The 60,948-nt window shown below is 38.1% G+C and overlaps 1 long non-coding RNA gene across 1 annotated transcript; it reads left to right on the top strand.

Annotated features, from left to right (window-relative positions):
- The first annotated feature begins 4,987 nt into the window (after window positions 1–4,987).
- On the top strand, window positions 4,988–9,549 carry LOC306887411. Its single transcript, XR_013785679.1, has 6 exons — window positions 4,988–5,226; window positions 5,468–5,544; window positions 5,890–5,953; window positions 6,041–6,093; window positions 7,673–7,738; window positions 8,375–9,549. It is a non-coding gene; the product is annotated as an uncharacterized lncRNA (long non-coding RNA).
- The last annotated feature ends 51,399 nt before the right edge of the window (window positions 9,550–60,948 follow it).

The raw sequence follows: 60,948 nt of genomic DNA, 5'->3' as shown, positions 1-60,948 counted from the left end.
CGCCATGTACACTTCACCGAGCAGCGGTCGGGAAACGAATGGTAGCTGGAGATGAGGGCCAATCTTCAGTTCAACTGTCAGCGGCCCATAGCGAAAACACGGTGACATCTTCGGACTCTGCAATCTGGACGCCATACATAAAAGGACTCGTTGAGGACCAAGAAGTCAGTGTTTTCCTTGACACTGGTGCTGGTTTGTCGCTCATTAGTGAGGCCTTACGTCAACGCATCCCTGCACTGAAACATCGCCCCTTACTGAAAAGTTTCCAGGTGGCACACACACTGACAGGACAACAATTAGACATTTTAGGTTCATTACCCGTCACATTACGTCTTGGGTCACACACATTCAGTATGAATGTGTATGTTGTAAGAGACTCTAGACAGGATGCCCTTCTTGGATGGGACTTCTTCAAAACACATGGTGCCTCAATTGACACAGTCTCTGGTACTTTTATGTTCAATAATGAGAAAATTTCCCTTCTCAGTTCCTCACATGCATTGCCTTTTTGCTGTAATGTGTTCTTGCTCTCACAGGTCTCAGTCCCCCCCTTGACAGAGATTGTTGTTCCTGCTTCAGTAGCTTGTACCTCAGAAACAAGAAGTCAGCTTCATGGTTTTCAAGGTATTCTAGAACCGAATGTGACATTTGACAAAGACTTGGCTGTTGCTCGTAGCTTCTCTAATGTTGAGAATGGGCTCACTGTAGTTCATCTACTTAATCCTACACACCAGGACATTGAGCTGCCCAAACAGACCCATTTAGGTCAATTCTACACTGTACGTAATGTGCCTTCTGATTTCTATAGGCCTGTGGATAGTCTTGTGGCTCAGGTTAGCCTGCCAAGCCTTTCATGCCAAATACCTGATGTTCACATGGGTACTGACACTCTTACTCCCAGTGAGGTAGAAGTAGTTAACTCCCTCCTACAAGAGAACTGTGATGTCTTTAGCACTACCTCTGCCGATCTTGGTAGAACTGATTTGATTAAGCATAGCATACAGACGTTTTCTTCGTCCCCTGTGCGTCAGAGAGCATACCGTACATCTCCTGTCCTACGAAAGGAAATCGACAACCAAGTACAGAAACTTCTTGATGCTGACTTAATTGAGCCTAGTCATAGCCCATGGGCCTCCCCAGTGATACTTGTCCGTAAAAAGGATGGCTCTTACAGATTTTGTATCGATTATAGACGTTTGAACTCAATTACTATCAAAGATGCTCACCCACTTCCACGTGTGGATGACAGTTTAGACGCCCTTTCTGGAGCCACCTTGTTTAGCACTCTAGATTTGTCCAGTGGCTACTGGCAAATTCAAATGGATGATGCTAGCAAGGAGAAAACTGCCTTCACTACAGGTGATTCCCTCTATCATTTTAAGGTCATGCCAATGGGTCTTACTAATGCCCCCCCAACATTTCAGCGATTGATGGAGCTTGTTCTCCGTGGCCTCCATTGGTCCAAGACTTTAGTATATCTTGATGATATAATAGTCTTCAGTAAGACCTTTAAAGACCACATTCAGGATCTCTCTGAAGTGTTTGGTAGATTACGGCAAGCTGGCCTCAAACTCCATCCTCAAAAGTGTCAGTTTTTCAAGCAGTCTGTACTCTTTCTAGGACATGTTGTTTCGAAGGATGGCATTCAACCAGACCCCAAAGTGACTGAGAAAGTGTTGAACTGGCCTCGTCCAACTACGCCTACAGAGATTAGAGCTTTCATAGGCCTCTGTTCCTACTATCGGCGTTTTATCAAAGACTTTGCAGAAAAGGCAGCCCCTTTACACAGCCTTACAAAGAAAAATGCCAAATTCACATGGAGTGAACAATGTGAGGACACTTTTCAGTATTTTCGGCATGCTTTAGCTTCCCCTCCTATTCTCACCTACGCTGATTTCAGCAAGTCGTTTATTCTGTATACGGATGCATCTCACCATGCCATTGGCTCCGTTCTTGCACAACAACAACAGGGTGTTGAAAAGGTAGTAGCCTATGCCAGTCATGTGCTAAGTGCAACAGAACGCAACTGGTCCACCTTTGACAGAGAATGGTGGGCTATTGTTTGGTCCGTTAGACATTTCTCACACTACTTGCAAGGGTGCCCCTTTGTGATTGTTACTGATCATCGTCCCTTGTTAGCTTTAAAGAAAATGCCTATTGATCGTGATCCAACAGGGCGTAGGGCACGCTGGGCATTGGAGCTTGATGTGTACGATTGGGTCATAAAACACAGGAATGGCGCAAAGCACACAAATGCAGACTCACTATCTAGACGCCCGACTGAAAGTGATACCACTCCTCAGCCTACTTCTGATCCCTCCATATCAGGCCAGTCAGAACCTCCTTTAGTCACAGCCCCTCTTACCGCTCATGCCATCATAGACCTTTCTCAGACTTTGTCAGTCGATATTGCGAAGTGTCAAAAAGAGGATGTCACACTGAGGACAGTGAGTGAGTGGTTGAAAGATGGACGAAGACCTCCAGCTTGGGCTCTAAAGAAAGGTTCGGCAGAGCTCAAAGTGTATTGGCGACAGTTTGATAGACTGCATTTGCAGGATGGGAAAATCTACAGTTTTGCCTGTAACAAACCAAAAGAGTCACCTACTCTTCATGTAGTCATTCCCAGCAAAGCTGTCCCCCAGGTGTTACAGTTTTTACATGGACATTCCACTGTAGGTCACCTTGGTCATAAAAAGACACTTGCAAGAGCTAGAGAGCATTTCTACTGGCCATACATGGCTAGAGACATAGAGAACTACTGCCAACAGTGTGTCCCATGTCAGTCAAGATCTATGCCAGTCCCACATCGTGTAGCTCCCCTGCAGACTATTCATGCCAGTCGTCCTTTTGAAAAGGTGGCAGCTGACATTACCGAGCTACCTGTGTCACCATCAGGCCATAAATATGTCCTCGTTCTCCAAGACTATTTCACCAAGTATGTGAATTTGTACCCTATGAAAGACCAAAGAGCTGTAACGGTTGCACAATGTATTTTTGAACAGTATATCACAGAGCATGGTGCTCCTGAATGCCTTCATACAGATCAAGGCCGTCAGTTTGAGGCAGATTTAATCAAGGAGTTGTGTTCCAAGTTGGGTGTCACCAAAACCAGGACTTCTCCTTATCATCCTGAGGGAGATGGTTTAATCGAAAGATTCAATCGCACCCTGAAAGATCAGTTGAGTAAATGTCTGTACCAGCAAACAGAGCCATGGGATACCATGTTAAGGGCAATCCAGTTGTCTTATAATACTAGTGTACACAGCAGCACTGGATACACCCCTTTCTTCCTCGTTCATGGACGTGAAGCCAGATTGCCACTTCATTTACTCTTCCCTTGTCCTACTGAACCTTCCAGTGCCTCTGCAGGCACCCCAGCAGAGTATGCTACGTCTGTCTACAAGAAATTGCAGTGTGCTTTCAAGTTCCGTCAGGAGAATCAGGAACATGCTCATGAACAGCAAAAAGCTCAATATGACAAAAAGGCCAAATATACCTCGTACAATGTGGGAGATTTGGTTTGGTTGAATGATCCTGCTCATTCCCGGTGTAAACTGGCCCCACGTTGGAAAGGACCCTACACTGTAACACAAAATGTACAGCCTACTGATGGTTATTCTGTACTTTATGCTATTCAGCCAAAAGGTTTTCCTGCAAAGACACCGCAAGTGGTACACCATAACCGTCTAAAACCTTACTTGTTTTCCACCTATCAACAAACAGTTTCGGATGCATCCTCTCCCGTTGCACAGCCAGTTGAAAGGGAAGTACCCACTAGTACTTCTAATTCCTCTACACTTGCTGTCCAGGAGAACTTGCCTTCTGTTGTCTTTACTGGTGAGGTCCCCAGTCAGAGTCCAGCTAGGTCTTTGCTTTTGGGACAGTCCCCCCTAAACTTGACTCAAAAAACTGGACCGTTTACTGTCACACAGCCTGATGACATGGACACTGTATCCTCAACAGTGGACCATCCTACTATGGCTCCGCATGGTGTGCTGGACCCTAGACCGTTAGGTCGCAGGCCTGTCAAATTGCCTGCAAGGTTTAAAGATTATGTTGTGAAATAAAAAAAAAAAAAAAGAGAAAAAAAAAAAAAACACTTATCAGTTCTTTGTTTTAGAAGCTTTGCTGCAGTACGCATAAACACCCCGTATTGTGTTTATTGAAAGTGTTGGTTATGTTGCACCAATAATCTGCACATTGTTTTGTCTGGTTTAAGGACATTGTTACTTTCTGTGTATTGAAAACGTGGACGTTTCTTTTCCCACAGGGTGACTAATGTGAAGTTGTTGTTTAATATTCATTGTATTCTTTTTCTGGATGTTTTTGCCAAGGACTTTTATTTTGGTGTTGCGTCCTCCGAGAAGGAGGGTCAAGTATGTGAGGGGAAGTCAAGAGAGTAGAGTTTGGCGGGCACAGAGACCAGTTGCTCTCCTCCCCAGTTCTAGGGCTTCGCTCAATAAAAGTTATTAGCCGTCTATATTTTCAAGTCCATCGTCTTTATTCACATCAACCCACGGGCAGCTAAAACCCCACGCCTTACAATACCAATACATTAGCTTTTCATATAGGTCTACATACATAATTATATATGAATACATAGGCTATCTAGTGTTTGCTCTGTTTAATATGTACTACAATCTGTTTGCTCTGTTAAACTGCTGTTTAGCAGAGCAGTGGTAAATATATTTTGTTATATATGGTAGGCTATATAAGTTACTGTAAGTTTAATTTTTAATCATGCACTGCAATGAAAACACAATTTAACCAATTGATTAAATATAACAGCCAGCCTATAAATACAACTAGATAAATAGCACATGTATATTTTTTTCCTATTCTTTCTTTTAAAACATGTAATCTTTTCCTGTAATTGCAATGTTGCCACACTATTGGCTGTCTCTCCGAGTTGTTTTGAGCATGATTGGTTATTCTGACTGTCATCCAGGAATCTGGCCAATGACAACTATGCGCGCCAAGTTTGAATATACGGCTGTTGGAGTGAGTGGGTCACTCAGTGGGTGTGTGCTGCAGCTCGTGCTCGGAGTCGGGATCTTCAATAGCCTAACCTTATACTGCGGTTCTGTGTCTTTTAAATTATTTTTATGTCGGACGGCTATTTTTTATTTTATTTTAAATATTGCGGGATTGTAAACGAAGAACAAAAAAGGAATATGGACAACGAATTTTAACAACGTGCAACGGACATATTGCAATCTGTGGAAGGTAAATAACTTTTATTTAAAAAAATTCTGCTAAAGTTGCATCAACATATAGTGTGTTAAATTAAGAATCTTAACGCGATTAGAGCAATATCGATATGAGTACACATTTCAATGTATTAATCATGTTAATGTGTGTTTCTAGCATGAGTAAATGTTGTCAGCTAACTTAGTTTTTGATTAAAAATAAATAAACTCCACAAATGAGCTTTACAGTGAGTGAACTGAGAACATTGTCTCTTTAGACGGGAGAGGAACTCGAACCACACTCTGGACTCTAGAAGATGGAAACTAGGCTTTTGAATCTGTTGTTGATCGCGGGGTAAGTTAACTTAGCTGCTATTGTGACAGAGTGAAAAATATATGCCTGTATAATATTTCATTAATTAGATCGAAAAGTTCATAAATCAGTCAAATATGAAAGTATTCTGTAGTTAGGATATGTTGAATGTGTTTAAAAATGTTTATAAAATGGGAATAAGTTATCTAAATAATAATTTTGGTTAATCGGTGATCAATTAGTTTGGCACAATAAGCTGTGCAATCTATTAGTTAGGCCTTGCTGAACACTAGGGGGAGAGCTCGCGGTATTTCTCCATTACACATAAAGTCTGCGGTGGAGAAACATCGTTGAGTGAATGTGCTTAATCTTCTCCCCTTTTTTCAGGGGTATAACACTATAACGTTTAGGCCCAACGTTACCGATCAGTCATCATGTTTTGGAGCTGCTGGTGAGTACAATTTTGCAAGCTTTTGCAAATGTGTCTGTTAGTAAGTAAATCGCTAATATTGCTGTGTGTGTTTCCCTCATGATCCAGGAATTTAGAAATTAGGGAATAAAAATCATCCAGCCACACGATCTTCAGATGCGGTGAGTAACGTTATTGTCATTGTAAAAAGCATGTGAAAAAGAGGCAGAACATGTAAACTCAAAGGCACACTGGTTCAAACCCTCCAGACCATATTTTACCTCTCTTTTTGAGTTTACAGGCCTAGCTGACCCCAAAATAAATGTCCTTTCAAAATTTAAGTATTTTCAAACCTGTATGACTTAAGGTGATGATACACAGGGCAATTTTTTTCAGCAATGTTGCCGTCAAAGGGCAACCACGACCGATCTAAATTCATCCAGATAGAAATGTATTGCCCATTTTCAATGGGAAAGTGCCCAAGCAACAATCACTCTGCAGGATTGCCCAGCAACATTGCTCAAAAAGTTGTCCTGTGTATCATCACCTTTACTTCTGTTAAACACAAGAATGTTGGGAATCAAACAATATTGGAACCCTTATATGGAGAGAGAAAAAAAAACAAGGAAGGCATTTCTCTTAATTAATGTTCTACAGAAGAAATGTATACAGTTTTGGAACAACATGAGGGTGAGTAGAGTAAATAATGAGAGAACTAAAATTTTTGGATGAGCTGTGCTTTTCCCATTGCTAAATTAAAGTGTAGAAAACATGTTTTAATGGTGGATGGATTACAATAATTTATTACCATTTGGTTAGTGTAGCAAAACTATAGTTAATTTTAGTAAGGGTTTATATAACACTTAAGGAACACATTAAAGAATGGTCCTATGTCCCCCTGATCAATGGTCTGTTAACACACATTAAGTAAACTTTTTAAAAGACCTTTAATTCACTTGATGCTGGGAAGGTAAACTTTGTGAAGGACTGTAATGAAGTCATTTGGAAAGCTGTTGAGAAGTAGGCCTATGTTTCTTGAAGCTGGTTTAGTTATCCAAGAGCATATGATAAATTAATCTTTGAGTAATTATAACATACTTTATAGGGATCATAGTCATGTGTCCCTCATCTGCCATATAAATGTGGTGAACAGAGGACCCAGGGAACATAGGTATGACCCCCAATGAATCCAGTGGTGCCAAATCATATCAAGTGTGAAACCTCCCCTTTCAAACACAAAAATGCACATAGTGCCTCTGGCATAAGAGCATTAACTGCTATTTTCTATGACTTTTACATCATGTGCCAGGATTTGCAACACTGGGGGTGTCATTCCCACAACATTTTCCAGGATGTAGCTCTGCAATTTAGTTTTATGAACTCTGGGTTAAAACCTTTGACTGCTCTGAACTTCAAAATATGCACATTTGATTGCTGAATTAAAATGGACTCCATAAAACATTTATTTACTTATCAGTAGATGATAAAGCTATGAGTAACATGCTTTAACATGACATTAGCATGTCCATCAATGGTAATCAAACCCACTCAAGTTGTAATTTTTTTTTTTTTTTTTTGGCTTTTACAAATTGTTCAGTTAACTACACCGAAATATAGCTTGTGCTTGTCTTGCATGGATGCTACATTTGGGCCCAAACCTGTTGTGTGTAGCTACCTGTTTCTTTTCAAGTAATTTTTACATTCCCCTTTTCCAACAGTGATAACACTTTTTAACATTTTTTATTTATTTATTTTTTTTAGATCAAGCCATTGGAACATTGTTTACGGAGCAGAACTGGCACCAACAGAGAAACAAGTCCATCATTAGTAAGTATCAACTGCAGTATATAAAACCGTAGTCAATTTTAAAGGCACAATGCAGCTCTTTTTTCTCCCCCGTGCTATCCCAGATGTATAAGATGTTGCCAACATTCTTCAAAAATATCAAATTTTAATGCTTCACAAAAGAATTTTTGAAAAAAATTGCAGGTTTGAAAAGACATGATGGTGAGTAAATGATGACAGAATTGTCATTTTTGGGTGAACTATCTCCAGTACTTTAATAATCTCACACAAGGAGAATATACCTTTTTTATTTTTAAACACAATATCATCATCAATCCTTTGTTTAATTCCCTAGAGAATATTGAGAGAAAGACCCTCATTACCCAACACCTCCAGTTAATATAAATATTGTTGGTTTTATTTTGTAATACATATTGGCATTTTTAGGTGTTAACCTTGCAATGATACCTCTGGAAAAGAATGTCCATTGTTGTGAATCTACATGTTCCTTTTCTTGGTGATGCACATTTTTCTATCAGACAAAAGTTGTAGATACCAGACAAAACGGAAGACAAACAGACAATTTAAATAAAAATGTATTAAACTTGTTTAAAGGAAACACAAAAAAATTGAAATAATTTTGAGAGAATCATAGTGTGTCTTTTTTTTTTTTTTCAGATGCACCAAGGATGCAGCTGATTGCTGGCTGTTGCAGGATTGCTGTTTATTTGCTGTATCTGTCACTTCTGGTACACTTTTGTTGTATGTTTTGATTTAACTTATTAATACACTTGTAGAGTTAGGATTCTGAATTAAAAGACAGTATAATATTTATTAACAGAACTATGCAGGGCCCCCAGGGGTCAGCAGAACATTTTGGAAAAACTATATAAAAATGATTTGGAAAATACAAGCCAAAATATAAACGAGCCATTATAATGTTAATTTACCTCTGAATACCAAAAATTTTAAGGAACACTCCACTTTTTTTGGAAGTAGGCTCATTTTCCAACTCCCCCAGTGTTAAAGGAGAACTCCGGTCAATTTTAACATAGAGCTCATTTTTTTGTAAATTTGGAGTGCTGTCAGTACAGAGAACAACGACAAAAATCGGTGTTGCCTACACCGTGTTATCCTCTTTTTAAAATTTGCACCCTGTTGACTTAAACGGGGTAAGTTTTAAACCTGCTTTTAGCCTCTTAACATTCTCTGTGTCATTACAAGTGCACCAGCCATGTAAGTGATTCCTTCAGAGTGAACACAGGTGAATCTGACTGCAGTAGATGTGAAAGATATTAATAAAAGTTACGTTAATTCAGCCAGCGCACATACCTGTGTTTACATCCTGTTTTCGGTCGGAGTCCACAGTAGTCGATTGTCGAGTTCACGCGCATAGGTTTAGTTACCTATGATCACGCGCGTGAACTCGACAATCGACTCCGACCGAAAACATTCTATTTCTAAAAAAAGTGGAGTATCCCTTTAAATTTAAATTGTTAAATGTTTAGAATCAATACTGGTGTGAAACAGTGAAAATCTTGTACATGTATCAGTTTTGTGTTCAGTATGTTTAGAATATTTAACCTTAATCCTAAAGTTTGAGAATTTTGATGAAACTGTTCTACTGATAACTACTATATAGTTAAAATGTTATATTTAATTTAAGATATATACTGTAATTTATCAACTGAATCATTCCATTTTATTTAATTACATGTAATTTTAAATACTATTAACTTGTTTGTCAACACAAATGCTGCAAATTAAAGTTTGAGATGATTTTAATCAGTTTCATGCAGTTTTTTTACAGACTTATTTTGTCTTCCGAAATAAAACTGTTAATTTACAATCTTGAGCACGTCTTGACAATTTATTGAATGTTTGATCGTTATGATTTAGCAAAGGTCTGTAGTGTTTTTCAGTAGAACTTTTAGTGCCGTCACTTTATTGAAGGTGTTTGATCATTATAATCTGGGAAATGCCTGTAAAATAACTGTTTTTCAGCAGAACTTTTAGTGCTATCACTTTATTGAAGGTGTTTGATTGTTATTTTACTGGTATTTCCTAAATTATTACAGTGTTTCTCCATAAAACTTTGTGCCATCACTTTATTGAAGGTGTTTGATTGTAATAATTTAGGAAATACCTGTAAAATAACAGTGTTTCTCTGTAGAACTTGTAGTGCTGTCACTTTATTGAAGGTGTTTGATCATTGTAATCTAGGAAAAATCCATAAAATAACAGTTTTACACTGTAAAAAAATAATCGTAAAAAAAGGGTCAAATGACTGGCAGCTACGGCTGCCAAACAAAAACTGTAAAATTAAGGTAAAATAGCTTAATTCAAACAAGGAAATACCTGTAAAATAACAGTGTTTCTCTGTAGAACTTGTAGTGCTGTCACTTTATTGAAGGTGTTTGATCATTATAATCTAGGAAAAATCCATAAAATAACAGTTTTACACTGTAAAAAAATTATCGTAAAAAAACGGTCAAATGACTGGCAGCTACGGCTGCCAAACAAAAACTGTAAAATTAAGGTAAAATAGCTTAATTCAAACAAGGAAAAACCTGTAAAATAACAGTTTTACACTGTAAAACAATTATCGTAAAAAAACGGTCAAATGACTGGCAGCTACGGCTGCCAAACAAAAACCGTAAAATTAAGGTAAAATATCTTAATTCAAACAAGGAAAAACCTGTAAAATAACAGGGTTTTTTTCTAAAACTTTTAATGAAAAAATCTGTAAAATTATAGTTTTTGCACTTTATTGGACTTAAGATATTTTTCATTTATTTTACGGTTTTTGTTTGGCAGCCGTAGCTGCCAGTCATTTGACCGTTTTTTTTACGATTATTTTTTTTACAGTGTACAAAACAATAAATAAACAAATAAATTTGTAAGTGGTCTTCTAATGTGGCTTGATGGTCATAGCTATCTGCAGCAATACCGTTTTTGAGTTAGGCTTATTAGTATTATCTTTATGATGGTGATTATGATGGAATTAATTATATTATTCATACAGAAGTGATAAGTCTGTATCTGCTTCAGTGATTACTGATACTCTGAGCGCTGATTAATCGGTAGCATTGGTTGATGTGTGTCTAGCAGTGCGTTTGCGAGCTGACTCACATTTTCTTTCTGACACGGCGCTTTGTCACCTCGAACATAAACATTCCGTTGAGAAATTCCTGTTCTCTCTTCCACAACAACCAATAAATCTCTGCCCCAAAATGACGCTTCTCAATGTCCCTTGAAAGCCATCAATTCACATAGGCATCCCTAAATATACTTTCCTGTTTTTTGTTCTGCACCAGGTGAGATACAAATCTGATAAATTTGTTGCTTTTTACGTTTTTTTAAATGCATCATGATGATCAAGAGAAGGGGTGCCGTTCAGATGCAGACACATTTTTTTTTTAGTAAGACAATGGTTTCAGTCAGTATTTCAAGTTTCCATCATGCTCTCTGATGTTGTTATAGATGGGGAGCATTCCTTAACTAAAACAAGGCCAAAGCTGTAAGTATCATTTACAGCTATTGCTACACGGCCCATCACTGTTTACCATAAATATGAACCATTCAATGCTATTGTGCAAGGAATTCGAAGCATTTTCAGGCTCATAACTTGACTTAGGGCCTCTCCAAGGTCTGTGGTTGATGTAATGGGCAATAAAGTATAGCTCTTGACAGACATAAGTCATATGGTGTGGTGCTAAGGAGAGGAGAGCGAGAGAGAGACAAAAAAACAGGGGATGAGAGATGCGAAAGGGGCTCTTGTGAGCCGAAAGCTGTTTGAGTCTGTCAGTGTAAATGATGTGAACAGCAGCCATCCACAAGAGGCCTTTTCTACACACACTGACTGCAAAATACTCCATACAGACACTCAGCAAGACCAGTGATGGAGAACAAGTGCAGCAAAAATCATCTTCACATGACAGCGGTGATTAGTAGTAGTGTTAATTTTAAATTATGTTGTCAAGAATGGACAGACTGTTAATCTTATTTGAAATGTGCTTCGACTGATATTTGCAAAACTGCATATGTATGTAATTTGATATGTCATTTTTATATATTCTGCTTAAATATTTTGGGTTGATTTTGAAAGGAGTCTCTTATTTTCACCAAGGTTGTACTTTATTGGATTATGAATACGGTTAAAGTACTAATATTGTGAAATATAATTCCAATTTAAAATCACTTTTCTATTTTAATATATTTTAAAGTGTAATTTTTCCTGTGATGGCAAAGCTGAATTTTCAGCAGCTATTTCTCTACTTTTCACATGATCTTTTAGATATTAAACCTTAAAATGATGATTAATATATATATATATATATATATATATATATATATATATATATATATATATATATATATATATATATATATATATATATATATATATATATATATATATATATAGAAAACCGTTGTGCTGTTTAAAGTTTTTATTAAAACTATTTTTTTTTAGGCTTCTTGGTTGAATATAAGTTATGAAAAAAGAACGATCCCAAATATAACATTTCAAATGTCTTTATTGGCGTTTGATCAATTTAATGCATTCTTGCTGAAAAAAAAGTGTATATATATATATATATATTTTTTTTTTTTTTTTTTTTTTTAAATGAAAAATCTTACTGGGCCCAAACCTTTGAACGGTAGTTTATATTGCATCGTATAACACTTACTGTAACACCCATGTATGCTATTTATTGCAAATAATTACCAATTTTTTTGTAATGCTGCTGTTTACTCAAAGCAATTAAACTTAACCTTAATCTAAACCTTAAATATTTAATGAACATTCTGTTCCTAAAATGAATTTAACAGGACAACCTAAAAATCTCTTTGCAGTATTTTTTCATTTCTCTGTGAAGCTGTTTGCAAAGCCAGGATTCTGCAATTATGGGGAAAAACGGAAATTAACATTAATGCATTCATTCGGAGATAATTGCCAGAATCAATTCATTTTATTGACATGATCAAAATAGCTCAGAAGGAACTATTTGAGTTAAGAAGCATAAAGGCATTTATGCAGTTCATCTCAGCATAATGCAGTGAAGAGCTTAACATACAGCATATGTATTACAGCTAGGCCATGCGCCAATGAAGGCTTTAAATAGTATTTTAACATGAGTAAAAAAAATATTTTGCTGTACTGTTATTGTTTGGCTATTTTCAACAAGATTTTTTTCTGTTCAGGCTACAGTTACTTTTGCTACCATGCACTGTAAAAAAAAAAAAAGCTATTTCAACTTAAAATAATTTATTACAGTTGGGGACACTTGATTTCTAGTGATTATCGTCAATTTGATTTCACAGATACTATTTAAACTAAACTGAACTAGACGATGACATCACTGAATTCAATAATGAAATGCCTTTAACTGAAAATTGAGTGTTTAATCTTATTTTTATACATTACTGACACTCTATCCTCCAATTTGATACTGTTAAGTGCTTTGACACAATCTGTATTGTTAAAAGCGCTATATAAATAAAGCTGACTTGACTTGACTTACCCCGCTGACTTAAAATTTTTAGTTTATGCAAATAAAATATTCCATTTGTCCCTTAAATTAACATTGAGTAACTTAAAATTTCAAGTTGCCTAAACTAAACATTTTAAGTCAGCGGGGGTAACAAATTATTTTAAGTTGAAACAACTTTATGGAACTATTTTTTTTTTTTTTTTTTTATTACAGTGTTTGCATATTTTGGAAGTTTAAGGCCTTAGTTACCCCTGCAGCAGGCTTGAATGATCTCATTTGATTTCTGTGGTATCTAAAAGCTTTATATCTTAAAAAGTGTGCCAGAGTATCTTTTGAATTTTTGTAAATTAAAAATGCATAAAAAATTATTAATGTGATTCAGTTTAAAAGGAAAGAAAGCAAAGAATTGCTGAACTTCGAAATAAACTCCTTTAATTCAGTCTATTCTAGCTGTTTGTTCATTAAGATTTTTCTATATATCAAAATGTCAGATGTGTCTGTTAGCGCATTAATCTTTTCCATTAGAGTACTGTAACAAATCATGTCGCAGCAAATTAATAATCAAGTTTTATTTTCAATTATAACAACGTGTCCATCTAGTTTATTAAAATTGAGGCTTTAGGCTGGAGTGGATTAAGGATTTATGGTATTGAAATAAATTAAGCACTGATCTGCCAAGTACTTTCAATGAGCAGCACAAGAGTTTCCTTATATTTGATAGGATATCTAAAAGCTAGATCTTGTCAGTGCAAATCTATCTATCCTGATTTATCAGGATTACTTATAATGTCAGTTATGTCCATTTTAATCAGTTATAATTGACTATAAGGCATTAGAACAAGAAGAACAGACTTAAGATAGTTCAGTAATCCAGTGTCATCTCTAGCGAGTTCATTTCCATCATCCGCCTCACCTTACACCATAAGAATAGTGTCATTACACCATGAGGCTTGTAGATTGCCCACAGCATCATGAAAAATTTAAAGCACATTCTGCCATCCAACAGAATATTATGGCAAGAAGCTCAAATTACCGCTTGCTCTCACAGAACATTTTTGTTTTTTTGTTCCAGAAGTCTGTTAAAATGCAACAGGTCTGTGCAAACATTTGATGTATGACTTGAAGGTGCAGGAGAGATATTAATTTTTCAATTTGCTATAATTATGTGGTTGCACAATTACATTTCTGCTCTGCTTCATTCCTGGTGCTCCTGCAAATAATTGATAGAGCAAGAGCACGATATTATATTTACAACTTGTATTGCATTTACAACTTGTGATGTTATGTTCACTCATATTGTGTTCATTGCAAAGCTTCATTTGTTGCTTTTAATTTGAGTAAATTACTGTACAGCACGTTAAGTTAAAATAATTAACTTTTTTAATGAATTTCATATGTTTCTCAGTAGCAAGTGTGCAAATTAGTTAAAGTTGTTTTTTGGTCATCTCTCTTCTGCATTGTAAGAGACATGAAATACAGTGTATGTTGTAGCTTTCACTGTTGCCAACTTCTTTCAATGGAAAGTAGCTAAAACCTGCTCAAAATCTTTAAATGTCGCTAAGTGACATCTGGGCTAGTTAGCAAATTAATGACGTCATGTGTCCTATTTCCTTTTACATTTGTTTGCCTCTCTCCGATTCTCTGTGCTCACATGGCCTACCACATTTTAATATAGCTAAATTTTCAATAAAACTGTTTGATTTTTATTTAATTTTTTTTGGTCACACAACAGGATAAACATAAAATAGAGGCTGAAATGCGGCCCATTAAGACTAACTGGCTCTTCCTTCTAATATGTTACTAAAATCCTGATTTATAATCGGGCCGTCTTCTGACAAAATCAAATGCACTTAAGATAAAGACAATGGGCTGTGCTGTGATCTTGGCTATATTTGCATGTAAAATGATCACAGGTTGGAAGCAACAGAATATCTATTTTCACTGAAAGTGCTGCTCCTCTCAGCCGCTTGCTGAACAGAGCAGATGCAAGACCTCGTTTGAAAGTTGCTAGATTTCTCACTACAGTAGGTGCATTTTTGGATAAAAGTCGCTAAATCTAGCCACAGAGTCAGTAAGTTGGCAACACTTCTGTGCTCATATTAACATTCTATTAGTTTAGATGGTTTAAACTGTGTGTGGGTGTATCTTTTTTGTGAGACTGAAATTTTAAAACAGTCCGAGGGAAACAGCGGGGCCCCATTAGTTGTTCTAGGTCCTCATGGATAGATTTTGCACATGGCTGACTAGCCAGATATTAACTCATATACTGTACTGAATAAGTACGTTTTGTTCTCTTGTACATATTCATGTCAACAGTTACAATCATGACAAAAACCTTGATGTGCCTGGGTAAACACAAATTGTATTTGTGTATGATTAGCTCAGTAAGTAGCCAGCATGCTTTACCGCCGTTCACCAATTCAAGTGCTACTTCCAATATCTGGTGGTAGTGCAGTGGTTGCTTAGAAACAGCCGTCACAATTCAATCTATATTTGTAGCGTTAGTGGTTGTGCATTGTGCATTTCATCAGACCAAGAAAAACAGAATGTTCAGCAGCACCATCCCAAATGCTCAGAGGCTTCAGGTGCTGGTCTGATGCCCCGGGCCCCGAGGCCATGAAGACTGGGTATGAAATGACAGAGTTGATCAGCCTGTAATGTTTCTCTCAGCCTGTAGTGTTTACTGGCCCAAGGCCAATGTGGAAGAAGGAGAGAGGAAGTTAAGTTCTCCCTGCTAGAGGCTGCCACCATTTTCTTGTGTTTGCTCAGACAGGGCACAGTTGTAAAATGGGGCTGCAATAAAGGAGAGCCCAGGGAGCGTGGCACAATATGGCCGAAGCTAGATGTTATTTATGGTGTTAATACAGACTTCAGCACCGTTCGTTCTCCCCATGGAACCTGGGAAGTCTGTGGCTCATAATGCTGTAATGACAATACAGATTAGTTTGTTGGATTGAGACTGACGAAGTCTCATAGTTCCTTCTGCAGGAAATATGACATGTTTCAGTAGAGAGCTTTTTGTAAACAGTACGTAAATTCAGCCAACTATGTAGTTTTTATCATCAAGACAACTATATATATATATATATATATATATATATATACACTCACCTAAAGGATTATTAGGAACACCATACTAATACTGTGTTTGACCCCCTTTCGCCTTCAGAACTGCCTTAATTCTACGTGGCATTGATTCAACAAGGTGCTGAAATCATTCTTTAGAAATGTTGGCCCATATTGATAGGATAGCATCTTGCAGTTGATGGAGATTTGTGGGATGCACTTCCAGGGCACGAAGCTCCCGTTCCACCACATCCCAAAGATGCTCTATTGGGTTGAGATCTGGTGACTGTGGGGGCCATTTTAGTACAGTGAACTCATTGTGATGTTCAAGAAACCAATTTGAAATGATTCGAGCTTTGTGACATGGTGCATTATCCTGCTGGAAGTAGCCATCAGAGGATGGGTACATGGTGGTCATAAAGGGATGGACATGGTCAGAAACAATGCTCAGGTAGGCCGTGGTATTTAAACGATGCCCAATTGGCACTAAGTGGCCTAAACTGTGCCAAGAAAACATCCCCCACACCATTACACCACCACCACCAGCCTGCACAGTGGTAACAAGGCATGATGGATCCATGTTCTCATTCTGTTTCTGACTCTACCATCTGAATGTCTCAACAGAAATCGAGACTCATCAGACCAGGCAACATTTTTCCAGTCTTCAACCGTCCAATTTTGGTGAGCTCGTGCAAATTGTAGCCTCTTTTTCCTATTTGTAGTGGAGATGAGTGGTACCCGGTGGGGTCTTCTGCTGTTGTAGCCCATCCGCCTCAAGGTTGTGCGTGTTGTGGCTTCACAAATGCTTTGCTGCATACCTCGGTTGTAACGAGTGGTTATTTCAGTCAAAGTTGCTCTTCTATCAGCTTGAATCAGTCGGCCCATTCTCCTCTGACCTCTAGCATCAACAAGGCATTTTCGCCCACAGGACTGCCGCATACTGGATGTTTTTCCCTTTTCACACCATTCTTTGAAAACCCTAGAAATGGTTGTGCGTGAAAATCCCAGTAACTGAGCAGATTGTGAAATACTCAGACCGGCCCGTCTGGCACCAACAACCATGCCACGCTCAAAATTGCTTAAATCACCTTTCTTTCCCATTCTGACATTCAGTTTGGAGTTCAGGAGATTGTCTTGACCAGGACCACACCCCTAAATGCATTGAAGCAACTGCCATGTGATTGGTTGATTAGATAATTGCATTAATGAGAAATTGAACAGGTGTTCCTAATAATCCTTTAGGTGAGTGTATATATAGTGTGTGTGTATATATATATATATATATATATATATATATATATATATATATATATATATATATATATATATATATATATTAGGGCTGTCAGTCGATTAAAAACTTTAACCTAATTACATCTGTTGATTAATTAATCTAATCAATCGCAAATTAAATTTGGCTCATTTAATTAAATTAAATTAAATTTCCCACAAAAGATCATTTAAAGCCATTATTGTGTTAAATGAGAAAGTTTAAAGTAGACATTACAAATAGTAGCTTTAGAAAGAAATATTTTATTTGATTCAACATAAAATGTATTACACGTTTAGATTACAATGACCAACATAAACTATGGAACACAAAAGAAACATCTCAGTATTTTTGTTCATACAATGTTGGCTTAGTTACTAACAGTCTTTTTCAGTCTTTTTTTTAATGAAATTATACTCTAAATAATAAACTAAACCTGCCAGCTGGAGGTGGTAAATGTCTTTTTACGTCATTTATTCATTCGTTCATTTGTTCAAACTAGTGATTCATTCAGAAACTAATCACTTCCGTCTTTCGGATGAGACGTTAAACCGAGGTCCTGACTCTCTGTGGTCACTAAAAATCCCATGGCACTTCTCCTAAAGAGTAGGGATGTAACCCCGGTGTCCTGGCCAAATTCCCTCCACTGGCCCTTATCAATCATGGCCTCCTAGTAATCCCCATCCACTTGATTGGCTCTATCACTCTCTCTCCTCTCCACCTGTAGCTGGTGTGTGGTGAGCGCACTGGCGCCGTTGTACTGTGGCTGCCGTCGCATAATACAAGTGGATGCTGCACACTGGTGGTGGTTGAGGAGAGACCCCCACGTGATTGTAAAGCGCTTTGGGTGTACGGCAATACACAATAAATGCGCTATATAAATGCATCATTCATTCATTCATTCATTCACTGCTGTGTTGCTCACAGATGCACAACAGTTCTGCGGTGGCTTTAAAGGTAATATTGTCTCTGTAAAATTGAGCAAAACAGACAGTATTCTGTTTAAAATATAACACAATATTAACTACATTTACTGAACTGCAGTATAAAATTATTTAAACTTGTGATATTTGTGACAAAACAGCACTCCTGTGATACTAGCTCTCGCTGCTTGTGGTATAGCTTATCCTATGACATGAATATGAGACAAAAACTCATACAGGGGCTTTTTTTGCCCCAATATCTTTAATTTTAGGGGCATAACTGCATTTATGGAGTTGTTGCCCTGTATCATATTTGTCAACAGTCAACTGTATGTACTGTAAGATGACATACTGGTCTGGGGGCGGGGCGGGGCCAGTGCGTTAAAATATTTTAATTGCGGTATTTTTCATAGCTAATTAAGTTGTGTTAAACTGACAGCCCTAATATATATAAAGAAGGGCTGTCAGATGAGTATATATGTGAGTGTATGTATGTATGTATGTATGTATATGTATATCAAGATTCAAGATTTTTATTTGTCACATACACAATTATACAGAGTATAACCAGCAGTGAAATGTAAGTCAGGTCCGCTCCAAGGACAGTGCAAATATAAAGAATACAAAACACCGAATGTACATAAATATTAAGAAAAAGAAAAGTAGAAAAATAAAAAAATAAAAAAATAAAAGATAAAAAATATAAATATAAATGTGCAGGTCAGTATGTTTGTTGACTTAAATAGTACTATAAGAAGGAATGTGCAAAAGAATGTGCAAAAAGTTGTACAGGGTACGTACATAGCAGCAATATGAGGTAGAAAAAAATTATGAATAACTTATTGATATAGTGGTATTTACATGGAGTCGTGAGATATTATGACACGGAGTTAAAGTTTAGGAGCCTGGTGGCCTGGGGCAAGAAACTCCTCCTAAGTCTCTCAGTTTTTGCCATCAGGCTACGGAAGCGCTTACCAGATGGTAGCAAAGTGAATAGATGGTTACCAGGGTGATTTGAGTCCTTGATGATTTTGACAGCTCTACTTTTGCAGCGTTTGAGGTAGATGTCCTGCAGAGAGGGGAGAGCAGACCCTGAGATGCGCTCAGCTAAGCGCACAACTCTCTGTAGAGCTTTGCAGTCCTGATTGGAGCTGTTTCCATACCACACTGAGATGCACTGAGTCAATACACTTTCTATGGTCCCCGAATAGAAAGTTTTCAGGATTGCTGGTGAGACCCTGAATTTCCTCAGCTGTCGCAGATAGTACAGTCTTTGCCTGGCTTTCTTAACCTGTGTTTGGATGTGTGTAGTCCAAGTCAGGTTCTCAGAGATGTTTACACCGAGGTACTTGAAGCTACTCACCCGCTCCACAGGGCTCCCACTATTCATAAGAGGAGTGTAGGGCCGCTGCTGTCTCTTCCTAAAGTCCATGATCAGCTCTAGTTTTCCTCACATTCAGAGAGAGACAGTTGTCCTGGCACCATGATGTGAGACTCTCTACCTCATCCAAGTATGCGGTCTCATCATTGTTGGAAATGAGGCCCAGAACCACAGTATCATCAGCAAATTTGATAATAGATGTGGAGCTGTGAGAGGACACGCAGTCATGTGTGTAGAGAGAGTAGAGCAGGGGACTCAGGACACAGCCCTGTGGGGCTCCTATGTTCAGAGTGATGGAGTTTGAGGTGAACTGGCCAACTTTCACCACTTGAGGTCTGCCGGTGAGGAAGTCTTGAATCCAGTCGCTAGCTTGATGAGGACTATAGTATTGAAAGCTGAGCTATAGTCAATGAATAGCAGCCTTACATAATTCCCATTGTTGCTGTCCATGTGTGTAAGGGAAGAGTGGAGGACGTGAGACATGGCATTGTCAGTAGATCTGTTTGGGCGATAGGCAAACTGAAGAGGGTCCAAAGTAACAGGGATGGAGGAGCAGATGTGGCTCTTAACAAGTCTCTCAAAAACCTTCATGACTATTGATGTGAGGGCAACTGGGCGATAGTCATTCAGGCAAGAGGGTTTTATTGTTCTTTGGCACAGGGATAATGATGCATTTTTTGAATGAGGTGGGAACCACGGAGGTAGCAAGGGACAATATATATGTATATATATTTATATATCACACCTCAATTTGTGCTGAGGAATGAACTCCCCAAAATATAAAAAAAAAATCATTTGTGAAGTAATATTAATTTATTTAATATCATTTTGATATTTTGTTAACATAAATATGAATATTGAACTTTTTAAATATAGTGGTGCATTCAGAATTTTTTTTTTTTTTTTTGCTGTGGTATCAAAATTGCTATAGACAAACATGACATTTTTCCCATATTGGTATCGACTACTGAAGTGTTAGTGTCGTTACGTCCCTAGTATGAAAGGAGTCATTTAATAGTGCTGACATAGTGTCATGAGGCATTAGCATACATATAGGCTTAAGGGTATTGTAGATCCTAGATCATCCGACTTCATCTTAGAAGTCACACTGAGAGAAAATCCCACTGTCAGCATATACAGTATGTTTAATATGAATACAGGTGAGTTTTGAATAATGTATCTGGATGGTTTACCAGTCTTGTGTCAAACAACTGTAGCACTTTTGCAAAGGTCAAATTCAGGCTTCTTTCTTCAGGGCCTATAGGCTGTTAGTGAACACCATACTTACAAATGCAATGAATTCCCATCCATTTCCTGCAATATTTAAAGACAAAGGCATGTTCACAGTTTCACAGCATGACTGGTACCCCTTCAGCAGCCTGTTAAAAGATATATCATATCATAAGAGACAGATAAATGTATATGGAAATGCACCCGGAGCACCGGTCACCCAGCACTGGCGACTTAAAATGGAAAAATATGAAAATTTATGTGAAGGCAATGCTCAAAGTACATTAAAAGACGAAAACTGCCCCTGAAGGCCACGGCTGAATGCTTCACAGCCTCAATGAGAGAGATGTCGTTCTGTCAGATGTACTAAGATGACCATGTCACAGCCTTTGCCAGAGGTCCAATTCAACATTCCTTATTCATGCTTTCTGGTCTGGACAACAAACGAAATATGTGACACGTAACTGCTCTGCCTTTGGTTGTTTTTTTTCTAAAATGAGCATCGGGAAAAAATGCAGACATTTGCATGAATGCTGAATGCTAAAGTGGGGCCCTTGGGGTGGTCTGATTACTTGTAGTGCATAATCAAATTACTTTGTTTTTCTTTGTTCACTACAACTATTTAGCGTTCAGCTTGTTTAAAACTCTAAATGTGCCTTGTTATCAAACTCCAGATAGGTTTGAGCATGTTTGTTTAAAGTCATCAAGCTTTTCTGTGTGCTGTTGCATTTGTTGGGTTCGAATGCTAGGAAATAATGCCTTTAGCGAAGACTAGCATGAAGAACGGTACCTGGAGAGATTCAGAAAATACTGAAATTCAGTGTAATGACTCACAGTACTATTATTTCCACAAAGAAGTGCCTGTAATCTGGGGTAAATAAAGAATGCAGCGGTTCAGAGGGGGGTGGGGGATTGCGGCAACATCCCTGTTGGCCCTCTGTTGCTTTTATCTGCAGCATGCAGGAATATTGCCATTTGTAGACATTCACCTCCTGGAGAAGTTCCATTACCTTCATCTATCATCTATCTTTTTTTTGGATTAAATTTAGAATAGTCATGTTATGTAAATGAGTTAGTTCAAAGGCTGTGATTGCTCGTTTTGGGGGATTCCAAGGGTGCTATTTTGCTAACATCATAACAAAAACAAACAAAAAATATCTGGCAGCTTTTTATTTAGGACAAATAGGGTGAATACACTAAAGGATGCCCCACTTTTATGTATGGTATTTCAGAACACACCTGAAACTTGTTCACGAATTACTATAATGTAAATTGGGTTTTCCGGACTGGTGACGGGTCGGTCAGTCTGCCGATGCCAAGCCGGTCTGTTCTGAAGTCACACTTACGGCGATTGATAATGTATTTGTCGTGCCAGACGAGGCTTGCGAAGCCTGACCCTGTGTTCCATTCAGAAGGGCTCATCCCTATGCCCTAATCCCTTCAAAGGGTTTACCCTCCGGAGTGAGAGCTTTGAAGGGTTGAAGGTTTTAGGGGACCAAACTTGAAGTCACAAGGAGGCACTGTCATCATGGAAAGAATCAGCGCAAAGGATCATGGGGGCCCGAAGTGTTCATCAGTTGTACCCTTCGAAATCCTTTAGAAGAATATATGAAAGAAATGTATAATATATATGATTTAGGTATGCAACATTGCACAAACAAAATGTCTCAACATGATTGCAATGTGATTTTATACAATAATAGTTCAAAAACAAGAAATTAAGTGACTTACATTTTAGACACAATATTGACTGTTTTTGTTCAGTTTCGCTGATGAAGATAATTCCAATCAAAGCCACAGCAGAACTGTTTTGTGTCTCCGAGCAACACAGTGGTGTTTCGTTACTGAATGAATCCATGTGAGTCAATGATTCAGTAACCCACATAAAGACAGTAGTCACTTGCCTTGTTTCTGAATGAATCAGCCGTTTGAATGAATCTGTTGAATCAGAATCAGAATGAGCTTTATTGCCAGGTATGTTTACACATATGAGGAATTTGTTTTCATGACCGAAGCTTCCACAGTGCAACAGAATGACAGTGACAGAACAAAAAACACAGATAATACAAAGAAGAATTAAAAAAATAGAACACGTAAATAAGGAATAACAATATACAAATTGACAACTGTATGTACATGTATATAACAATAGACAGTTCTATGTACAGGTATATTATGTGCAATTGAAATGTAGACTAAGTATAAGTGTATAAATAGTATGTGTTCCACAATTATTGTCAAGTGTTCATGAGATGGATTGCCTGAGGGAAGAAACTGTTTCTGTACCTGGCCATTCTGATGCTCAGAGCTCTGTAGTGTCGACCAGACGGCAACAGTTCAAAGAGGGAGTGTGCTGGATGTGAGGGGTCCAGAGTGATTTTGCTAGCCCTTTTGCTCACTCTGGATGAGTACAGTTCTTGGAGAGTGGGGAGGGGTGTACCAGTGATTCGCTCAGCAGTCCAGACTACCCCCTGTAGTCTTCTGAGGTCAGATTTGGTAGCTGAGCTGAACCAGACAGTTATTGAAGTGCAGAGAATGGATTCAATGATGGTAGAGTAGAACTTGTTTCAGCAGCTCCTGTGGCAGGTTGAACTTCCTCAGCTGGTGAAGGAAGTACAACCTGCTGGGCCTTTTTAACAATGGAGTCAATGCTAGTGTCCCACTTCAGGTCCTGGGAGATGGTGGTGCCCAGGAACCACTGTCATTACAGTGCTGTACATGATGGTGAGTGGGGGGAGAGCAGGGGGTTTCTCCTGAAGTTCACGATCATCTCCACTGTTTTGAGCATGTTGAGCTCCAGGTTGTTAAGACTGCACCAGACAGCCAGCTCCTTAACCTCCAGTTTGTAGGCAGACTTTTCACCGTCCTGAATGAGGCCGATAAGTGTGGTGTCATCTGCAAACTCCAGGAGCTTGACAGAGGGGTCTTTAGATGTGCAGTGTTGGTGTACAGGGAGAAGAGCAGTGGGGAGAGAACGCAGCCCTGAGGACCTTCAGCGCTGATCGTACGGGTGCTGGATGAGAATTTTCCCAGCCTCACTAGCTTCTGCCTGTCTGTCAGGAAGCTGGTGATCCATTGACAGACGGAGGTGGGCACGGAGAGCTGAGTTAGTTTGGGCAGGACGAGGTTTAGAATGAAAGTGTTAAAGGCCGAGCCGAAGTCCACAAACAGGACCCTCACATAAGTCCCTGGTCTGTCTAGATGTTGCAGAACATAATGCAGTCCCATGTTGACTGCATCGTCCACAGACCTGTTTGCTCTGTAGGCAACCTGAAGAGCGTACAGCAAGGGCCCAGTAATATCCTGCAGGTGGGCCAGCACCAGTTTTTCAAAAGACTTCATGACCACAGATGTTAGAGCCACAGGTCTGTAGTCATTTAGTCCTGAAATTTTTGATTTCTTTGGGATGGGGATGATGGTGGAACATTTGAAGCATGAAGGGACTTTGCTCAGTTCCAGTGATCTGTTGAAGATCTGTGTGAAGATGGGGGCCAGCTGGTCAGCACAGGATTTCAGACAGACTGGTGTAACACAATCTGGGCCTGGTGCTTTCTTTCTCTTCTGTTTCTGGAAGACCTGGCGCACACCGTCTTCGCTGATCTGAATTGGAGGTGTGGGGGAGAGGGGGGTTGCTGGAGGTGTTAATGGTTGTGTGGAGAGGGGTTCAGAGCGGGTGTGGGGTGTTTTTCAAACCTGCAGTAGAATATAACCTTTAAGTGAGCATATATCCCAAAGTATGATGTAGACAGGTGCACTTTTGGTGTTTTAGAGAGCCGGTTCAGATGTTTGGATAACAGTGATTGAGTGATGCTGCTGTAGAGTCTCAGTAAAATAGGACTGCAAGATGGAAAATGGCTCTGTGCAAATTGCATTCAGCAAAATTTTTGGGGCGCTACTGGATTTACATGCTCCCTTAAGTCAATCAGATGCTAAAGCAAAAAGCGTGCAGCGGACAAAATTCATTAAAGCGTTTTAGTAAACAAACTATATTTAATTATAACCTTAACTGTGTTTGTGTAGGATGCATTATCATATATTTGTATATGGGAGATGATGTAAATATCCATCTTTGCTAAATATCCCACTCCCCCCTCCCCCAGTAGAGAACAATTTGATTTCAAGTACAAATGGGAACCAGCAGATGCTCAGACTCTTACAAGCAGCCGTTATCTCCTCTCTACCGTTCACCAGCTCATTGAAAACCAATGAATTCTTTGCCCTCACACACACACCCACACACACAGAAGCCATTCTCCCATACCTCCTCCTCTCCCCTGTCTTTGCTGTGAAGACACCAGAGGCTGGTTCTCTGGAGTGCTTAAAATCCTGAGAGATGGAAAGAGGACTGAGCATGTATTGAGCTCTCAGCCCATTCAATCTTTGGGTTATAATGGCTTTCACAAACATCAGAAATCCTCTCATCTCTAATCATCAAGCTCTATTCAAATCCCTGCCAGACTGTGGAACGCCTCTCCGTAAAATACTGCGGCTTTCATTGTCTCCCTCTCATTCACTTATGACACTTCATGCCCCTCACACACATCATCTACCCCCAAATAATCAATAAAAGCGAGCGAGCGCTCGCTCTCTTTTCTTTTCATGTCACTCCTCTATATACAAATACCTAGAATTCTTCATGCCTGTGGGCTTCATTCATCCATTCACATTCAACGATGGCTAATTCAGTGGATTTTTTTGGCAATAAAAGGTTTAATTCAGATCAAACCTGTTTAGTTTATAGTAATGTTGAGTTTAAAAAATTTACAAAAGCAAACAAACAAGTAAACAAGCAAATGAAAATGTAATATAATAATGCTAGGCCCTTTATTAGTGGGTGCCACAAGGGTCTATCATTATTGTGATTTATTTGAATTATTATATTTTCCCTGTAATGAATCAGTTGGTAATTATGATTGACATTTTAAAAAGCTCTCTTTTTGATTAACTATTAAAAAAAGTCAATTCAGATCAAAACTGTTCAGTTTATACCATCAGCAATACTACAAAGCTATATTATTGTTAACTTAAAATGAAAACAAGTCTATAATTAGATAATGCAGGTAAAGAAGCATATAATAATTAAAATAATCTGCCCAGATACACTCATTCCATGTAATGAGTCAGATTGGAATTACATCAGCCATTTTAAATGTTATCATTAAGGAGTTTGTGGTGCGTCAAATGTTTCCTCGTGTTTGTGGCAATGTGCATTTTTGTTTAGCTATAGACGTGGGTAGCTTATAATGTTATGTACCTTTTGAAATGAGTGTCAAGCATTATGTGCACCTGCATTTGCCTACTCTAGAAACAAAGATGTTAATGAGTGTACTGTGACGTTGGGGCAGGTGAGAAACGTGAACACCTTGAATAGGCACAATTTCATTGTTAAAATGTTTTCTGCCATTTATCTTTAATACAGCTTCCAACCTTCTTTGAATAGATTCAAGCTTCTGACTCTTCTCTCAAAAAACTGCCCACAGTGGTTTGATCATGGCACCTTTTATGTGTTCACATTATTTTTCCAACCCCCTCATATTCTACTGACAAACATATTTTAATTTGTTTTTAATAAACTATTTTAACTGCTTTAAAATGTCAACATTTAAAGCAATGCGGTTCTATTACTTCCAAACTTTGAGTAAGAGACTCAATATCACAAAATGCAGTTATATTAACGAGTAAACTATTTTCAAAACCCACAATATGAGTGATTCAAAACTCTCCAAATTTGGTTTGTGCACACAAACACAAGGGCCCTTGTACACACTGCCAAATGCTTGAAGCGGCCTTTCTACTAGATGAGAGCCTCTCTATTCAACATGTCCCTCAGCAGTCTCAGTTTGATCATAATTTAGAGAAAACCAACTGTAGTAGACAGACTATTTATGAATTTTTATTTTAAGTTTATTATGCATAATAATAATCTCTCTTTTAAATCTATTTATATGCACAGAAAATATATGGATGCTTAGGCAGTGTACATGTCTGATCTTCCTTTTGATGTCACTAAAATGGTGTTTGTTTACATCCCTTGATGTTATGAGCATGTGCCACAGACATGGAACAGGCTGGCACAAAAATGATGATAAACAGGCATTATAAACCCACTCTTTTTCTTCTAAGTAGGTTCTGTTGAGTGTAAAGGCTGATAGGCTTTTTTCCAACTATACACTGTAGAGCACAGCTGAGATAATCTACTCACTAAAAGAGCCACTTTCACTGGATTTTCCGCTGCAGGGCCTGTATTCTTGCGAATTGCTTCAGAATTCCAGTGTATAAATCCAGTATATTTATATATGCATTTAGGCATTTTCATTCATTGATTTAGGCTTTTTTTCAGTATTAATTTATTTTTCAGAAAACCCCTTATTTTATAGACTGCAAAATAATTTTCTTAATCCATGTTTTTGTTTGTTAGCAAGTAGTTTTAGAAATGTTGAATTTACTTGAGAAGAAAAAATGTGTAAAATAAGAAGGCTTAATGTGAGAGATTTGGCTCAAATATACTAATAGATTTTTTTATATAGCCTATATATAGTTCCGTGTAGAGATTGTGTTTTCATAACATTTGTGCAGGGTCCTTGCCTATTCTAGCAAGCAAAGTCCATGTAGAAATTGCTTACTGACACTTGTGGAAGAGCTTGTTTGGCCTGCACAAAGGCCAGATTTTACAGAACACCTGATCCTGTGAGCCAGACCCCATCATCACCATCACATGACCCCACTTATGTCTGAATAAGAGCAAATCCATGCATCCATGTTCCAACATACAGTGGAAAGGAAGCTGTTATAGTAGTGAAGGTTTGATGCTATTTGGTCAGGTGTAAGTTTACAACAAGAAAAAAACTTACATCAGTATGAAATCAGGTTTTAGAGACAGACACTTTTGATATTGCATGTGTCTATGCATTTCGCAGACACTTTTATCCAAGGTGTCTTACAGTACATTGCTTTCAGGGTATTCATTTGATCATTTAATGCATTCTCTGGAAATCAAACCCACAACTTTGACATTGCTATCATTTTACACTACTCTTTAAGTTATAGAATTGCTCTTCATCATAATACATCTATAGACATTACTTTTATGTGTGTTTGTGACATTACTTTTATGTGAGGTTGCAACTTTGTTGCAACCTCAAATTTAGCAAGAAGATTAGCAAGCATTGCAATAAAAACCACATCTTTTTCCATAATTTTTTAAATGTCCTCTGTGTAGCTTCTTTGAAGGCAAGAGCAGGTCCTGTTTGAATGTTCCCTTATACTACATCTCTGCTTTGATTTCTAATTTGGATAGTTATTTGGTCTGCAAACATAACCGCAAATCTTGCTTCACATAAATAAGTGCAATCAGATGGAACCAGCAGTCTCAGTCAGTGACGCTTTTACATTTTCTGGCTCGTTACGCTGAGTTCACCTTTGTGTCTGGGTCACAATTTAATCTACATTAAGCTCAATTGAGTGCAAAGAACCTGCATTTTTTACATATATATCTAACCTATGGCTTTAAGAATATGCTTTAAAAACTTTTAAATAGCACAAGATGTAGTTAATCTCCTGCAACCCATCTACATAACTAAACAATATCTGTGCTGATCAGGGTGCTTTGTTGTATTTGTATATGTTTGATACCTTACATGTGGAATTTTAGCCTATATGAGTTGGCAATCATTTGGCAATCTAAAGATGTATTGATCAAGTGCAAGAATTTATTTTTTGGTTGGGAATGTGATCAAATGTACAATGTTAGTTCTATATTGTTAAATTGAAACTTATGATGGTCTTGTGGCAGTATGCTGAGAACTACTGCTTTCAGTATGACGGGAAATGACAGCCTTCGGAGCTATTTTCCTCTAATAACACAATAGCATAGCATTTATCAACAAAAGAGGCAGTAAATGACTGCCGGTGTGTGATAAAGACCTGTTTATTGAATGCTCAGCTCTTTTAGTACTTTTATACAAGTTTAATACAGCTTTCAGCAAAACACAGGCAAAACCTAATCTGTCAAATAGCTACCGGCTGTACAATTCAGTCCGTGATTATTCTGCGACTGAAAATTCATCCTAGAATTTATGAATAATGTCTTATGGTTTGCGTGACTTCCTTGTTGTTTTTTAGAGAAAGGAGTTTGAGTGAATGGCTTTTCATTTAAAAGGAAGAATAGGTGGAAGCAACCGTCTGTAACTGGTTAGTCTCGCGTAGCCAGACCTTCAGACTGACAGCTGAAGGTCTGGAATAGATGTCTGCTTTCATTGGCCAAGGCCCGCCCATGAGGCCGTTTGACTGACATTTCAAACAACCAATCATAGTTTGTTTTGTTTAGCATCACGTTTCGGGTAGTGGAAATGTCGCCACAATAACAAACCCTCGGATGTATTTTAAAGATTCTATGACGTAAACTTTAAATATTTCACATACTTTTGAAAATCCAGCATTTATTGACCCTGATAAGCGTTCGTCGTCACAGTTGTAAACACGCTTTCTTCTTTCGTGAGGGGGTTTGGCACCATGACATCTTTGTTTCCCGACGGACCGAAAATAAACACGACACTCGCGTCTCCTGGAAATCCGGTTTAATTCAACCAGTCAGATTATGACTTCGACATTCTTGAAGTGTTTCCAGAAAAGTGTGCCATATGCATCAGACGCTTAGCTAGCGTTCCGTGGGCGCGACGTCTGAGGCTGAGACTAGTAACTGATAGATGAGCTGTGCAGGCAAACTTTCAACGTCTTTAATATTTTATCAGGGCGGTATCTTTCGTTTATAAAACCTCCACCTCACTTCAATCTATAAATCAGAATCAGCTTCAGGGAAATGACCTTTAAAGCAAAGCCCTGAAACTGAAGCTGAGAAAAGGAAGATTTATTTCCTGTCCCCAGAGTTCCTTTCCTGGAGCATAATAATAAAGCATTTTAGGTCCATCACACTACTCCTCCTATCTCAAAAGATCCGGCAGTACCTGTGTCAGGTGTGTGTCAGCATTTTAAGCAAATTAGATTCATTCCCATGCTAATCTTTATTTTTAATCCCGCTGACCGATGTTATCGAGTGGTCTTGTGCAAATGGAGTTAATGGGATCATGATAGCACTGTGATTTTCCGTAATGGGTCAGTGGGTTTGGATTGATGTTGCCGTGATTTTGTTTGTGATGCAATCTAATGTAATGGTGTAAAAGCCAATGCGGGAGCTGATACAGAGAAGTTAATTCCTACGAGGGTTCTTTTGGCCCATTGCTAATGCTGTCTGCTGTGACATTTCATTATTCATCGCTGGCCTTTGTCTCGATGCAAACAACCTGAGTTCTGCAGTGACAACTAGATGCATTCTAATCTTATTGCCACCTAAAATAGCCTCTGTGAATCTCAGCTCGACATTTGAGTGAAAGCACAAAGTTCTGCCTGTTAATTTGCCCTCTGCCTGTAATGTTCGCACCTCAATTAGAATGGTCTATCCAGCAGCACGGTTAGCAAAATCGCTTGACATCAACAGATAAATATGGACAGCATGCAGACAGAATGGCCACAGATGAAAGTTTATTTCAGTCCGGTGGGTCTTGCTCTCACAATCTCTCTCACACACACATTCACAAACACACTTTCTGAGTATAATGACTGGTTTTCATGCACAAGAATGGCCAGCCAGCTGTCTGAGTGTGATACTTGTAATGAAAGCTTCTTGCAGGAGCGCATGCCCTTGGTAATATTCCTTCCATTGTAAACACCACACATCCTATGCAAATGAGAGAAGTAACACCCAAATTATTGCTGTTTCCTTAAGGAAACGTATGCTAAAGAATCTTTTAGCTAAACGCAAACTCTGGAATAACAGTATACTACTGAACTGCCAATAGTTTCACATTTTGCATGTTAATACTGTTTAATCTTTTTACTTTGAGGTCTCGCTTCAGTCCCACTGTCTGAGCCTGACGTTTTATGTTTATAGTGTTCCTGCACAATTTTAGAGACTGAATAATTTATGTGTGTAATTCATAGGATTTTCTAAAGGGAGCATCTGGGTGGTTGTTGTGCGTTGACAATCCCTGGATTGAAAAATTGTAAAATGCTCTATTTGGCTCACTTGATGACGTGTCCATGATTTGATCACAATAACATTTAAAGCCATTGCAAATATGAGATTGAATTGTTAAAGCACATAAAATGGATTTGCCACTCAATGATTTGATGGAATGGAGGAAGCAGGATGGGTTGTTTGTCAATATTTATGAATTGTTAGCCAATATTAAAAGCTTTCATGCTGGAAACTCTTTAATGTGCTTGATTTTAAGAAGTAAATCTGTCCGTCCATGATTATCTAAATTATGTCTGTCAAATAGTAAATACCTTTCACTTTTGGATGGATAGAAATTTGGATTGAATAACTGGTTTATTTTTATTTAAAAAATGTAAAGTGTGGCATGAATGGCATGAGTCTGTTAAACCCTCAAACTTCAAGATGTCTTAATTTTTTTTTTTAACAAACTTTCAAACATGAATTTATCAAGCTTACATTAAAAACGGTCTTGAGAAACAATTTGTCTAGTTAATTATTATTTTTATTTTTTTTTCAATTGCAATTCCGCATCATGCAAAAATGAATGCAAAAATTGTTTGCTACCTTATCTTACATTAAAGGGATAGTTCATCCAAAAATGAGAATTGTGTCATTAATTACTCACCCTCATGTCGCTTCAAACTCGTAAGACATTCGTTCATCTTCAGAAGACAAATTAAGATATTTTTTTTATAAATCCCAGACTCTTTCTGACCCTGCATAGACCGCAACAGAACTTTAAAAGACATTGATAATAAATTGTGGTTCAACCATGAAGTCAAGAAGCTATGAGAACACTTTTTCTGTGAAAAGAAAACAAAAATAGTGACTTTATTCAACAATTTCTACTCTTTAGGGTCAGTCTCCACTGGCATTCAAGAAAGTACCATGACGCATGCATTGAAAAAAGTAGCTATTTTAGTTTTCTTTGTGCAAAAAAGTATTCTAGTAGCTTCATAACATCACAGTTGAATCACACAAATCACATGGACTATTTTAAAAATGTCCTTACTACCCTTCTGCACCATCAAACATTTCAGTTCCGTTGCTATCTATGCAGGGTCAGAAAGCTTTGCATTTCTTAAAAAAATATCTTAATTTGTGTTCCGAAGATGAATGAAGGTCTGAAGGGTTTGGAACTACTTGAGTTAGTTAATGACAGAATTTTAATTTTTTGGGTGAATTTAATTCAGGTTAATTTTTAATTCAAACCAATACTGGATGGTGCAGAGCTCTAAAGTCTATACACATCAAGTTTTATATAACTGTTACAGTACATAACTGCTGCACCATTATTTGGTTTTTGAACTGTCAATTAGTCAGCAGGTGGGCTACTCAAGTCGAGTTTTCCAAGAAGACTGCCGACTACAAAACCCTCATTTTGGTGGAATGGATTTTCATTGAGCAAGTCCTACATTTGATAGTTATTGCAAGTTCTTATACCAGCTAGCCTCAGGATCCATTCTCAGGCTTTCACGTATTTGAACAGCCATTCCAAAATGTCCTGATGGCATTTTAAGGCATTCTAATTAAGAACTCCATATCTAATCAGATCTTTTAATTGGCAAAGCAATATAGAATTACTGCCTGACAAGCTTTCAAATACACTGGGGGGTAAATGTACGCCCTTGTAGGACTTAATCATCTAGTGGGCTCAGCAGTTTCATATGCATATCAATCCAGCAGGGGGACAATTAAGGTCGTGGATAATTCATTTTCACCGGTACACTCCAATGCACAATACTATCTGAGTGAAGAAATGCTTGATTTCTTACGGGATACAGCAGAGAGTTGCAGAAATACTGCACACATTTCTGTGATTTTCTGCATTGTCTTTTCATCTTCTAAGACAGCTCTGCATCTTTGTTTTATAGCGCTTCTTTGTGACTTAGGCTCCGAGCTGCCATGCCTGCACATTAAGCAAGAGGGTCCCCAGATAATTGTGTTTATTGTGGCCGCGGGGAAATTGAGAACTCCAATAAAGATGTCACGTACATTATGATACCCATTATAATCATCTGCGTCTCTGTATCATCTTACTCAAAGCTATCTCGGTATTCCTTCTGCTGCTTCCTGTCTGAGCAGCTTCATAACTCGTTAACGTTCTGCAAAAAAGTAACGAAATGTATTCCTGGAGTTATTAAACTTTCTTTTTTATCATGGAAAGGCTGAAGGAGAAGTGAAGTCTATCCTTAACTGCACAACTGGATTAAGTAAATATATTTTGATAAGTACCTTTGATTATCTACAAAATGGTATGACAAGAACATTATCATTTATCCCTGTCATGTAACTGTGCCAGAAATGTGGAGACTGCATTTACAAAAGCAAGAAGACAGTTCTTTAAACAAACACCAAAACAAATATGCTTGGCAATTTAAGAACAAACATACAGCTAGATAAGACATGTTTAATGACTTGAAATAATTCTGCATTTCATTCATCTTAAGACAGCTACATATGTAAATGCCAGTCTGTGTTATTGGGGTCAGTTGATGCATTGATGTGTGCAAACACCTTTTGGGATCTTTTAAGATGAATGGAAGCTGAAAGGCTGTTTTCAGCCATAGACCAACACAGTGAACAAACCAATTTGCCTGCATTCAGCTTAAGTTCCTTACAAACTTTATCATTTATTGGTAGAAATATCCAAAGAATGTGCAAAATATCCAGATACATGGAATAATGGTTTTCTGTCCAAACCTGTTTTTATTACACAATGAAAACAATTGCCAATTGAATTGAAACTGGAATGAAACTGTTGGACTGATTAGTTGCAAGATCCTTTGAAATGTGTTTTGATTTTAATTAGCATATTTACATTAACTTTCTTATTTATGTCAGTTGGAAAGTATCTGTTTTAGACTTTGGGACAGTATAATTAATTCACATAATAAACACTATTTAAAATGAATGAAGTTCAGGCAATGGTTTGATTCTGCCATTTAATTTTGTATCCTCCTGTATCCCACTCTAGTGAAAAATTTAAGAATGGCCAAAAAGATGTTTTTATTTTTATTTTTTTAACTGTTCAAGTGTACCGTTTTCTTACTTTCATGTTCCTTATTTTTTTCTACTGTATTTCCAAACTATTTCCAAAGGGACATTTACTGTAGTGCATGCAACATGTAGACTAGACACATCCTTTCCTTTCCTTTCCTTTCCTTTCCTTTCCTTTCCTTTCCTTTCCTTTCCTTTCCTTTCCTTTCCTTTCCTTTCCTTTCCTTTCCTTTCCTTTCCTTTCCTTTCCTTTCCTTTCCTTTCCTTTCCTTTCCTTTCCTTTCCTTTCCTTTCCTTCTTGTGCAACAGCAATCATTAATTTGCTTAGTTATTTACATTATTAAATAAATTATTTATTATTAAATCAAATTGCCCTTTAAATTTAGAATAAAGTAGGAAAAACATTGAAAATTTACTTTTAAATCAAACCTTGTTCACCTTTTAATTTAGTTTGAATTTGTTTGCATTTATGTGCATTGCTGTACCTGTGCAACAGAACTCTTTTCAGTTAGCACTAATTAATGTGTTTCATGCCATAATTAAATGCTTTTGTGCCTATCCTTTTTTCCTATTTTTTATGTACATTCATATTGACAATTCTCATCTCTATCCATATTTACTCTCTCTAAGTATCAATACCATACAGATCCAAAAACAAAATGTCTCACTGGGCAATTAATTGTGAGAATTTATGAGCTACATCTAATTAAGGAGCAGTAGCAGTGCATTACGCTCACATCTGATGAATGAATTAGTCTGCTGTGCCAAGTGATGTGAGGCCCTGTCACTGAGAGAACACTGTGTGTACATCATTAAAGAAGCAGAAGAGTTAACGGCATGAAAGTTCATAGCTGCTGGATATGTTTGAAAAAATGATTAGGTGATGCATGCAAGTATTCAGCCTGCATCATGGGAAATCTTAGCTGTTGTGTGGTAGACACCATATGTCCACTGTTTTAGTAAAGTGTTCATAAAATAAATTGTTGTATGCTTTGGTTAGTTCAAATCCTGTCATTTACTCATCCTCAAGGCAGATTTGGAGAGCAAAATAGGAATTTTTGAGTTGTACTAATTTTAATCAGTTACCTTTAGCGTTGCCTTCCTGTTTGACTCTGTTCCATTTGTATGATTTGTAGCAGCTATGCGTGTTGGTCAAAGCCTGGTGCAACTATAATGCCTCTGTTAAGTATGATGTGTCGAGAGATTCTTTAGACAATGAAGAACAGCTTACAGTACATGGTCTAATTGCAAATCATTTCGACTGGCAGCAACCAGATGAGATTGCAGTATGCAGTGCATGAAATTAAAACTCACAAACTGTAGAGGTCCAAAAAATATAAAAAGCTGCAGGCTAAAGTATAGATTTCTGCCACTGAAAAGAGCAATTATATTGTTTGCAGCACTAGATATATTTCTATATTGTTTGCAGCACTAGATTCAGTAACAATTTTAAATGTTCATCAGTATTAAATGTTCTTTTATAATTACTCAGGAAAAGGATGGATGATTTATTATGTTTAACATTATCATGGTGAGTGTACCAAAAAAAAGCCAGTTGTTTTAATATCTGGGTGCCTTCCTTGGTGATTAAGTATCAGAATATTTTATATTCTCATTGGTGATTCATTTCAATGGGTGTAAAAAATATTCAAATTGAACTGAAAAAACGCAATACACCAACCACAATATTCTCATGGCGTACCGAATGCCCCCTGCCCAAATACGGAATCAGATTGCTGTCTGCATTTGTGCATCCTTCTGCAGCCACTCAGCTGCAGAATTTGTGATGTTACCCTATCCTGCTGATTTCCTTTTTTATGATGTTAAAAGTGCTGTTCATAAAATGTATGTTTTTGGCACACAATGTAGAGCATACAACTATACATTTTTAACATTTGTTCTTTAATACAATAGCTCTGGGTGTAACAGGTATTTTAGTTACAGTGTTTATTTAGTAATTTTTTTTTAAGTTAAGGCAACCTGTATTTGTTAACAAATTTGTGGATGATCTGAATATCCCACGTCTCCCTATGCCTTCCCAATACTTACACTGTGACCCCAAAACAGTAAAATGTACAGAATAAGAAACTTGAACCGTTACGCCCCTATTAATTTCATATTCTGATGCTTTTTCTGTAATACATGATATGGGGGAAAAAAAGAAGAAGAAGAATATAATGTAGTGCATACATTGAAATATACCAAGCCTAAAAAAATTAGTTTTAAACAGAGATAATTTGTGCTTATGTTGTATTTTATTTCATTATATATAAAGAAAAAACTATTTTTACTCTACTGTTCATACCTGAAAAGAGTCATGAAATCCATTTAATTTTTACATTTGTTTTAATAAAACAAATTCTGTTTTATTTTTTTTCCAAATTCCATTTTTTCCATTTTTTTCTGTGTCATTTTTCTGGACTTTGACTTATAGGTTAAATTTGATGAATTACTAATTAACTGAAATTGTGAAACTTACACAATTTAACAGCAATTAATTATACATTTAACTAAAATAAAATTTTTAAGGCTCTATGAATTTTTTTCCTCAAATTCATTTTTTTATACCAAATTCCATTTGGTTTGAAACCCATTAATGGTTTTCCATTAATTTTATGGATTCCATTTTATAAATCATTTCAGATTAATTGATTTTTATAAAAAAATATATATTTTTTTTATTTTTTGTGTTGTGTTGCTAAATAAATTCTTGTAAATAATTTTTAAATATTCCATAAAATGTTTTAATAATAATTTTATTAGTAGTAGTATAGCAGAGGTTGTGTTAGACTTTAATACTGTCCTTCGTTTTGACAGACAGGGTCGTAAAAATTCCGTCATATAATCTATTATTAACCATAATTTTTTTCAATTTTCATATTTTAATTATAATAACATATTTAATTGGTTTTATTTAATTTTTAATAATGAACCAGCAGGATGAGTGTATAGGTTTATGCATTTATTTATTTATTTTTTATGATGAGAACAGATGAACAGAGACTGCGTCACTTTTCATGTTCAGCACCACACACCGCCGTGATAGCAGAGGCCACTAAAAACAACAAAATATGCTAGGGCTGGGTAAAACAAAAGAACAATTTCTCTATTTTAATAGATTCTCATTTTTATGAACCAATATCGATTCTTAAATCCCAATCAATTCTGTTTTCAGTTGAAGAATGAGCAATAGTGTGCCTCCCATCCAGTAAATTGCAATTCTTTTGCTATCAGAAGAATCAGAATCAGAATCAGAATGAGCTTTATTGGCCAAGTATGTTTACACATACAAGGAATTTGTTGTAGTGACAGAAGCTCCACAGTGCAACAGAAGGACAGTAACAGGACAGGACACAGGTAATGAAACAAAATAACAGGAAATAGCCAATGACCAATGTACAAAGCAGCAAAAAAAAAAAAAAAAAAATACACAATATATAATATAGGCGACTATGTATGTACAGGTCAAGTATGTGCAAATTAGAAATGAGAAAATAAAATAAGTGAGTGTGGTGAATGGATAATGTATTAGTTGTGTGTTCTACGTTTATTTATTGAGTGTTCATGAGATGTATTGACTGGGGGAAGAAACTGTTCCTGTGTCTGGTCGTTCTGGTGCTCAGAGCTCTGTAGCGTCGACCAGATGGTAAAACTTCAAAGAGGTTGTGTGCTGGATGTGAGGGGTCCAGAGTGATTTTACCAGCCTTTTTGCTCACTCTGGATAAGTACAGTTCTTGGAGAGTGGGGAGGGTTGTACCAATGATTCGCTCAGCAGTCCGGACTACCCTCCGTAGTCTTCTGAGGTCAGATTTGGTAGCTGAGCTGAACCAGACAGTTATTGAGGTGCAGAGGATGGATTCAATGATGGCAGAGTAGAACTGTTTCAGTAAGTCCTGTGGCAGGTTGAACTTCCTCAGCTGGCGAAGAAAGTACAACCTCTGCTGGGCCTTCCTGACAATGGAGTCAATGTGAATATCCCACTTCAGGTCCTGAGAGATGGTGGTGCCCAGGAATCTGAATGACTCCACTGCAGTCACGGTGCTGTTCATGATGGTGAGTGGGGGGAGAGCAGGGGGGTTTCTCCTGAAGTCCACGATCATCTCCACCGTTTTGAGCGTGTTAAGCTCCAGGTTGTTGAGACTGCACCAGACAGCCAGCTCCTTAACCTCCTGTCTGTAAGCAGACTCGTCACCGTCCTGGATGAGGCCGATCAGTGTGGTGTCGTCTGCGAACTTCAGGAGCTTGACAGAGGGGTCTTTAGATGTGCAGTCGTTGGTGTAGAGGGAGAAGAGAAGTGGGGAGAGTACGCAGCCCTGAGGAGCTCCAGTGCTGATGGTTCGAGTGCTGGATGTGAATTTGCCAAGCTTTACTAACTGCTGTCTGTCTGTCAGGAAGCTGTTGATCCACTGGCAGACGGAGGTGGGGACGGAGAGCTGAGTTAGTTTATTTTGAAGGGTTTCCGGGATAATGGTGTTAAAAGCAGAGCTGAAGTCCACAAACAGGATCCTCACATAAGTCCCTGGTCTGTCCAGATGCTGCAGGATGAAGTGCAGTCCCATGTTGACTGCATCATCCACAGACCTGTTTGCTCTGTAGGCAAACTGCAGGGGGTCCAGTAAGGGTCCAGTGATGTCCTTCAGATGAGCCAGAACCAGTCTTTCGAATGATTTCATGGCTACAGACGTTAGTGCCACAGGTCTGTAGTCATTAAGTCCAGTAATTTTGTGTTTCTTTGGGACGGGGATGATGGTGGAGCATTTGAAGCATGAGGGGACTTCACACAGCTCCAGTGATCTATTGAAGATCTGTGTGAAGATGGGGGCCAGCTGCTCAGCACAGATTTTTAGGCAGGCTGGTGACACACCATCTGGACCAGGTGCTTTCCTTCTTTTGTTCTTCCTGAAGACCTGGCACACATCGTCTTCGCTGATTTGAATTGTAGGTGTGGGGGAGAGAGGGGTTGCTGGAGGTGTGAATGGTTGTGTGGAGGGGTGTTCTGGGCGGGTGTGGGGTGATCGTTCAAAACGACAAAAGAACTCGTTTAAGTCGTCTGCCAGGTGTTGATTCTCCAGAGTGCTGGGGGGTGGTGTTTTTTAGCTGGTGATGTCCTTTAATCCTAGCCACACTGAAGCCGAATCGCTGGAAGAGAATTTGTTCCTGAGCTTGTCAGAATAATTCCTCTTTGCCACTCTGATCTCCTTTTCCAGTGTGTATTTGGCCTGTTTGGCCTGTTTGTACTATGAAACAAAGTCTCAGATTTCAAATGATGTCCATTTTATTAGGAAATTCAAGCAATAAATACTGTTTTGGCACTCTTTAATGTGGCGTAATAGATCGCTGTAGACACCTCAAATCAAGCAATGCGGCAGCAAGTGAACTTATGTCTTTCACTTTACTATAGAGGGTACTCCCTGTGCATAAACAAAGGCATAGCACAAGACTGGTGACAGTTTTATTTTTGTTCTGGAGGCTGATGATCCCGCACTCTGCAGCCACACTGGAGTGCACTCAGCACCAACTGGACAGGGGTGGGAATGACAGTTATAAATTACAATAAATCACCCTCAGTGTTATCTGTCAAAGTGACAAACGGACAAAGTGACAGATTTTTCCGTAACTGGTAAAAAAAAAATTCAGTCGATGGAAAATGTTCAGTAAACGCAACCTCTGAGTAGTACTATCATTTCATTAAGTAATGCATTTCTGTCACAGTTTCTTCAGTTTAAACTGAACTTTTATTTTGATGGGTTGATCTTTAGACCTTTAAGTTTCTGTTTGTATATAATATGACAATAGTTTTCCCAAAAGAAACCGTAAAATGCTCATGAAGTGACTCTCAGACCAGTTCTAAAGATCATGTACATGTGTTCATCATATATTGAGATTTATATTGAGATTTAAGACTTAATATTGATTTATCCATCCAAAAAGTGACATTCCGTGTAATACAGTAAATTCTGTTTTTATGACTGGATTCCATCTGCATTCATGCATCGTAGAAATCATAGGGGTTTGGAAGCCCAGGCTTGAGGAGTAACGGAATACATGTAACGGCATTACGTAATCAGGATATAAAAATCTAGTAACTGTAATATGTTACAGTTATATCAAAAAACAAAGTATTTAGATTACAGTTACATTTTGTAAAAAGTGGGAATACTATCAGGATTACATTTGTTTCATTTTAAAATTAAGTAAATTAGTTTTTTGACACAACGGCATATTTAGCGCTCCCTCATCATACAGTAGTACCTGGTTCTGTTGACACGTTGACTCACGTGACTCAAATAGCGCACATAGTGCACAAAGACTCTTGCTTTAACAAAGGCTATTCAACTAACTTGAATATTTGCAGGTAGACATGGATATCACGTTAGCTAAAATTTTGTGTTTGTTAGTGATTTAAAATTCCATGATGTGCATGACTGCAGTTGTGCGTAAGTTTTCAAGCAGAAAATGAACTAGAAATGAACACGAGAGTCCCTACACCCTGGATCAGTCAATGAAATAAAGAAAGATCATAGCATTTTACATTTCGACATGTAGGCTTATTTTAAAATAGACTAATATGAATATGGTGTAATTTTTTTAATGCTGTGTTTAAACTAGATTTATTGTTACTTGTAGGCAACATGAGTAGAAAAAAAATAAAATAAATAAAACTGTAATACTAAACTGTATAGCCACGAGATGTCTGCATATATATATATATATATATATATATATATATATATATTCATACATGCATACAATATCTAGTAATAATAGCTGTAATATCTAGATGGTGAAACAAGACAAATGTAAAAAAAAAAGCAAAACAAAAATGTTTTTTATTAGTTCCAAATAGTTTTTGCTATAGTTTTTATTAGTTTTAATTTTAAAGTCATAGTTAAATAAAAGTACCCATATATTGCTTTTGTGACTTTATTTACATGAGTAAAAGTAACCCAAAAGTAATCCGATTTCATTACTTTCATATTGTGGTACTTGGATTACGTGAATACTTTTTTGATTAAGTAATTTGTAACTGTAACGGAATACATTTTAAAAGTAACCCTGAAGGTGTCCATTGTATACAGAATGTTTTGGTAATGCCAATATAGACAAACCAATAATAATGCATATATTATCCCAGTCTTTTTAACCTTGATTTTCAATCAGCCATTTTGCAAAGCAAATTAAGAGGAAATTAACCAAGGTTTTTTTTCTATTCCCATGAACAATCACATTGATTCAGCCAGAGTGACTTGTCAAGGACCAGAAAAAACATCCTTACTGTTGCCTGCACAGCTGAACAGTGACCTTGAGACAGGCAAAACAAGTCAATAAGAGCTCACTCTTGCTTCTCTCTCACAGCACAGATGTTTCACTTTCCCCTCCGGTAGAAACAATAATACAAGCATGGAACTTAGTTTGATTTGTCCTCTCCATCAATAGCTTCCCGCTGGCTAAGAAATCCATAGAAACAAAGACACTGTGGGACATGTCACTGTAACTGATCAATTGCGGGAGGCTCTGCATGAATATAGAAAACTGCCTCATGAAGATGGTCTAATATGTCTTTTAGGCTTATATCTCAGGGCAAGCTCTTAGAGGCAAGACAAAAATCGATAGACAAGTTTTTTGACAAGTACATGGAATATAAACAGAAGAGAAATATAGTGTAGAATGTGAATTTGCTGTTACAGACGACTTGTTTTATGTGAGAATATTTCAGAAATTTAAATGACTGTGAATTCATTAGCAGCTCATTGATGTACATTTTGAGAAAGTTATTAAAATGTAAAGAAAGCATTATTGTTGAAGGATTTAAAAAAGCCAGCCTAGCCAGCTGAATACTATAACTACATTTCTATTGTTCATTTTTACAATTGAAACTTACTTGTAGACTAAATGACCTGGTACAGTTTGAACTTTACCACTGCAAGCAATCAAAAGGGTGTCTCTCCTAATAATGTTTTGAGGGGAAGTCGTGGCCTAATGGTTAGAGAGTCGGACTCGAAATCCAAATGTTGCGGGTTCGAGTCTCGGGCCGGCAGGGATTGTAGGTGGGGGGAGTGAATGTCAAGCGCTCTCTCCACCCTCAATACCACGACTGAGGTGCCCTTGAGCAAGGCACCGAACCCCCAACTGCTCCCCGGGCGCCGCAGCATAAATGGCTGCCCACTGCTCCGGGTGTAGGTTCACGGTGTGTGTGTGTTCACTGCTGTGTGTGTGCACGTTGGATGGGTTAAATGCAGAGCACGAATTCCGAGTATGGGTCACCATACTTGGCAGTATGTCACTTCACTTTTATGATCCGGGAACTGTATCACTAGTGAGCTAGTGAGCGACGCCTTGTGGTACCATCACAGAGAGGCTCAAAATCACTCTCCAGAACATTCTCGTTCACCATTCCTGGCTGGTGGAATAATCTTCCCACCCTATCCGGAACGCCGGATCCCTGGCAATCTTCAAGCAACAACTGAAAACTCATCTCTTTCGGCAGTACTTGACTTCATCCTAAACTCAAAAAAAACCTCTTTCCCTCTATCTTTCTCTCCGCTTACTAGCTTGTACTTATTTGAACAATGACTGAGACTTGGCGTTACGAGCACTTCCTCTGTCTGATTGCCTCTTCAAGATTAATCGCTTTGTGTATTCCCCAATTGTAAGTCGCTTTGGATAAAAGCGTCTGCCAAATGACTAAATGTAAATGTAAATCACTCAGTATATATATATATATATAATGTACGGTGACCGAGAAGTGCAAAACAAATCACGATTCTGAAAACAAAATAACAAATTACAAACGCAAATGCAAATCTAAAAAACAAAATAACAATTCAGAAAACACAACAACAATTCCGAAAACATTATAACAAGCAGGAAAACACAATGACAAATCCGAAAAACACAATGACAAATCAGACAAACCGGAAGAGGTAGGTATAGTTTGAGACAGCGCCATTGGTTTGGGAATAGATTACTCACCGCTGACTGGATGAGACATCTGTCAATCAAGATGTACAGGAAGAACCAGAAGAAGAACAGTAGAGTCAACTAAAGCATCAGCTCCAGTGGTGCAGGTGGTAGATTGTGTGTCATTGTGTTTTTTGACTCGATCGACTCGGGTTCGATCCTGCCTTTTGCCAAACTTTTTTTTCCCTCCCTTTTCAAATCTCATATCGCATCGGAAAGGCATTTATTTTCAATAACAATTAAGGAAATAATCCAAAAGTTGAAAATAAAGTATCGGGTAGGCTTAGGGTAGGTGTAGGGAGGGCTTTGGGTGCGGGACGATCAGGATGGATACGATGAAATTCCTGCAATAACAGGATCAAGGATATTGTCTCGGGCCACCCAGGATTGCTCTTCGGGTCCGTAGCCCTCCCAGTTCACGAGATACTCCAGCCTGCCTCCCCGTCGACGCAAGTACAGGATGTTGCAAACTTGATATACAGACGGCTGGTCCAGTATTTCAGGAGGAGGAGGCTCGTCTGGCTCGTGCTGATCTGGAGTAAGAGAAGAGCATGGTTTGAGCAGGGAAACGTAGAACGTGGGGCGAATACGATACCTGGGGGGTATCTGGAGCTGGTGTGTGACCTCGTTGATCTGCCTCTGGATCTTGAACGGACCATTGTAGCGGGGACTCAGCTTCCTACAGGGCAGGTGGAGTCGCAGGTCGCGGGTGGACAACCACACCCGGTCTCCAGGGTGGTAGATGGGAGTTGGAGCGCGCCGTCCATCTGCAAAGCTCTTATGTCTCCGCACTGCCCGCTGGAGGTGGATGTGTGCTGAGTCCCACACTCTCTCGCTCGCCCGGAACCAGTAGTCTACAGCTGGAACCTCCGACGGCTCTCCCGTCCACGGCAAGAGCGGAGGTTGGTAACCGAGTATGCACTGGAAAGGCTTGAGGCCTGTGGTGTTCTGTTGGAGGGAATTTTGTGCATACTCGGCCCACGGGAGGAAGCGGCTCCAGCTGAACTGATCTTCTTGGCAGTAAGCCCAGAGGTACCATCTGAGTTCTTGGATCTTTCGCTCAGCCTGGCCATTTGTCTGAGGATGATAACCGGAGGAAAAGCTCACCGTGACTCCTAGTAGGCGAAAGATGGCTTTCCACACATGGGAAATGAACTGTGGACCGCAATCCAATACTATTCCTTCTGGCACTCCAAAGTTCCTGAATACCTGATGGAAGAGCTGTTCTGCAGTCTCCAAGGCCGTTGGCAGTCCACGGAGAGGTATCAATTTGCATACTTTAGAAAAGTGATCCACTGCTACTAGTATGCAGGTGTTACCTTCTGTTTCAGGGAGATCAGTCACAAAATCTATTCCCAGGTGAGACCAGGGTCGGCGAGGAATTGGGAGAGGTACGAGCTTGCCCACCGGCAGATGTTGATGACATGGCGCAGACTGAGCAACTGCGGACGTACCTGATGACATCACGGGACATACTGGGCCACCAGTACCGAGCTTGGAGGAGCGAGAGGGTCCATTGACTGCCTGGATGTCCAGAGCCCGGTACATTGTGAGCTGAGCCCAGCGGAGCAGGTTCGGTGAGAGTGGCGGTTCTGATGTCCTTGTCGATGTTCAAAATGATGGGGTTAACAATGAGGGCTGGAGGGAGAATCAGTTTGGGCTCCGCAGGAGAATCAGGAGAATACAGACGAGATAGGGCGTCAGCTTTGCAGTTACGGTTTCCTGGACAGTAAGGTGATGGTGAACTCAAACCAGGTAAAGAACAGAGCCCAGCGTGCTTGTCGAGGATTGAGCCTCTTGGCTTCACGGAGGTATTGGAGATTCTTGATGACTGTGAAAGGGTGGTTAGCTCCCTCCGGCCAATGCCGCCACTCCTCCAGGGCCAGCTTGATGGCCAACAGCTCCCTGTTTCCGATGTCGTAATTTTGCTCCGCTGGGGTTAGTTTCTTAGAATAGTATGCGCAAAGCTAGAGGCTTGGAGTCTCACCAAACTGCTGGGACAGGTCTTGCTGAATGCGGTCTTGAGGTTCTCGAATGCTTCGTGGGCGTTGGGATTCCAGGACAGGGACTTAGGCTTACCGGAGAAGGGTGGTAAGCGGGGCTGTGAGCAGACTGAAATCCTTAATGAAACGGCGATAAAAGTTGGCGAATCCCAGAAATCTCTGAAGCTCCTTAACTGACTGGGGTTTTGGCCATTCCACGACTGCTGTTACCTTCCCTTGGTCCATCTGGATACCTTCTTGACCAATGATGTAGCCGAGGAACTGCACGGTGGGGGGATGGAACTCGCACTTCTCTAGCTTGAGGTACAGGTGGAACTGACGGAGCTTCTAGATGACCTGCTTAAAGTGGTGGCGATGGTCGGCCAGGTTCTGGGAGTAAATAAGGATGTCATCGATATAGACTATCACAAAGCAGTGGAGGAACTCCCCGAACACCTCGTTCATGAATTCCTGGAAGACGGAGGGGGGCGTTGGCAAGGCCATACGGCATCACAAGGTACTCATAGTGGCCGGAAGGAGTAATGAATGCCGTCTTCCACTCATCGGATCCAAACAAGGTTGTATGCACTTCGCAGGTCCAACTTAGAGAAGATGCAGACCCCACGGAGTTCCTCTAGAGCGGCCGGGACCAAGGGAAGTGGATACGGGAGTTTGACTGTCTGGGAATTCAGGGCTCGATAATCAATACAGGGCCTCAAGCCCCCGTCCTTCTTACCCACGAAGAAGAAGCTTGATGCTGCTGGTGTACTGGATGGACAGATGTAACCTTGATTAAGAGCCTCCTTGATGTATTCCTCCATAGCCTTGCACTCGGGGATGGACAGTGGATATACTCTACCCTTGGGGAGTTTGTATCCAGGCAGCAGATCGATTGCACAGTCCCATGGTCGATGAGGTGGTAACTGGGTGGCTGCCTACTTGCTGAAGACATCCTGGAACGCCATATAATCAGATGGGATGGAGGTAGTCGCGCCGGACTCGGGACTCTTAACCCACGTGGAGGCGACCTGAGCAGCGGGTGACTTGAGAGGTGGACGTAGAATTTCATTGAAACAGTGTTGGTGACAAAATGCGCTCCAGTGAATTAACTCACTTGACTCCCATCTGATTTCTGGTGAATGGAGTATGAGCCAGGGGTGCCCCAGGATGAGATCCATGGTGGATTCCTCCAGTACCAGAAACTTGATCTCCTACTTGTAACCCGAAGGTTGCAGGTTCGAGTCTCAGGTCTGGCAGGGATTGTAAGTGGGGGGAGTGAATGTTCAGCACTCTCTCCACCCTCAATACCACGACTGAGCTGAGACCCTTGAGCAAGGCACTGAACCCCCAACTGCTCCCCGAGCCCCACAGCATTGGCTGCCCACTGCTCCGGGTGTGTGTGTGTATTTGTGTGTGTGTTTGTTCACTTCTCACTGCTGCGTGTGTGCACTTGGATAGGTTAAATACAGAGCACAAATTTCAAGTATGGGACGCCACACGTCACGTCACGTCCTTTCCTTTCCTTTGAATATTGATTTCTTACCAGTTTTATTCACACTGGTGAGTTGTTCAAATGTGAATAGCCTACATAAATAAATACAGATGCATACATTGCCATCGGCTAGAATCTTTTAAATGCAGTAATAACTCAATAGATGAGAATGACCACACATTAAAAATGGAACAAATAAGAAAATAGCTTAATTTTTTCTTTGTTGCATACAATTTTATAGTACTTAATTAAACCTTCACCTTTGGTCAGTTCAAATGCTAATATCATAAACATACTGAACGGTTATGAATTCAATTACATACTGTACATTGCAGAAATGTCTAAATGTTTTTCTGTTGTCAGGCTCTCAGAACATATGTTACCTGATTTATTTGAACATATGCTCAAAGAAAATTTCCAAATGAAGTTGGAAGTAATTAACTCAGCGGCATGGCAGAGCTTAAAAATAGACTCCAGTGTGAACTGGCAGAACACTCTGCTGTACACCCTTCTGTCAGATTTCAATCACATCTAGCATTTGTGTGTGTGTGTGTGTGTGTGTGCATGCATTTAGCCTTATATAATACTTTTCAAAGACTTGCGGGCAACTAGGGTTTACGGGGATGAAGATGATAATCTTACTGATTCTTTGTGTGGTTGAGTTTTGTTAAGGACATAATAGGGAAAGGATTAAATTTATTTTAATCTGTTTTCCTTTAGCCCTCATATTCTGCTTGGGTCTGAGAGATGCATAGTCTTTTAAATAGCTCAGAATTGTACATAACATTGAAATGACGCAATTTGCCTAATCATAACGTATTATTTATTATAAACAAAATCTCACCCTGATAATTTTACATGTTTGTGTTCCATGGAAATTGTAGTACAGCAACACAAATTATTGCAATGGTATTTCACATTCTAACATTACTATACACTCTTTCCAGTTCCTTATTTGTTTTTGTACAGTGTATTTTTGCAGAGGTCAAAGTGACACCAGGGAATAACATTTCTAGATTGAATGCCAGTCACGTGTGTGTGTGTGTATGTGTGAGAGTTTTAACTTTTTTTTATTTAGCCAATTTTTATTTTCTAGTTTACTTTCACTGTGTAAAATTAAATGTATTTAGATCAAGCTGACATAGTCTGAATCTGAATTATTTTGGCAAGTTGCAGTTGCCAGCTGAATGAAGGATTTGTGCTAATATTGTAAAGAAATGAACTTGATTAGATGGCAGCTTTGAAGTGCCATGCTTAACTACTTAATTTCTTTAATTATTCATCTTTGTTTACTGAGAAGGTCCATTCATGGTTCATTAGATATTCTGTCAAAATGGTTCTGCTGGGAGAGGATTCAGATCCAACATTTTTCTCTTGTTGGAACAGACAAATGTTTGCCGGGAGGTGTATCAAACATTTGCAAAGCTGCCTATTAGTGAAAAAAAGGATTAAATGGCTACTATTTATTCTGCCAGTTGTAGGAGGAGAGTTACCAGATTATTCTGGCTGGTGGCGAAATGCTAAATGTTATCAGCCTAATGTGGTTTTGAAGACTTGAATTATTCACAGCAATCAATAAGCAAACCATTTTCAGAAGTAAACTTTCCATCTTAAATTTTGTGGTAAATAAGTCATGCTTAGAGGGAGACCAGAAGAACTAATACAAGGCAAAGTTTGAGGTGAATGGTGAAATGAAAGGTTATAATCCATTCATTTGTTCAGTATTTTAGGTCTCTGCAAAATAAATAAATAATAAAATAAATGTCTAATTTATTATTTTAGAGAACACAAAAGATTGCATGCAAGCAAAGATTTGACTTTTAATAATCTTAGTGGTGAAAAGGAAATGGTGCTATATAGCACCTTAACAACCCCAAAGAATCGCCAAAGAACCATTACAGGTTCTTTAAAGGTGCTACGTAGCACTTAAATTGGTTCCCCTATGATTACGAGCCAAACAAACCACTTAACAGTGCTATATTGCACCTCAACTACCACAAAGAACCGATGAAGAACCAGTTTCTTTTGTGTTTGTAGGGGTGCGCACAAATAGTCAAATATTCGTTCTGTAATTATTATTTGAAAAATGAAAACACTATTCGAATATTTCAATGTGTTGCTTTGCTGGCCATAAATGCAGGGAATCCATTGATATCCTAAGCACACAAACTAAAAGTCAATTTTAAAATCAGTGCAAGTTGATTGTATTTGATCACAGAATGTCATTGTCTGCTTCACAAAGTTTTGAAGTACTTGTCATTGTTATCAGACTGGGGAGCCAACATTCACGCATTAACATGTGAAACAATATAAACATGATAAACATAGGCCTATGTTTACAAACCATACACCGACTCTAGTCTGTGTATGGTTTGTAATTGGCACGGCTTGAATGCTTTTGTTATATAATATTGTTACGTCCGAGGACGTATTTAGTGTTTCGTAATTGTGTATATGTGTGTTGGATGTGGTTTTGTTTGCTTTACTGTTTTCTTTCTCTCTCTTTCCCTCGTTACGAGATGGGAATTCCAGTCAGCTGTGTTCAATCTGGTGATTGGGGATTGACGGGAGGAAGTGGAAATATAAGAAGCGGTGGATCTGTGGAGCAAGAGAGAGAGACTTCTTCACGCCAGGGCTACTCTTCCTCCTGGTTCCCAGACTCATGTGTTGTTTGATTTTGGTTAATTTAATTCTGTGAACTTAGGATTGTTGTTGTGTTCTTAAGTAGAAAGAGAATTGAAGTTGTTTGAAATCTTTTGATTATTATTGTTTAATGTTAATTGGGTTTAACAGTTTTGTAAAATACTTTCCTTTATTTCAGGGAACGTAAGGGGAGGGTGCCATTTTTGTTTGTACTTCTCTTTTCTCCTGGTTATGGGCAGATAGGAAGAGAGGGAAGTTTGTGTATTTTATTTTTGGGTTATCTTTGTCTAGGTAATTTATAAATACTTGCAGGTTAGTTAGTTTGGTTTTGTTTGTTATTTTTGGCCTAGCTCTCCCCTGAAGGTTTTGTTTCCCTATATGTTTGATGTAAAATTTTGTTTGGGAGATTGTTTTGTTTATTCCTTTATTCAAATTAAAAAGATATTAATTTGAATTGGTGTTTGTGTTGATTCTGTGGCAGGAGGTTGGGTGCCCTGGTTCTCTCTCCAAGTTTTCTTTTGTTCTTTTTGTTTCTTTTATTTTGTTACTGGCTTCCCAGCCCTAGATGGGAAGTATGTAACAATTGGGGGCTCGTCCCGATTGGTGTTCGTTTGTTGATAATTTGTTGGTTGGTTTGATGGCTTGGAGAAGTGTCTCTTGTTGGTGGATCTGGTGTGAAATTGGCTGCTGAACACCATTTCAATTTGTTAGTAAGTAGTTTTTTCTTTAAGAGATTGTTTGAAAGTTTTGAAATTTTGTGGGAGGGGCAAAGGCATTTAGTGTGAGAGTTATATATGAAAAATATATAATGAGAGAGATATATATATGAAAAAAATTATGGGGTATGAATACTTTCAACCCATAATTTGTTTCATGTTTTGTTATGTTGCTGCCTTGTTAAACCACTTTAAATTACTTTTTTTCCCACATCAATCTACACTCCATACACCATATTGACAAAGCAAATACAGAATTGTCACAACTTTGTAAATTAATGAAAAATAAAAAACTGAAATAAGTACATTGCATAAGTATTCATACCTTTAACTAAATATTTAGCTGAAGCAAGTCTTTTTTTTTTTTTTTTTTTGTTTGATGTGACAAGCTTTGCTCATCAGCATTTGGCAAATATCTGCCATTCTTCTCCTCATCTCTTCACCTCTGTCAAGTTGGATGGGGGCAGATGCACATTTTCAGGTTTCTCCAGAAATATTTGACTGGGTTTAATCCCAGGCTTTGGCTGGGCCACTCAAGGACATTCACAGAGTTGCCTTTAAGCCACTCTTGCTGTGTGTTTAGCTTCATTGTCCTGTTGGAAGATTCAAGAGTTTTTTATTTGTCACATACACAATTATACAGGGTATAACCAGCAGTGAAATGTAGGGCCAGCAGTGAAATGTAGGTGAACCTTCTGCCCAGTCTGAGGTTCTGAATGCTCTGGATGCGTTTTCATTAAGGTAATCTCAATATTTTGGTGCACTGATCTTTTCTTCTACTCCCTCAGTCCCTGCCGCTGAAAAACAGCCCCACAGCATACCAGCACACTTTACTTTTGGGATGGTACTCTGCAGGTGATGAGCAGAGCTGGTTTCCTTCAAACATGATGCTTAGAATTGAGGTTCATCAGCCCAGAGAATGTTGTTTCTCACAGTCTGAGGGTCCTTTAGGTGCTTTTCTGCAAATTCCAAGTGTGTTTTCATGTGTTTTCACTGAGTAGAGGATTGAATTTGGCCACACCGCCATAAAGCCCAGATCGATGGAGTGTTGTAGTGATGTTTGTCCTTCTGTAAGTTTCTCCGATCTGCATATACGATCATGGAGCTCAGCTAGAGTGACCATCAGGTTCTTGGTCACCACACTAACCAAAGACCTTCTCCATCAATTGTTTAGTTTGGCCAGGAGGCCAGCTCTAGGAAGAGTCCTGGTTGTTGCAAACTTCTATTAAGGGTAACAGAGACTACACGCATTTGTGACCTTTCAATGAAGCAGAATTTTTTTCTGAATTCTTCCCCAGATGCGTGGCTTGACACAAACCTGTTTCTGAGCTCTACAGACTGTTCTTTTGACCTCAGGGCTTGTTTTTTGCTCTGATATGCATTATCAGCTATTAGACTTTTTGTTAAGACGTGTGCCTTTCCAAATCATACCCATGCAGTTGAATTTGCCACAGGTTAACTTCACTCAAAGTGCAGTAACATCTACAAGCAATGTGAATGCTTCTGAACTAAATTTCAGTTGTCCCAGATAAGGGTATGAATACTTATGCAATGGAATTATTTAAGTTTTTTATTTTTAATAAATTAGCAATTTTTGCTTTACCATTATGGTGTATGGAGTGTATATTGATGTGGGAAAGAAAGTTATTTAAAGTAGTTTACAACAAGGCAGCAACATACGAAAACGTGGAAAAAATTAAGGGGTATGAATACTTTCGCAAGGCACTGTATATATATATATATATTTGTTTATACACATTTTCAACTAAAAGAAAACCTCTAACTTAATGTTATTGTAGAACATTATTGTGTATAATGCCTATAATCATATGCTTGTTCAGAAATGGTGACAAAAACCTTTTAAAATTATTATTCAAATCTAAAAAAAATTTATGAGCCCAAATATTCAAATACAATTTTTGAAAATGTGAAAAGACAAAATGGGCTAGTGGATGGTTTTAACAAGTTGATTGATTTAGATGTAATACTTTGAATACTGACTACTTTGTTGGCCAAAATTTTTTGAATTTGTAATTATAATTATATTAATTGTATATAATCAAATTAATATAATTATATAATAAAATTATTTATTGTGCAATGTGCAAATGTGAAGTTCAGTTCACTCTACCTTCACACACTTCAGAAAAATTCTAAAATTATTGTATAGACATTCCCCACCTACCCTTTCTCACTCTCTGGCTTTGTTGCTTATCAGGAGCTTCCAGCTGTTGGTAGACTGTCCACAGAGACTGTTAGGGCAGAAGTTGAGTTGGCAACAGATGCCAGCTTTTCATTTCCCTAATTTCATTTCCTTATTTACTCCTTCTCCCTAGTAATCCAGTTCACTCAGTTTTTCCCTCACTTTCTCTCTGTGGAATCTGTATTTCCTCTTATGAAACATACTCTCATTCTCTTGCGCACACACATACACATTCACACCTTTGTGGTGCTCAGCCTCAATCCCAAACTCTTAAATCACCAGGGTTTGAGATTAGAGATGTGCTTTAAGCTTGTCACTCAGGGGAAACATGGGATGTACTTTGTTATAACACCATCTCCCATGTTCTGCTTTAATCTCATAATCCTGTCATTGAGGATTCAACAGGTTTGACTCTCCAGCAGTCTGCATCTGAGAATGTCATATTTCAGAATAGTCCATCATACAGAAGATTAAAATAGTTTTATTTTGATTATAGTTCTGGTCAGGTGGTAAAATCAAACTTGGACAGCAAATACACTGAAAATGGTGTATGATTTACTATGAAGCAATATGTATAAATGCAGCAAATACAGTTTAAAATATTATGGTGATAAAGTTACCCTTTAATTTTTTTTTCTCTCTATCTTTTGGTGTTAGCAGGGGTCACCAAACTTGTTCCAAACTAAACTCTGCAGGACACCAGCCCTCCAGGACCGAGTGTTGTGACCCCTGGTGTTAGTGTTCATTTTTGGATCATGTTTACAACCTGCAATCTTTTAAAAGCATAAGAGACACAAACTGCCAGCTGGCTTTATGAAAAGAGCATCGTGTGATGTTCATAATACCATATTATTTTAAAAAGCATCATGTTTGTAGAACCCCATGTTAAAGTGTGCCAATTCCTGTACACTTGTTGATGTGATAAAAGCACTGATCCTTTCACCTTATTCATAGTATTTTTCTTCATGGCTTTCCAAGCTATCATTACACAAAAACGCTATCCATCCTCACAAAGACAGAGGGCTGAAGGTCATCTCCACATTCAGCAACACTAATCTCCCTCCATTCCACCCTGCTAGAGGTAAAGCCACTTCAGAGCACAGCATGAGAGAAACCTCCATTACTGCACGCCATGTTCTTCCTTGTTCCTCCAGTTTAGGGTGCTAACGCTAGCAGTGTTTACTTTGCACCTGCTGCTTTATCATGCGTAAATATGGATATGCCTTGGAAAGTTGTGGCCCATGTTAAATCAGGTGCTACATTCAAAACAATTGTCAGGAGTGATATATGTGATATAGATTTGAGTTCTAACTATATATGCGTATATGCATTATAATTTTTACATAGAAAAACATTTTAAACAAAATGAAAATAAAAAAAAATTGTATACTGTATACAAAAATGACAAAATGGTTCAAGTTTGTTGTTCAAACACCTCTCAAATTATCTTTGTCTAAGCCGAAATGAATGCCTAGAGCACAGTTGGTCAATCGCAACAATCTCTATTTGAATACTGAAGTGATTTGATCAATCAAAATGAAAAAGAACACAGAAATGAAAGAATAGTTTATGAAAACCATTCACTCTTCATAAAATGCTACACATATCAGTGGCTGATTCAAGAGTCAGATCTCTCATGGTGTTTTCTCATGGTGGAGCAGGTACTTGGGTCCAAATGTGTTTTGTGATTGTTGTTTGTTAACACAAAATTATAATAAGGTTAATACAGACAGTTGCTGAAAATTGGTGGTGATTTTGAGGTGAAATTACTCACGCAGCACTCTGGGTTTTGACATAAACACAGTGAGCCATTCAGTGAGTCAATCAATGATTCATTCAAACATTGATTAGTGGCACTGACTAGAAAACACATTCTGACAAATTCAGAATGGGACTATCAGCATTACCAGGTCTGCAGACACACCAGTGTTGTACGTGTTAGAACAGTGTTGTACGTGATAGAACTCTCCTCATACTCTCTTATGTGTTCGTGTTAAATCGGGTTACTTGCTGCTTGCGTTCTCTTTCCATGGCCCGTCTGTCTGGATAATCTTGTTACGTTTCGTTTTTCCAGAGGGCCAAATTCTGCTTGCTCGAACGTAAGTGAAGCATCACTTCCACATCAATTTCATTTAGAGTCGACTCCAAGGGCTCAAACTATTAGAATCCTCAAGGCTCGTCTTCAAGCTAGCCAATCGTATCCCAATTTACACCTATATAGTTAACACTGTCAAACTCTGGCATAAAGGAATGTACATATCTGCAATCCCTTAAGTCAGAAATTGTAATTCTCATTTCAAGTGCACTATAAAAGGGATAACATAGTAAAAGAAACTGCATCATTGGAAATGTGGTCACGTCTCAAGCTTCCATTGTTGCTGTTCTGATTTAGGGTTTAATACCAGCTGAGTTAGATCTGAATCACCCTGCACCTAATTTCATTTTGGCCGGCCTAGATAACGTATGTTGCGCTCACGCGTAATTAAATGACTGCGCACCACTGTGTTCATCTCTGTTTTCTATTGTGTTGTAGGTTTTTGGCGTTCTATTCAGGCTCTGTTGCCCATGGCCTTGACTGACGTCCTGCACACAGCAGGTTTCCTATTGATTGTATTGGAAATAAGGTGGTGGAAAGGGTGAATACATTTTTAGAACTATTGTGGCAGAGATTTGATTCGACAATAATGAGCGATCATGAAATCATTTGCCAAGATGTCTTGCCACAAACTATAGAGGATAAAGACACTGCTGGAGTCTGACAGTCTTTTAAGGGCTAATTTTTTTTTAGTGTCGTTACTTTTTGTTGCATGAGACTTTTTTACAGGCATACTGGGGTAATACAGCTTTTCTAGTGCATTTTTCTTTTCTTTTCTTTTTTTTTTTTTTGTTTAAATTAAACTATTCGTTTGATGTTTTTTTCTGGTAAAAGTATTGATCACAAAAATTTGATTCTACAATAAGTAGCAATCTCAAAATAATTTACCAGCATTTTATGGTGGATAAAGGCACTGCTTGATGTTCTTTAACAGATTTTTTTAAGAATAGGTGTTTTTCTTTTTGACTTTTGGATCAGTTTTATAGTGCTCTCACAAAACACTTTGACCATTATTGAATAATAGCAAGTAAAAAGATTCTTTCACATGTTAATTAGCATAATAGTGCACTTTTATTAATAGGGAAATCATTATACTCCGCCCACTTTTAATGCCCTTGAGGTATTCAAGCTCAAACGTGCCTATATTTTGCTTCAGTGGTTAATGGAAAGACTATCAAATCAATCTTATCAAACTTTATCAAACCCAGTCCATAATTACAAGCAAGTAAGATATGGAAGCTCCAACATTATTCTTTAATTAAAATGGAAGCACACTGCTGTTGCAATTCTTCTGTAAGAGATCACATGACATTAGTAGCTAATTTTTTTTTTTTACCCCAGTAGGAAGCAGAAGCCGTATGCTATTTTTAGAGTAGGTTTAAACCTTTTTCATTCATGGACAGCAGAACACTTTCCACACATATGCTCATACATGCGAGGGCATGCATTGCCATTGCATTTTGACAATTTGCATGGATAAAAGTGGTTTGAGTAATGATAGACAGATTTTTCACTGGACCGAATCCAACTGAAATGCTAGAATGTCCATCTGTTACAGCTCAATCCAGTGAGCCAGGCAGCTCAATTTAGTCTCTTCTCTGTGTTGAAGAACTGACATGAGAGAGGAAGAGGAGAGAGAGAGGAAAAAGAATCCAAATATTAAATTGGTCTTGGACTAAAATGTTTACACTGACAAGATGTTTCAAACTGCTTTAAATGACAGAGTGAATGTTGTATAGGTAAAAAGTTCTGTGCTCTCTAAAATTAAGAACCTGTAAATTAATCAGATCCAAATATGAATCTGTAGACATTTTAAGTATTTTAATATAACATTTCAATAATCTAGAAATGTTTTGGTAATTTACAGTTTGAATACAGTAGTACTGTAAGCTCAGTTTTTACTCTGCCAAAGAATAACAGTTTCCCAAAAAAGCCACAGAACACAATGGTATAAGCAACACAATGGCGGCATTACAGATTAAAGCAATGTTTTTGAACAAATCATTTGAGTGAATGATTCAGTGACACTTTTAAAATGTCAGTTTGTTTCCTTTCTGAAGGAATCAGCATTTTTTTGAAGAACAGTCATTTTGGCGTAATGATGTAACTGCAAAGACTGACTCTGAAAAAAGGCTTTCTTTGCATGGTAAATGATCATTCACCATAAAAGTGATCAATTACCATAAAAAAACTGATAATTAAATACTGTTTGTGTATACAGTTAATGGAGATGTTAATAAATTCTGTTTTATTAATTAAACAGTAATGGTACTGTGGCTTGCCTTTTGGTGTCCAGTGTAAAACTGGGTCCTGAAGCGAATCCCTATTTAAGTTAAAGCATATTTAGGTAGATAGATTATAGTCATGCTGCAAAACTGAACGGTTCTGAGATGGATGACAGTCTAGGTGTGACACAATGTCACACTGGAATCAGTCTTTTGTACACCATCTAATGAATCAAAGTGGTTCTGCCTGGCCTCATAATTAGTTAAAGAAAAGACACTGATGTCATCCTAATGGATAACTATAATTTCCCACACTTCCACATTAATCAATTGCCCAAATTGCTTAGAACCATTTAAGTCTTGTTCAGTAATTTAGTTTAGTACTGCTTTCAGAGAGTGCTGTTGAAACCAAATGCCTGATTAAATATCACCTATTTTTGGTTGATAAAACCGTTTTTGTATCATTTTCTCTGAATAATGTTTCAATGAGTGTTTTATAACCTGCTACACTATGCCGATGGCACACTCTCTGTTTTTTGATCATAAGTACATAAATATGCTAAATATATCATTGTGTCAGTTTTTCCTTTATCTTGCTCTTCAGTGTAAACAAAAAAGATACAAAGGGTAGTGCTAGTCTTTCCTAGGTCTGACAGGTTGCTGTTGTTTTTCTTCTGCTCAAGGAACTGTGGCCCAGTCTGAAGGTCAAGGCTATAGTGGAGAGAAGGGGGGCTGCTCTGTCAGAGATAAGAGGGCAGAGAATGATGTGGCCAAATGGCATGGAGAGAGAATGGGAAGAATTATCTGATATTCCCAGGACTTAAGCTTGACTGTGAATGCCATCCAGCACCAAACAAGATTCTATTCTTTCTCTCTGAAAAGATTCGTAACTGTTCAACCTTTTAGATTTTTTTTGGGGGGGGGGGCTCAGCAGGAAGGGCCTGCATTTACTTTGTACCGTGGTATTTTCAACATGGGGGGATGGACACTCATCTCAGACCTTTGAAAAATAAAGATGAGGACGAACATTTATTTTTAGCAAAGTAGGCCACTTCTAATGTGATACATTGTCTATTATTGAAGCCAAAATCTGCTTCAATAATAGACAAGAAGGCTGGCTTGAAAAGACAAGTTATCGCCTTGGAATTATAAGGTTCTATTTGACATTTTTATATGTCAAATAGAACATATAACATATTTATATTTTAATAACGCTGGAATTGCTCTAATGTGATGCTGGTCTTCGAAATACCGGTACTTGCTTTTCTTTTGTCCAAAGTTGTGATGCTAGTTTTTGAAATACTGCAAAAAAAAAATTTAAAACTGTTTTTGTGAACGTTCATAAAATATTGTGCTTCACATTTTCATTCATTTACAGTTTTATTTATTTATTTATTTGAATTTTTATTAAATTTTTTAAAATAAAGAATCGAGTTAGGTGTATTAATGCCCTCTAAACTGCACAAGTTTCTCTTGCGGCCCCTTAGGAAAATTAATTGCCGACCCCTGGTCTACATGCAAGCAGGCTTTCTAATGAAATAAGGTGGTTGAGTGTTCATTTAAAAAAATTAAAAATAAATAAATAAAAAACTTAAACTATAAAAGTGCTGCTTTATCCGACGATCACGTGCAGAGTGTCATAGAACTACATTTAAATAAATTAAATGTATGATTTAATAATAATTTAATTAAATTAAGTTATTTATGTAATGTTATAATTTTATATGATTATTTATGTAAATTCTGCTTGACTGTGACGTGTTTTAATGCGTGCACGCTGAACACTGGAGCAGAGGGAGTTGCCATGGTAACGGGGCGCAACACAACAACTGACAAGCAGGAAGCTCCGTTTCTCGCTGCTGTTTTTACTGTTTTCGGTAAGTTTAATACTGTTTTCGGTAAAATCTCACAAATATTAAATACAGCTATTCCTGACACCTCTCTTGCTTGTATTTGACTCGCTTCTGGTGAAATTAGTTCATAGAAATGGTTTAGTGTCTTTTTAGGAGTCCGTTAACATTTTAGCCGTTTTCAGAGGAAGTAAATTTGGCTAACTCCATAGACTGAGCTCTTTTTGAAAGTTTGGGATTTAATCCCATCTTTATCTGTAGATGAGAGGCTTTGACAGTTGTGTAAAAGTTTAGCTTGTAATTTTTCAGTGGGTGATTGGATATAGGCTCTGTTTAACCTAAACATTAACCGTTAATCGGTGACGTCACTTACATTTGCGGGACATTTAACTAAATCTAGTTCAAACGTATTTTGATCTCTCATGGTAAACAAATATTGGTAAAAAATAAAAAAATGTTCTGTGATTTCAGAAGAAAAAACAACAACAACAAAAAAAACCCCACTGCAACATGGGAGGCTCCAAGATTTCACAATTTCTGAAGGGAGCTGCAGACGGAGAAGTAAGAAACACAAGTGAACAGGTGAAGCTTCTTGATTTTAAGAGGGCTTTGACATCCACAAGTAAGAAGTATGAGCCATATTAAATAAGTAAACCTAGAAGCAAATTGTTATGTTAAAAAATATTTTCTGTATATTCTTCTTTCTCGTTTCTACATTTCTCCTGCTCTAGCTTGGTTCCTTGTAATAAACCTGGCTGGCATTGTATACTAAATATTGTTGGCTCTGTGACAAATTGTTTGTTATGTTCCTACATTCTTCCATGCCTGCACCCCAGACTTAGAGCGGACCTCCTGTCGGACAACATCTCCCAGGCACAATGAACCATATGGCTAGTAAGTTAACCTCAAACATACACTAATGTTCAAAATGTTAAAAAAAATATTTAATGTTTTTGAAAAGAAGTCTCTTATGCTCACAAAGGCTGAATTTATAAAAAAAAATGCAAATTTAAAAAAAGAGTAAAAACGGTAATACTGTGAAATATTATTACAAATTAAAATATATGTTTTCTGTGTGAATATATTGTAAAATGAAATTTATTCTTGTGATCAAAGCTGAAATTTCAGCATCAATACTCCAGTCTTCAGAGTCACATGATCCTTCAGAAATTATTCTAATATGCTGATTTGCTGCTCAAGAAACATTTCTGATTATTATCAATGTTGAAAACAGTTGTGCTGCAGAACATTTTTCTAATATATTATTAGATTACCTTTTGACTTTATGAATACGCATAAATGACAGCTAAATTATTTTTTTATATTTTTTGTGCATTTATTTAAGGACCACAAGTAACATTTTTTGTCACTGGTGTTACCTTCTTTGTCAATTTTAGAGGTTTTTATGAAATATTGTTTCCCGATTTTTTTTCAGCACATGTAGTCAGAGTTACAGAAAAAACAATGATAATGTGACAAATAAGGAGATTGTTTTATTTATTTTAATCAGGTTTGTTAAATGTGTGATTGAATGATGTTACATTTGCGCAACCATGTATTTGCTATAACAATGAAAATATTTGAAAAAAAAAACAGTTATAAACAAATAATGATGCAATCCTTTAAATCTTAACTCTTGAGTGAAGCAGAATTCAATGTATGTAAAATTATTATCGTCATATATTATGACAGACAGGCAGCAGCTAGTGAAGCTGGGAAAACTCACATCCAACACCTGCACCATCAGCACTGGAGCTCCTCAAGGCTGCGTTCTCTCCCCACTGCTCTTCTCCCTCTACACCAACGACTGCACCTCTAAACACCCCTCTGTCAAACTTCTGAAGTTTGCAGATTACACTACAGTCATTGGCCTCATCCAGGAGGGTGACGAGTCTGCTTACAGACAGGAGGTTGATCAGCTAGCTGTCTGGTGAACACGTTCAAAACTGTAGAGATGATAGTGGACTTCAGGAAAACCCCCCCTGCTCTCCCCCCACTCACCATCATGAACAGCACTGTGACTGTAGTGGAGTCATTCAGATTCCTGGGCACCACCATCTCCCAGGACCTGAAGTGGGACACTCACATCAACTCCATCGTGAAAAAGGCTCAGCAGAGATTGTACTTTCTTCGTCAACTGAAAAAGTTCTACCTGCCACAGGCGCACACGACACAGTTTTACTCTGCTGTTATTGAGTCGGTCCTGTGCTCTTCTATAACTGTATGGTTTGAGTCAGCCAACAAATCAGATATAAGAAGACTGCAGCGGACTGTTAGGTCAGCAGAAAGGATCATTGGTGTCCACCTGCCAAGCCTTCTTGACTTGTACTACTCCAGAGTGAAGAAACGGGCAGGTAACATCAAGACCTGTTTGCGCTTCTCCAGTCAGGCAGACGCTACAGATCTCTGTGCACTAGAACATCAAGGCATAAAAACATTTTTTCCCCCCATGCCATCTCAAGCCTAAACAACTAACACAGTAATTATTACCTGTGTCCTGTAATTCATGCCTGTAATTCATTCCCCATCTCTAATTATTGACTCTCTCCCTAGTACTTTGTAAATATATATGCATATTTTTCTAAACAGCTGTATATATAGATTAATGAGGCACAAATCTGTACATAAATCATCTGTTCCAGATTATTACACATTATTATTATTAT

This window comes from Barbus barbus (genome assembly GCF_936440315.1).
Source record: "Barbus barbus genome assembly, chromosome: 21".
NCBI lineage: Eukaryota > Metazoa > Chordata > Actinopteri > Cypriniformes > Cyprinidae > Barbus > Barbus barbus.
This window is presented reverse-complemented; position numbering and strand designations above follow the sequence as displayed.